Below are 72,089 nucleotides of genomic sequence, written 5' to 3' on the forward strand. Positions count from 1 at the left end.
ATGTTGTCGGTTTTAGGACATTATATATTGTAAATGTATTATGAATAAAAGAAAGTGTTCTTATTTCACATGTTGATTTTCTGCTTCATTTATATTATATTATATTTAATATTGCATGTGAAATGTTCGGATGACACGGATCTTCAGAAGATCAAATCATCAAAGAATTCCCTACGCAAGTAATGTTAATTCGGTAATAACATTGCATAGTAGGCATGTTGAACGTCTCCATTGAATATCATGTGATGGTATTAGTGTGGGTGATTATAAGAGGTATGTCACTAAGGCATTAGCATGGAGAAACAGTTAGTGAACTGTTTATCGAGTACGACCGATTACGATGAATCACATGGATATGGTCAATGATGCATCGTAGGATCGTGCTAGTGTACCACTGATCCTTAGACCTAAGACATCATGGTTGGATTCAACATAGGATGCATATGGTTCATATGGTGTATAAGCACGAGACTAGTCATGTCTGTTAGAGTAAATGCCCTAAAGCCAATCAATTATTGTAGAATTGACTCTTTGTAATAATGTTCATTAATCAATAAAAGGCATTTTATTCTATATCACATAAAATCATTATTATTGCTATATGTATTGATATATGTCCTTAGAATGGTAGAACCGTGACAAGGGTATCAAGTGTTTCAAATCTTGATAGTGAGAACTCTATGAGCACATATGGTGGCCATTCTAGAAACGTTCGTAGCCCCAGTATTATTATGAAGTAAGGGCACAGATAATACGGTAAGGCTATCATAGTGTTGAACGACCCTGTCGAAAGGCAGTGACTGATCTCACTTGCCAAGGTTGTTTGGTGACAACCTAGTGCAACACATGGGTGCTTGCTGTAGACGAATATACTGCAGCAAGTTCACTGGACTGACCTACAAGAGGATTCCATATGGATGGTAACCCTAGTGTCTATGGATCAAATCCTCTAACGAATGGTGGTGCATGTGATCCTTAGACTTGAGATCACCGGAGCGCCTTGTGCACCAATTGGTGCAGTTTGACACTAGCCTAACACAGTTCTATTCAGAGCTGTCAGTACGGTGGTGATTGGTTGCATCGAGGAGTGTATCAAGACTATGGTGGATTGATAGAGGATTCATCACTCCTGGGTATGGGAGAAGTTATCTCACGGCACAATTCGGTATATGACAATGACACTAAAACTGTGGCCACAGTGGGATTGAATTGTTGCTCTATCCAGTTTATAATATAGGTCATTGGTCCAGAAACTGAATACATAATATCGAGAGTAACCGAAGGTTGACATTATTTCTATGCCTTTGTCTCGTCGAGATAACGGATGATGAAAGGATCGAATTGTACAGTAACCATATCGTTGACATGTAGCTACTTTACTGAATCCGAATCTATCGGGTGGCCACGATGCCTTGCTAGGGGCTAATCTTGGTCTGTGTATTAGTGAGACGATTAATTGGTGTTAATCGCGATACTATACACTGTTGGTATAATGAGGAGTCTATGGGTCATACACATAGAAGATAACTTAAAACTCAGGAAGAAAGAAGGGCATTTTTGTCTTTTTGGGTGAAAGGGTATTTTGGTAATTTCATAGTTCAATTAAATTTGCTAAGATCGTAGCCTTTATTTAATTTATTAGAAAAATTAAATAAGTGAAATTACGTTTAAATATGTGTTTGCATATATTTAAATAAATTATCATTATTGTTAAATGTTAATATATATATTAAATATATATTAATTGATTTTAATTGAGATAATGATGAAATAAAAAATAAATATCTAATTGGGAGTGTTTGGCAACATGGGGTGTTTGGGTTGTAGTCCAAGCCTATTCCATATAGGAATAAGACAACTAAAATAATACTAGAAAAGAAAAGTTTTAGTTGAAAAATGTTAAGAGTTTTTATTGTTTCATTTTCATTGAAAAGAGAAAACACACAACACCAAAACACTCTCTCCCACGCTAGATTTGATTTTTGCCTAAAATCAAATTTCTTTGATTGTTCTTCCTTGTTCTTAAGGCTAAGGAGGATCTAGCAAATCCCTCCTTAGTTCCTTGTAATTGTTTTCGTGTGGACTTCGTGGGTTCGATCCTACGCTTGGATCGGTAGCAAACACGTTCAGAGACAATATTGGAGGTACCTCCAACGTGGGTATGTTTCTTAAACCTTGAACAGATTTTTCTGCAGATTTAATATATATATATTGTATAAACTGTGATTTTGTACTCGGATCTTTGTTCTAAGGAACAATCCATGTAGTTTATGTTTTTGTTTTCCACTGCATAACTGGTTCGTTCACTAACAATGTCTTGTGTAATAAGCCGGTTTGGTCATATGTTATTCATGTGCAAGGACAAGTGATAGTCAAGATGTGATCGTTAACTCAAAATAGTCCAATCTCGAGTTCCCAGATGAATGTTAATAAATATTGGAAAAGGAAAATCTCTGACCAGAGTATAATGAATGTCAAAAAAGTAGTTTCATGCTGATGGTTAAGATAGGATCCGTTAACTCAAAACAGTCCAATGCATATTTGAAAGTATTATATGTGATACAATAGGCTATAAATGCATTTGACTTAGACTGTATTGTGAATGCAAGTTGGTTGATTCATCTTTGAGTAAAAATCGGTGCATGATGCATAGATCTGCATTTTTTTTTTAATTTCATTTGATTGAATGTGATGTGAGAGATTTTTTAATGTGATGGGTAATATAATATTTTTTATAAATATTATGGTGATGAAATTATGCATGTACCCTTGGTTTAATCATGACATATTTTATATATTTATTGCATGAAATAATTAGGATATATATATATTTTTTTATATTCATGTGATGGATAATATAATGATATTATAAGTTTAAGAGTAGTAAAATTATCCATGTACCCTTTGTTCAATCATGGCATGTTTTTATGTATTTATTACACGAAGTCCTTTGTTTATAATTATTGCAACTTGCATAAATATTTATTTATATGCCTTTGATTGAATTAATATTTATTAATGTGATGGATGAATATTAATTAGGGGATGATCATGGGTGTATATTTATTTTTCCCAAAAATATTTGATATTTGGGCATGTAATATTCTTTCAATGGCTTGTAATAATAATTAATTTTATTATTAGTTTGTTATCTGGGTCTGTGTGTCCTAAATTGGTTTACGTAATCGTACGACCGGACGAAGGATGGAGATCTGATCAATCATTAGATGAAGATCCGCAAGGAGTAATAGAATTAGGTGAATAGTTTACCTAATTAGGATGTATTTTCCAAAACCCCATGATCATCCCACCATGTTTTATATTTATATGGATGCATTCGAATTAATGTATGCGATAAGTGTAAAATATTTTTTAATCAAAAGTTAAACCTAATAATCTCCCTAACAAACCATATTAGATCCAAGCTTTCCATTATGGGCCAATTAATTCTTTGGCATAAAATTAGAGATTCCAAGATTTCTATTATGTCAGGGATGCTAATTTTATGATACTAAATCAATTGTCTTAGTTCTTGGATAGAAATTTTCATAATACCCAAGATTTCTATTATGTGAGGGTATAATGGGAATTCTATTTTAAGAAAGCATAATGAGTTGGATTTAACTAGTCCAGGGTATCAAGATTTCTATTATGTGAGGTATCCAAAACTAGAGGCAAGGATTGAATCATACCTTATATAGTGATATAAAAGGAAATAGTTTCCTACTTGTTAAATTTAATTGACCAAGATTTCTATTATGTGAGGTTTAATTAAACTTAATAAGAATTTGATTCCCCACTGGAAATTTATTCCAACGAAATTTCCAAATCATCATTTAGGGGAATATGAGATTTGAATAAAATAGTGGGAGCTAATAAGATTAGCATTAAAGGGTTTGAATTTACAACACACTAATAAAACTTATATTTTTCCTTGCAGTTTCTTTTGGTATTTTGTGATATTTAGTTAACGAAAATGAGCAATAACTTGCTTTTGAGGATTCTTGATAACAACATGCTGATCGGACCTAATTTTAATAATTGGTTAAGGAATTTGAGAATTATTCTCAATTTCAAAAAGGCCGAGTATGTCTTGGAAGCACCCCTTCCACTTTCTTTGTCTCCTGATACCACACCACAAGAAAATGAAGTTTTCGATAAGTGGCAGGAGGATGACTTACGAGCTCGAACCTACATGCTAGCATCAATGAATGCTGAGCTCCAGGTTGAGCATGAAAAGATGGAAAGTGTGTAACGCCCCACTTGAGGTACGTAGTTGTTGTTTCTTCTTTTGCTCTTATTTGAGTTGGTTTCTTGGTAAAATTGTTTGATTGAGTGTTGTGTTGAATGCTTGCCCTGAAATTTGTTGAAAATAGAAGAAGTTTAGTGTGCCAAGCTTCGCCGCGGCGAAGAGGTGTTGAAACCACGGGAAACTCTCTGGACAGTTTCACCGCGGTGACAGAAGATTCCTCGCCGCGGCGACAGGCCGACCAAAATGTTTGTTAAGTTTTAGATATTTTCTTCCCTAAGGGCAATTTGACCATTCTACCCCTAATTAGCAGGAAAAGTGGGGAGTAAAATGTAAGGATTTTTCATGGAAAGTATGTTGATTTGGGGGTGTGTTTGTTGTTAGTGTATATTAGTGTATGCCCTAGAAACCATTCGTGTTGTCGGTTTCAGAGCATTTTGTCTTGTATCTATATATATCATAAATAATAGAAGAAAGAGTTCTTCAATTCATATATGTAAATTGCTTCCTTTATTCAGTCATGCATTTAAAATAAAGTATGTATATGAATTGTCCAGATGATTCATTTAATAGGTAAATGAATTATCGAAAAGGGTTCCCTGCGGAAGCAATATAAATTTGGGCAACTATATTGTACAGTAGGCATACCGGATGCTTCCGAAAGATATCATGAGTTGATATAAGTACGGATGACGATGATAGTCATGTCACTAGGGCATTGGTATGGATTAACGGTTGGTGAAATGTTTTTCGAACGTGACCGAATAACGACAAATCACTTGGAAAAGCATGTAGTCAATAATTTATCGTTTGGTTATATCGTGTACGATGTAGTCCTTTGACCTGGACATTGGAGTCGGATACCGATATGGAGCGTATGGTTTACGGTGTATAAGTACGAGAATAATCATGTTTGTCACATAAAAGCCTATTTGGTCATGCGTTGTTCACATGCGGAAACGAACGATGGTCAAGAGGGGATCCATTGACTCGGAAATATAGGATCGGGAGTACCGCTGACTCCATCCGGATTTGGTTCCTAGACGAACATCGATAAATGTAGAAAACTGAATCTCTGGCAGAGTCATTATTAGTCATACAAAAGTAGTTTGTGATGACAAGTTCCGGACATATTGATCGACAATTCGGTAGAAGATCGAGTTTAGGATTGACGTTCCATGAATCCATACTCGATTAGGATATCTCAATGGAGGGACTTTACCTGCCTGGTAGTATGATCTGAAATGGGTTCGATGAAGTATTTCTTATCTTGGTTTAGGGACTAGGCATTGCTAGTGTTTTACCATAGTCGTTGGGCCTCGGACAGATTTCTGGATTCATCCAGAATCGGCTCATGGCTAATCCACGGTGGACCTAGATGGTCACACCAATACGCTTGGGAAGTTAGAGAAGGATGAGAGAGAGAAATGTTATCCGAAGAGGGCTAGCACCTTCCGAGGGTAAATAGGGATTTCTATAGTAATAGTTACATAGAAATCATTTGTGACATTTTAAGGGTTAAAATGGTCAAGCAATAATTAATTATATTTAATTTATATCTTAAAGTGTTAGATAATGAGATGAACAAAAATAAAAATTTAATAGTTAAAGGGTAAAAAGGGGTAAATTTTGGGTTGTTAAGTAAACTAGTTTAGTTTACATGGGCCCTTGAATAATATTGATTATTCAAAGGGTAGCTATTAAATTCATGGGGTCCCTTTATAAAATAAGATTATTGGGCTGGGAGTGAAAAATAAAATATTGCAAAATTGCCCAAGTATATATAAACAGAAAAGGTTGCATTTTTGTTCATACACACATTGTTCAATCAAAGCAAAACCAAAACTCTCTCTAAAAGCCACGACACTCTCTAAATCTCTCAAGGTGGTGTTAAAGTGTGGAGGTCTCATTACTTTGAGGCTGATCTTCATCAATCCAAAGCAAAGGAGTAGGTATAATTCTTTTCCAAGCTTTGTTTCAAAAACGGTTTTGAATCCAATTTTTTTTTTATGCTTTCTTCTCCATTTCCACCACTCTTAGCATGCATGCTGATCTTTCATTTTAATGAATTAAAGGATATATATAGAATTCCCAAAGAAGAGTAGGGCAAAATGGGATGCTTGTGTATAAATTTCATTAAAAGGAATTAAGACTTAGCAAACCCTTCATTCTTCTCTAATGCAATCTCCTCTCTTGCTTCCTTAACTTCTCTTTCTTTTGATCAAGGAGTTTCAAAGGGCTTTTGGAGTGATTTGGGGTAGAAAAAAAACAACCTAAGACTTTCTAAGGTGAGGATTCTTACTTTGGTGTAAAGCTTGTGAGTTTTAGTATATATTGAATATTGAGGGTTTTGTTTCTTTTGGTTAAGAGTAGAGAAAAAGTCAGGCAAACCAAGTGAAAGGAGGAGTGAGTGAAGTCTCTCATAACAAAGTAAGTAAATCCCAACCCAAGTTGAAGTTTAGAATTTTCTTGATTAGGGTTTTGCTTGCAATGATGTATGTATGTGATATACATGTTATATGCCATGTTATTGAGGCTTAAATAGGATTTGTTTGCTTTGTGATTGTTATACCTTTCAAATATAAGAAATGATTTGTGGGTTGGAAAGGTAGTTTGAGATGGATTGAAGGGGTAGTGGAACCCTTTTTGGAAGTGTCTTTCTTTGGCAGGTTTTGTGGCTATGTGGGGGGTTTCTCCCCATTTTGGATGGTTAAAGAATGATTTAGAATATATGCTATAGTAGAGTTTTATTATGCACTTGAATTGTTTGATGAAATGCCTAATAGAGGTTGAGTATGAGTAGTGAACCTTAATTCTTGCAACATTGCATGTGGTATTTCCTAAGTGCAATAATGGAGATGACAACTCATATGCATTATTTATGCATTGAGAAGTGACCTAAGAAAGAGTAGGAAGCTTTGTGTATGCAACTACTCTAAGGTAGAGAGAATGAAAATGCTAGAATAGAGTGAATGAGAAGAGTAGTAGAAATGGGCTGATGCTTTGTGATCATCACCGACAGTTATGGGAACGGGCTGATGCTTTGTGATCACCACCGAATAGCCATTGGAAAGGGTTGATCTTGTGATATCACCTGATAAGTATTAGAAAAGGGTGGATGCTTTGTGACCACACCCGGTTAGTTTTAGAGAAAACGGTAATGCTTTGTGATCATCATCCGACATTTATTAGAAGTGGGTTGATGCTTTGTGATCATCACCCGACAGTGATTAGAGACGGGTTAATGCTTGGTGATCGTTACCCAAAAGTCATGAGAAACGGGTAGGTGCTAGGTGGACTCCACCCGATAGTTATGAAAACTGAGTAGGTGCTTCGTGATCCCCACTCGGTAGCCACTAAGAACGGGTTAGTACTGTGTGAATTCCACCCGATAGTCATGGAGAGTGAGATGATACTGTGTGAACGCCATCCGGCCGTACCTCCGGTAAGATGAGGCCATGACGTTTAGTAGAAACAGAAATAGTATAAGGAAAGAATTAAGAGTAATACATACGGGGACAGGCAGATAGAGGGTTTTACTTACTGAGCATTATTTTGTGCTCACCCCGTTATTTTCCTTTGTGGATGCAGGATCTAGGTGTTGATGCAGTCGGAGGGGCGTCGGCGAGCGAGGAGCAATAGCTACATTGTTCCCCCTGTTTTGTCTTTTAAAAATGACCTTTTGTAAACAATACTCTTTGTGTATAAAAGACATATGACTTATAATGAAAAGAAAGTTTTTGGGCCCCATTTTCCATTGTTATTATGCATATATTGTAATAGCTTTCAGCAGTTGTTTCAAAGTGCGAATGAGATAATGATCCATTTACAAGAGTTGTATGGTGAGAACTCAGTGGTGAAGCAATACGAATTGTGTTCGAGATGTGACAAGCTGTGTTTATGGGTTTAGCCCAAAATCTTGTGGGAAGTTTCTTGGCGTTAAGCATCACCCTAGTCATCTCTTGAAACACTTTATTTTTCCTCTCCACCATATCATTTTGTTAGGGTGTCTTTGGGGCAGAGAATTCATTGGAGATACCCTGCATTTCACAAAAATTAGCAAAGTTAGTGTTCTCAAATTCCTTCCCATGGTCACTCCTAATTCTCACAATCTTTATAGCCATGGAACTCTTCTCAAGTTGCAACCTCTTAGCCAATTTTTGAAAAGCATTGAAAGAATCAGATTTCTCTCTCAAGAAGTCAACCCATGCATATCTAAAGAAGTCATCAACACAAACAAACACATATCTCTTACCTCCCAAACTCTCGGTTTGCATAGGACCTATTAGATCCATATGGAGCAATTCCAACACATTAGAGGTATTGAGATTAGATGAAGCTTTATGATAGATCTTGGTTCGTTTACCTTTCTGACATGGATCACACACATTACCTTTTGGAGATTCAAGTTTTGATAGTCCTTTAACAACTTCCCTTTTGAGAGCCTTACCAAGTCCTTGAAGTTCATATGGCCAAGCTTCTCATGCCACAAGTTAGTGCAATCAATCTTAGAGCTGAAACATGAAACACGGTTAGAAAGCAAATAAAACATTTGTCTTTAGAGAATTAAACCACAAAGTTCTTGTAACAAATTTGGCTAACACTTATCAAGTTGGCTTTCAAATCCTCAACAAGAAGAACATCATTTAGCAAAGGGAAACCAGGTAAAGCAATTGATCCCTTTCTTAAAGTTTTCCCTTTCTTACCATCACCATATGTAACATGTCCACTATCTATGCACTCAAGATGAGTAGAACAACCACTATCAAGATATCAAAGAACATTTTGAAATGTAAGTAATGAGGTATGAGACACAAGGCAATTCACATCAGAATTGAGTTTCCACACTTGTTTGGAGAAACCATTCTTAGCATGTGTGCTCACATTGGAGAATAGGTTATGGTTTTCAAGAATTCTTTTCAAATATGCAATGAACCTGAAACATTTAGGCATGATGTGACTTTTTCTATTGCAAAAATGACAAATGTGAATGAATTTTGTTACCTTCATCATTTATTTCCTAGCAACAACCTCAGTAGAAGTTTTGGTGTCTTTAACAAATGTGACACACTGGAAGTCGATGTGCTAGCACTAGGAGAGAAGCCAAACCATACCGATCTCCGAAAGACTTTCCTTGCCCAAGGATTTCATCAAGTTTGAGAGAACCTGCATTTAACTTATCAATAATGGCCTTAACCTCAGTTAGTTCAGTAGTTAAGACAATAATCTTTTTGGACAAGGCTTTCTTTTGCTTCAACAAGGTTGCATTTTCAATTCTAAGAGATTACAACTTTTTCATAACTTTTAACCATTAATCATACATCTTGTCATATGCTTTTTGTTGTTCAGCATATACATCATTAAAGTCATTGGAGGACACACTCTATTCATCTTTTTGATTCACAGTAAAGACTAAAACATTTTCATTATCTACAGGCCCATCATCCTCACTCTCACTCAAAGTGGATGCCATTGCCTTACCTTTCTTCTTTTTTAGAGTGTTAGCACACTTAGATTGAATATGCCTAAACCCTGTTAGGAAACGACCCGTTAACGTAGCGGAAAAACAAAACGATAATAATAAGGATCGTTCATATTGAGCCAAGATCAAAGGTATAATTTTTACAATTTATATAAATAAAAGAATCTGCAGAAAAATTAATCAAGTGTTTAGAATAGCATATGCACATTTGGAGGCTCCTCCAAAATAGTCTTTGTACGTATTTGCTACCGACCCAAGCGTAGGATCGAACTTATGAAGTCCACACGAAGACAATCACAAAGAACTAAGGAGGGATTTGCTAGATCCTCCTTAGCTTTAAGATTAAAGAAGAAAATCAAAAGAATTGATTTTGGGCAAAATGCAATACTGCCATGGGAGTGTTTTTGGGGCTGAAGCAGTTCTCTCTTTTTCAATCAAAAATGATATAATGAATCTATTATCTCATTTACAATTAACATTTTCTTTTATAGTAAAACTTTAATGCCCTATTCCCATATGGAATGGCCTTGGGCTCCAACCCAAACACCCCATGTTACCAAACACTCCCTAATTAGATATTTTATTTATTTCATCATTATCTCAATTAAACTCAATTAATATATATTTAATCTATATATTAACATTTAACAATAATGATGATTTAATTAAATATATGCAAACACATATTTAAACGTAATTTCACTTATTTAATTTTTCTAACAAATTAAATAAAGGCTACGACCTCAGCAAATTTAATTGCACTGTGAAATTACCAAAATACCCTTTCGCCTAAAAAGACGAAAATACCTTTCTTTCTTCCTGAGTCTTAAATTATCTTCTATGTGTGTGACCCATAGGCTCCTCATCATTAGAGGTGGAACAAATGGGCCGGGTTAGGCGGGTCAACCCTAACCCGGCCTGCAATGAAGAGGGTTTAACCCGGACTGCCATTAAGGTGGGCTAGGTTGCAAAATGGCAACCCGACAGCCTGCGGGTTGCTGTTTTGTCCTCTCTGCAAAAGGACCGCCAACCCGGCGGGTTGGCAGGTACAGCCCGCCGGGTTGGCTGTTACACCAACGGCCAACCCTCCGGGTTGACCTGGGGGTTGGTCGAAAAAAAATAAAAAAAATTATAAAATTTATTTATTTTTTCAAATTACCCTTTTACCCTTGAAATATAGCCATTTTATAGCTGTTTGCGAGGTCTTTTTCGTCATTTTCTTTCCCCATTTTTTTTCTATAATTTGGCCCTAAACTCTCATATTTTTCTCGCAACTCAAATTCTCTCATTCTCTCATATTCTCTAATCTCTATTCTCTCAATTATTCATTTATTCTCTTAATCTCTTTGTTATCAATTTGCTCTTATTTTAATTTTTATTAGTTTTTGCAATTTTCTATTCATATTTCCAATTTTCCAAATTCCAAATTCCAATTTCCATATTCCAATTCTCTTTCTTTAATTTTTATTTCTTCTATATCAATTTTTTTTTCAACTACAATGGATAGATATTTCTCTCCCATCAATTTCAATGATGAAGGAAACTACTATCCTAGTCCTAGTCCTGCTGATTTTACTATAAATGCAGGAGATTCAAATAGTCCTGCTGTCCTAGTCTCAGAATCTGATACACCTCAAAATATGCCCTCGATTCCAACAGCTCCCGGTGGTTCTAGAAGTCGTCCTCGTAATCGTCGTCCTCGTCCAACTCCATCTCAAGCTGAGGCGGGTTCATCAACTGCCATCAAAACCGAAGACAGGCACACATCAGACGTTTGGGTGCATTTCGACAAGTTTTACGAGACAGAAAATGGCGTTCAAGTCAAGAAAACAAGATGCAAATATTGTGGAAATGTTTATAAAGCTGATTCAGGTAATGGTACTAGTACTTTAAAAAGACATGCTAATCAACATGGAAATAGAGAAAGCAATCAAACTCAAATAACTAATATGGGTACTACTTGGCGTTATAATTCTGATGTATATAGGGAACAGTTAGCTTTATATATTGCTGCAGCTGATCAACCTATTAATATGGCTGAAGATAAATATTTTGAAAGATTTGTTCAAAATTCATTTTTTCCAGGATTTAAAAGTTATTCTAAAACTGCAACTAGAAATGATTTAATAAACTTGTTTAGAAAAATGAAATTAGAATTAAAAAATAAATTACATACTTGTCATATTAGTGTGGCTCTAATTGCCAATATTTGGAGTGGTAGAGCTAAACAAGATTATATTCGTGTGACTAGTCATTATTTTGATAATTAATATAAATTAAATAAATCTTTATTAGGATTTAGATTAATGGATGTGGATCATAGTGGTTTAGAAATCTATAATAAAATTGTTGAAGTTTTAGAAGATTGTGATATTATTAATAAAGTGATAAGTTTAACTTTAGATAATGCAAGTTCTAATAGTAAAGCTATATATTTTTTTCAAATTAATTATCCTTTATATAACAATTTGAAATTTTTTCACCAACGTTGTGCATGTCATGTTATTAATTTAATTATGAAAAGTGGTATGAAAACAATTAAACAAAATATTGATAGAATTAGGGAATCTTTAGCTTGGATTACTAGTAGTAATAAAAGAAATACTGAATTTCAAGCCGCTTGTATAAAATCAAATATGTCTCCTATAACTTTTGCATTAGATATGCCTGTTAGATGGAATAGTACTTATTTAATGCTTGATTCATGTTTACCTTATGCTAATATAATTAGTTATTTTGTAGTAAATAATAGAGGTCCTCATTATTTGGTAGAAAATGATTGGCAGATACCTAAATTATTTCATTCTTTTCTCAAAATTTTTTACCAATCCACTTTACAACTTTCTGGTGTGTGTTATCCTACTAGTCCATTGGTAATACGTACAATTATAAAAATTTCTGAGTTATTTACAAAAAACAAAGACAATGAAATTTTAAATGCACCAATAAAGGCAATGGAAATTTTTTTTTTTGAAATATTGGGAACCCATTCCTTTTCTTTATTGTTTAGGTGCTATATTTGATCCTAGAATTAAATTAGCACGTTTAGAAAATGGTTTTGACAGTTTAAGTGAAAATTTACAAATCGAATCATATTTCAATCAAATAGGAGAGGTAAAAAATAGTCTTTTCGAAGTATATTTCCAATATGAAAACAGGTATGGGAACCCGCAAAGAGGTGAAATATCTAGGGAAGTTGCATCAAAAGAAACAAATGAAGACTTCTACTCTTGGAATGCACTGAATAGGCCAAAGAGGACCGAATCCGAAGCACAGCCTCCTCTTTAGAATCACCACCACCACCACCAACAACAACTAATATACTGTCCTCCATGGAGTCGCAGAGTAATGAACTTCAACAATATTTGGCAACCCCCGAAATGTTACCAGCAAATCACTTTGATCTCTTAGAGTATTGGAGAGCTAGAAAATATATTTTTTCGGTATTATCAAGACTTGCCTTGGATGTTTTTGCTGTTCCTGTCTCAACCGCCTCATCCGAACAAACATTTAGCGCAACTAGAAGAATTTTAAATGAAAGGAGGACTAAACTTTCTCCAAAAATGATTGAAGTCCTCACATGTCTTCGAGATTGGGAACGATCGCGCCATCAAGATCAATACGAGGTTATCAACAATACTTTATTAGAATCTTTTCAATTTTGTAATTTTGATGATACAGATGAGGGAGGTCCTAGTGAACCACCCCCAAATTAGTTTTTTTGTAAAATGTAATTTGTAAATTAATTGTCAATTATTGCACTCTTTTTTCTTTACCAAGTTTTTCTCCCATTGGGTTTTTCTTGGTGAGGTTTTTAACAAGGCAATAATTGTTGTAATTTCTTATTTTATTTTTTGATAAATGAATAAGTCTAATTTTTCTTATATTACAATTTTATTGTATTAAAATTGAATTAATATTTAAATTTTAAACAAAAAAAAAAAAAAAAAAATTTAATTGAATTGAATTATTGATATTCGAAAAGTTAACTAAAAACAATTACATTTATAATTTATTTATTTATAAATTGTTAATTATTTATTTGAAAAGTTAAATAAAAATAAAAATAAAAAAATCGGGCTAACCTGGCCCGGACCGTCGCCTAACCCTGCAGGTTCGGGTTGGTGGGCCGGGCTGGGCCAGCCATTTCACCCAAAATGGTGGGCCTAACTTGGCCTGCCTTTGTAGGCGGGTGGGTTAGGACCGACCCACCAAAGTTCGTAACGGGCCGCGGGCCGGGCTGGGTGGGTTACTTTTCCACCTTTACTCATCATACTGGCAATGTATAGTATTGCAATTAACACCAATTAATCGTCTCACTAATACACAGACCAAGATTGGCCTCTAGCAAGGCATCATGGCCATCCGATAGATTCGGATTCAGTAAAGTAGCTACTTGTCAATGATATGGTTACCGTGCAATTCGATCCTTTTATCATACGTTATCTTGACAAGACAAAGCCATAGAAATAGTGTCAACCTTCGGTTACTCTCAATATTATGTATTCAGTTTTTGGACCAATGACCTGTATTATAATTCGGATAGAGCAACAACTCAATACCATTGTAGCCATAGTTTTAGTGTCATTGCCATATACTGAATTGTGCCGTGAGATAACTTCTCTCGTACCTGGGAGTGATGAATCCTCTATCAATCCACCATAGTCTTGATACACTCCTTGATGCAGCCAATCACCATCGTATTGTCAGCTCTGAATAGAACTATGTTAGGCTAGTGTCAAATTGCGTCAATCGGTGCACAAGGCACTCCGGTGATCTCAAGTCTAAGGATTATGCACCACCATTCGTCAGAGGATTTGTTCCATAGACACTAGGGTTACCATCCATATGGAATTCTCTAGTGGGTCAGTCCAGTGAACTTGCTGTGGTGTATTCGCCTATAGCAAGCACCTATGTGTTACACCAGGTTGTCACCAAACAACTTTGACAAGTGAGATCAGTCATAGCCTTTCGACAAGGTCTTTCAACACTATGATAGCCTTACTGTATTATCTGTGCCCTTACTTCAAATAATACTGGGGCTATGGACGCTTCTAGAATGGCCATCATATGTGCTCATAGGGTTCTCACTATCAAGATTTGAAACACTTGATACCCTCGTCACGGTTTTACCATTCTAAGGACATATATCAATACATATTGCAATAATAATGATTTACACGATATAGAATAAAATGCCTTTTATTATTGATTAATGGACATTATTACAAAGAGTCAATTCTACAATAATTGATTGGCTTCTTTAGTTGAGGGGTTTGTTATTTAATGTCTCATTAGATTATTATCTTTGTTAGAATGACATTGTTTGGCATGTTATTCAACATTCAACCTTAACATGCATTCCAAACATAATATACAACATGCCGTTACGTGGCCCAACTAAAACCGATTTCCTCAAGCCTAGAGGAATCGGTGGGTCACCTAGGGGTCCTGTAATAAACATCTTGAGTCTTCAAGGATGGTTGTCTCGTCCTTTACTCCGTCTTCAAGTACATTACAAAAAATATCGTTCTAAATTTACAATAAATAATTATACAAATTCTTTACGTCAATAAATTTAGAAACCTTGATTTACATTCGAGAGGAATTAGATGAGAAGAGAATGTACATCGAGAAGAGGAGAAAGGTAGGACACGCAGGCCCTATTTAATAAATTATGCAACCATACATACCCAAAAATATTTTAAAACATTCACCCTTAGGTCTAAAGCTCATGTACCGGGCACCATGCAATATACAAACAAGTACAAAGCATACATTTCAAAAACAATCAATTTTTGAAATTTTTGGGTTAATTACCATTTACCCCTTGACAATTTGTAGATCTACGTTTGGTCTAAAAGTTTTGAAACTTTACATTTTAGCCCCTATGCACTCGAAAGTGCGCTTACTAAGGCGATGAGTTAGATCGCCGCGGCGTGCATTGGTTACTTGACATTCACGCTCAACGTACATTTGCCGTGGCGATTTCGTACAGCATTCGTCCTAAGGAAGATCGCCACGGCGAGCGCTGTTTTTGTACAGCGCTCGTCCAGAGGACGATCGCCGCGGCGATGCTTTATATCGCCACGGCAAGCGTTGGTTTCATCACCAGCGTTAGCGTGAACAACGCTTGCTACAGCAATGGGTTATATCACCACGGCGAGCGTACACAGATATGTAGCTCCGGATATGTTCATACAGTAACCATATACACTTTAAATGGATTTTGCAATCAATCAAACACATTGATCTCGACAAAAATCCATCAACCATTATACCAAACCAGCAGATCATTAACAAATTAAAAGTTAATCAATTAATAATTTCTTAAAACATGTTTTGAGACAGATTTTACGCAGATTCAATATGGCAACATATTATCATCAAATACATGTTATCAACCATACACATAAAAACTGTGAAATTTAGTACCCTAGGCTCTGATACCACTGTTAGGAAACGACCCGTTAACGCAGCGGAAAAACAAAACGATAATCACAAGGATCGTTCCCATTGAGCCAAGATCAAAGGTACAATTTTTACAGTTTATATAAATAAAAGAATCTGCAGAAAAATTAATCAAGAGTTTAGAATAACATACGCACGCTTGGAGGCTCTTCCAAAATAGTCTTTGTACGTATTTGCTACCGACCCAAGCGTAGGATCGAACTTATGAAGTCCACATGAAGACAATCACAAAGAACTAAGGAGGGATTTGCTAGATCCTCCTTAGCTTTAAGATTAAAGAAGAAAATCAAAAGAATTGATTTTGGGCAAAATGCAATACTGCCATGGGAGTGTTTTTGGGGCTGAAGCAGTTCTCTCTTTTTCAATCAAAAATGATATAATGAATCTATTATCTCATTTACAATTAACATTTTCTTTTATAGTAAAACTTTAATGCCCTATTCCCATATGGAATAGCCTTGGGCTCCAACCCAAACACCCCATGTTACCAAACACTCCCAAATTAGATATTTTATTTATTTCATCATTATCTCAATTAAACTCAATTAATATATATTTAATCTATATATTAACATTTAACAATAATGATGATTTAATTAAATATATGCGAACACATATTTAAACGTAATTTCACTTATTTAATTTTTCTAACAAATTAAATAAAGGCTACGACCTCAGCAAATTTAATTGCACTGTGAAATTACCAAAATATCCTTTTGCCTAAAAAGGCGAAAACGCCCTTCTTTCTTCCCGAGTCTTAAATTATCTCCTATGTGTGTGACCCGTAGGCTCCTCATCATACGGGCAGTGTATAGTATCGCAATTAACACCAATTAATCATCTCACTAATACACAAACCAAGATTAGCCCCTAGCAAGGCATCATGGCCACCCGATAGATTCGGATTCAGCAAAGTAGCTACCTGTCAACGATATGGTTACCGTGCAATTCGATCATTTCATCATACGTTATCTCGACGAGACGAAGGCATAGAAATAGTGTCAACCTTTGGTTACTCTCGACATTATGTATTCAGTTTCTAGACTAATGACCTGTATTATAATCTGGATAGAGCAACAACTCAATCCAACTGTGGCCATAGTTTTAGTGTCATTGTCATATACTGAATTGTGCCATGAGATAACTTCTCCCGTACCCGGGAGTGATGAATCCTCTGTCAATCTACCATAGTCTTGATACACTCCTTGATGCAGCCAATCACCACCGTGTTGATAGCTCTGAATAGAACTGCGTTAGGCTAATGTCAAACTGCACCAATCGGTGCACAAGGCACTCCGGTGATCTCAAGTCTAAGGATCACATGCACCACCAGTCGTTAGAGGATTTGTTCCATAGACACTGGGGTTACCATCCATATGGAATCCTCTAGTGGGTAAGTCCAGAGAACTTGCTGCGGTGTATTCGAATACAGTAGGCACCCATGTCTTGTACCAGGTTGTCACCAAACAACCTTGACAAGTGAGATCCATCATTACCTTTCGACAGGGTCATTCAACACTATGATAGCCTTATCGTATTATCTGTGCCCTTACTTCAGAATAATACTGGGGCTACTGACGCTTCTAGAATGGCCACCATATGTGCTTATAGGGTTCTCATTATCAAGATTTGAAATACTTGATACCCTCGTCACGGTTCTACCATTCTATGGACATATATCAATATATATTGCAATAATAATGATTTACGCGATATAGAATAAAATGCTTTTTATTATTGATTAATGAACATTATTACAAAGAGTCAATTCTACAATAATTGATTGGCTCTAGGGCATCTACTCTAATAAACCTTTCACACTTATAAGACTTGATTCCCTTATTTTTCTTCTCTTTATCTTTTTCAAATCTTTTTGAAAAATTTCCAGGGGGTTTGCTGGTCAAAGGACTTTTTCATAGAAGGTTTTTTACCATTTCCACTCTCAAAAGGCTTTTTCATGGTTTTCTTCAAAAACTTTGCAGAATTCTTTATGAGTAAAGCACATTGTTCATCATCAACACATTTGTATCAATATTTTCAAAAAGGTCAAAATCTACCTCATGTTTGAGAGCCAAACCTTTGGCTGCTTTTGGACGTCCCATCTTTTCGGATTCATCTCAAAGGTTTGAAGGGAGTCAATCAGTTCATCAATGTCCATGGAGTCCATATCACAACATTCTTCGATGGAGGTAACTTTGGACATAAATCTCTTGGGGAGAGAGCAAAGAACTTTCCCAACAAGTTCAGCGTTAGTATATATTTTTCCCAAAGCAAAGGATTCATTAGACACATCACAAAGTCCACCATGAAAGTTAGTTATATTTTCATCATCATGCATCACCAAGTTTTCAAAATTAGTAACAAGTCTTCTAAGCCTATTCTTTTTAACAGCACTAGTTCCTTTGTTTTTGACTTGTAGCCTATTCCAAGCATCCTTGGCAAGCTCAAAATTGACAATGACTTTCATTTGGTTTACATTCACAACATTGAAGGGAGCATGAAAAGCTTTTGAGTTATAATTTGCAAGATCTAACTCAGCTTTAGTTCAACTTTCAATCGGTTTTGGACTAGACACTTCATTTTCAACAACAACCGGGGTTGTCCAAGCATTCACAACCGAGGTCCAAACTCTTTCATCAATGGACTTTAAAAAGGCACGCATCCTAAGTCTTCATGTGTAGTAATTAGTGCCTTCTAACAGGGGTGGTCTATTAGCAGACCCTCTTTCACTAAAGAGATTCTTGACAATCAACATAATAGATGCGAGCACAACAAACAGATGTGCACACACGAGCAAGCAGCAGACTAAAAACAGAACAAGTCAAACAGACCAAATTTTAATTGAACACAAAAACAATCAGATGCACACGAAAGCAAACAAAAATGGGTTAGGATCTACTAAAGAAACTTGTCAGAACTTGCTCTGATACCACTTATTAGAGTTGGTGAACTCCATTTCATTGTTTTGGTACCCATTTTTAAAGATTTAGTGGAATGATTTACCAAGTTCTGTTAACACAATCAGGTTTACAACTAATCAATAATGACAAGCTAAAAATGTAAAGCACACCAATATATACATGGTTTGGCTAAATCCACTTTTAGCCTACATCCATGGGACCTCGTCTAAATCGAAGCAAATCCACTAATCAACAAACATTATAAGATATTGTTCAAAGTTGATTTTAGTTACAGTTAAGAGAACTCTCTGTTCTAGTTACACTAAACACCAAATTTTGAATCTCTAATGTCTTGATGCTCCAAGGATCTCTTCACACCAGGTACACTTTTGGAAAACTCTTGAGCTCCACCCAAGCTTCACTCATTGAAGACACGCTCCAGCATTAGCAAAGGAAACATGTTCTAGCCGCCATTCAACAATGATGAAGGATGATGATGTTTTGGCACAAAAACATATGGGGAACCTTTAAGGAATAAACTCTCTAAAAGTTTTAGAGCACAAGACAAAATGCAATGTAAAGGTTAGCCAAAACAAAGTCGCCAGAATGGAAAAATAAACCCAATTTCATGCACTCCAATTCTGGCCAGGTTAGCAGACAAGTGTTGATAAAAAAATAGCAATGTTTTCAGCTTTAGTTTAGGACCACAACAAAAGAGGGAAAAAAGATGATTTTCCCTAGACTACTGAAGGATATAAGGATACTTGTAAGTGATCCAAATGACAACACAAAAGTTGAGAATAAATATCTTAGTTGTTTGGACAAAAACACAACTTACGCAAAAGTGAGTCAAATGTACGATGCTCGCACAACGAAGCAGTGTGCTCACAGCCATGATCAGAAGTTGTGATCAACATGTTTGACTCAAGTGTGTGAGCACAAGACTGTTGTGCACACACTCGAACTGAAAGTTGAGATCAGAAGTCGCAATCAGTAATCGCGATTGGGCATGAGTGTGCGAGCACAATTTTATTGTGCACACACGTGAAATGAACATGCCAAAAACATAAGTTTGGCAAACTTGTGCACACACACAACTATTATGCACACATACAATGTAAGTTTGACAAATATTCAACATTAACAAAACATTTGAAAAAGTTATTTAAGATACGAATGGCTGATACATCATTAATTTGTTGACCAGTTGATCCATATAATTCTAAGTTGATATATGTGTTAATAATACATATTTATTAAAAGAAATAAGAATGTTATATTAACAGGAATGGTTATATATTATATCAGTAATGCTAGGTCCACAACCCAATCTCACAACCTTTTCTCACAACCCTCGATGTGACAACTCGTAATTGGTCAGCTCGCAAATGGGTTGACGAGATCCATAACAAGTAGACGAGACTTATTTGCGAGCTGATTAATTACGAGTTATCATGTTAGGGGTTGTGAGAGAAGGTTGTGAGATTGTATTGTGGACTTAGCATTACCCATATATTATATATACGTCTTAATTTCTTAGGATATGTGCCCTTAATACATGCATTTTAAAAGAACATTTTGTTAATAATATTTACATATTTCTTATTAATTCCTAAATTTACAAGTGTTCCGATCGATGATTGTATAGATGATGATGAAAAAGTTTTCCCTTATCATTTTAATATATTTATATTTTTTATTTAACTTGATTAATATTTCAAAGCTTGTCGGTTTTATTGTTGTTTATATGTCAGAATTTGATTATTAAAGAAAAAAAATTATTTAACTTATTATCTGATAATAAACCTGGTAGCAACATATAATCACTCTTATGAATTGGAATATTATGTATATATTTATTGTCCTGACGCAACAATCGTGATGTAAGATAAATGACTTGAGCTAAATTATTATATTTTCTATAGGAAAATGCTAGTGCCATATAAAAATTTGTACATTTAATATTATTTATCATATATATGTATATATAGGATTAAATATACAAAATGATAGAATAACTTTTTATATAAAATTTATTATTCCCTCCATTATCCCACATCTCATATCCCATTACTATTTTAGCAACCATACCAACTTCCAACGTAACATCGATTTAGCTGGCACACCCAACATCATTAAAAAACATAAACTCTTCTAAACAAAGGCCGAACGACATGCATCCACCTATAGTTTGCCGTAAAGACAACGTGGCACTCAAAAAGTTTGAAAATGATAAACATCCACTTTTGGTCATATTCTGTTAGAGATTTCTGTTTGCTAAAAGATAATAGTGCTAGAAAAGACTGAAATGCCCTTGAAAGTTTTTTATCTTCACTTCTTCGTCTCTGTTTTCTTCCCTTTCTTTATTTTGTTCTCTCTTCTTCTCTCTTGGATTTTGCCAGAATTCAAATAGTAAAAGAATAAATTTTATTGATTATGTTTAATCTAATTAAAATTAAATTTCCTAAATCCTCTTTCACGAGATCTATTTCTTTTAAAATCTGTTGGATTATTCGACTACTTCAGCATTAATGGGTAACGCAGACGCATTTGGGGGTCCATGTAGAACCGCTATAGGATTCCTTGTAAGTTATTAATTCCTTATTGGGTTGGGCTTAGGAATAGGAATCCTTGTAAAACTAGGTTTAGTCTCTTAAACCTATCTCTTGTTATGGGTGTGATAGCAAATCATAGGGCAATTCATTCATTATAAACGAGAGAGGTGAGACATATTGCAATAATATTGACTCAGCTAGATGTAGCCCACATTGGGTGAACCAGGGTAAATCGTGTGTGTTATTTTCTTTGTTTACTATTTGATTTGTTTTACTGTAATATTTTGTTCCTGTTGGTGCCTCTATTTCATTCAGAATCAACCACACAACCACTTCGTAGTCCAGTTTAATCTCCCCCTTCCTCCACCGTTGCAAACTTCTCAAAACCACCAACAAACACATCTTCATAACCTTGAAGAATTTTTTCAAAACTGAATATCACCATCCTTTAGCAGCTAATAATTCCCTCTTTCACCCAGCAAACCCACCCACCCCATTCACCTTTCTCCCATCCCAACAAACCTACCTCACCCTTTCCTCATGTCCAGCAACCAATCAACCTGCCTAACAACCCCAAAAAGACATCATTCGCACCCACTTGACCGCGCAAAACAACCTACAGCTCCATACTCCTCAGTAAAAAAATCAAAATAGTCACAATCAATTCTTTTGGGCTTTTTTCTTATAAAGAAAATAAAAAAGAAAAAAGAAAGGGTGGAAGATCTTTGTGCCTTAAGGTTAATAGAGGAGAAAAAAACAGTGGCTGATTGAGGGACGAGAGAGTGAATAATATTAGTGACCTGCGAATAAAGTGGAGTGGAGGTAGTGGTAGGTTGGGAGGCATTGGTGGGATTTGAGATGGAGGAGGATTGGTGGGATTTGAGGTGTTGGAGGTAGTGTTAGGGGAGGGGAGAATGGAACGGTGGCTGTGGATTAAGGATGGAGAAAAAAGGAATTATTGGCTACTAAAGGATAGAGGAAGATAAAGAGATGAAGAAAATAGAGACAAAGAAGTGAAGATAAAAAAACTAAAATAACAAACTTTCAAGGGCATTACAGTCTATTTGTCAAACAGGTCATCACAGCCACAAAATTAAACCTAAATACCGTAGTTAGAGGTAAGCAGGATCAAATCCACAGAGAGCAAGACTAACAACCTAAAGTATATTTGAGTAGCGGAAATGAAATTGGCAATTTTGATTAATTAAACCAAACAAACTAAATGCAAATAATAAAAGCTTGAAATTAAAACTAATGAAGACTTTATAATAAAAACGTTTCCGCTATGGTTTTGGTTCGACACGAGACCAACTCACACAATTCTCCTCCACCCTCTACAATCCCCTAAGCCTACAAGGCAAGGTAAATCAATGAAATGGCTTGCCGGCACTCTAGGTATAATCTATCCTGTCTCACCCGATCACTCAAGTTTGATTGGTTAAAGACTATCACTGACGGCCACAAACAATGCAAGACAATACCACTAGTTGGCACGTGATTAAAAAATACAATTTTTCAATACGTATCATCCAATCAACCCACTTCACAATAAACGCAACAACAGTAGAAATGACAATAAATCCGAACACAACTCAATTACAATCGATGCGAAGTAACAAAAAGCAATATTCATCATTTAATTGTCTCAAACCAATGTCTATCATTTAGTAAGTTCTATGAAAAAATTTAATCACAATGGACAACTATATTCATCACAAATTATGCTCAAACAAAATTAAAGTATCGAAATCAAACATGAAACAAAAACAAATATAATTCGAAACGCAATACTACCAAATGTCCTATAATTGGGCTCATCTAACTAGTCAAGAGCTGATGACGAGACCAGTGGAGTCAATCTCGATCTCGCCTACTTCGTAACAGACAACCGGGAACTCAGCCGTTCATGGTGGTATCGACGAAGGCTAAAGCAGTGGAAACGAAGCTGATCATTGCCGAAAGGAAGTAACCGACAGCGATATGATGTGAAGAGGGGGCAACAACGACCAACGGACAACCCAGAACATGAATAGTCGCACTCACCGGAATACGTTAGTTTTCTGGTGGGTCTCCTAGCAAATGGTGGCAGAAATGAGATCCGAAGGTACCAGTGGAAAGCTCAGGTAATGGGGAGCTCAAATCAGGTCCCGGGGAGATGAAAGGTCACCGGAAAGTGAGCGAAATTGTAGTTGGAAGGTGAAGAGGCGCCACGACGGTGATGGTGGATTGTAGCGTTTTTGGTGGTAGCTAAAGCTTGGAATGGATAGATCTGAGTGTAGGGAGGGAAGATTGGCCACCAGTGAAGTGAAACGTCACCGGAGGTCACCGAAAAATGGTTGAACGATAGTTGGAATGCGAAACGTCATCGAAAAATGGCGTGAATCGTAGTGGTGAGTGCGGGATGATGATGATCGGTGCAAAAGGAAGCCGAACCGTCGCCGGAGGTCGCCAAAAATGGGAGATGAAGAGTTGCCAGAAAAAACTGGGTGAACGACGCTTTGGATTGGCGACCATTCGCTTTCCTTTTATACACAAAGTGAAAAATATCATTTTGGTCCCTACATGATTGAAAAGTGACAAATCAACCCCTAGAAATATGACAGTTTACCCCCTAAATAGCATAAATGAGACAAAATCACCCCTAATCCATTAATTACAACCTAATATCAACTCATAACCTTTTCAAAATCATTCCAAACACATTAAATTCATAAGAAAAATATTAGGATGCAATTTTCGTGAATAAATTCATAAATTCTTTAATTATCTCAATATGATTTCATTTTAATCACACATAGGGTCTTTTTATCACCAAAATAGAGTCACTTTCATGACTCTAACAATTTCAACACTATTATCTTTAGCAAACAGAAATCTTTAACAGAATCTAACGGAAAGTGGCTGTTTGTCATTTCCAAACTTTTTGGGTACCACATTATCATTATAGCAAACCACGGGTAGTTGCATGTCATTTGCCCTCTAAACAAAACACCTTTCCACTTCTTTCGTGCATGCTCTTGATTTAACACTTCCATTATCGTTTAATAATATATCACTTACGACACATTGGAACGACGAAGTTGGATTAATAAAAAAATCTTAAATCTTACTAAAAGAATCTTCCAATATCCAAGTTTAAAGAACCACTGAAAATATATATTATAAAGAATTAGTAATATATTTATGTTATTATATCTATATTATTATCTCTCTTTATAATAGTGAGACCAATCTAATTTTATTACTATGAAGATGTTATAATTTGGGGTAATTCTACACTTACAACCCAATCTCATAAATTTTTCTCACAAACTTGACATGACAGGTCGCAATTGGTTAACTCGCACTAGGTCCCACTTGCCCAACAATAGGTCTAGTCTACCCAAATGCAAGTTGCCATGTCGGGGTTGTGAAAGAAAGTTTGTAAGATTAGGTTGTGAGCCAATCTTTATCTTATAAGTTAATAGAGGTATAGTTACAAAATTATTGTTTTAACTTAGTTATACCTAAAAACCTAGAAATATTTTGGTTCAATAAGAAGTGTCCATGCTAGCGAGTTATTACATACCCGTAAATTCAAAGATGTGGTAACAACTTTAACGTATAAATCTTGTCTCAAACAACTTTAGATAAATATTTTATTTTATCTTAAACCTTTAATGTAACATATTATAACTACCATTTGTGGCCTGATGGAGTGAATGATGGATTGACGAGTTAAAAGATTAAGGGGTCTTAGGTTCAAGTTGTAGCTAGGGCAAGGGGTGGCCACAATTAAAAAAAAAAAAAAAAAAAAAAGAATGTAATATATCACATATTTTTTTCAATATACTGAGAATTATTATTATGTGAAGGCAAGTTACTAAAGACGGAACTTAACAAAATTAAAACCTATTACAATGTAGAGTTTAGTTTTATTTATAATTGGCCTAGGTTGGGACTAAAATTCTATGTAACTAAATTAAAATTATTCATATATAAAATATCAATATAGATAAATTTTACTATATTTATTATAAGAAGTACTGATTTTTAATACGTTTTAGTACCATAAACTTTTTTCCTTTTCGAAACACAATTATGTTACTTACCTAACTCAAACACCTTTCTCTTCCTTTCCCTAATTCCCAGTCAACACTTAAATTAGTAAATATCCTCTTAATAATACCACTGACGACCACTGCATCAACATGAGATTGAAGTCTAAACGGACCTTTTTCTTTACTATTTATAATCAAAAGGGGTAAAGATCTTTTTGATTCAATCTTAAGTAGAGGTCCATGGAAAACAAATGTCAATCCAACGGATCCAGAAAAACCTCAATAAATGAGGCACCATTAATTACAATCTAAAATCAACGTACTCATTCATTGTCTCCACTCTCTAGCTCGGTCGTGGACCCAGTTTCTTACCTTTCATCTATAGTGAAAAAGATCCTTATCAAACGTTTGATTATGAATAGTTAAAAAAAAAAAAAAAAAAAAACTAATTTAACTTCAATTATTGAAGTTTTTCTCCTCAATCCTATCATGTTTGTCTCTCTTTTTTCTCTCACCACTCCAGCACTCCTGTCGCAAATCACATCAAATTGAAATTTGAGAATTTCTAAAACTTCTCCAATGTGTGAAGAAATTCAGCCATAGTTTTGGAATAAGTGATATATATATATATATTGTTAATAGAGTGCTTTCTATATAATATTTTCGGTTGTTTTCTAAAAGTCAATGGCTTCGTTTGATTGGGTTTTGGGAATACTACCGGCTGAATCTGACAGGCAGTGCGCCGATCTAGCCTTTTCTGACCAGATCCACGATGGATCTGGCCAGAAAAGGCTAGATCTAAGGCCAAAGATCTGGCCGTTGATAGCCAGATCTTTGGCTGTAACAGTCGGTAACGACGACCAACAAACAGTCATCGTTGACCATCAACGATGACCGTTTGTTGGCCGTCGTTGACAAGCGAATACGGCCAGATCTGGCCGTCAATGGCCAAATCTAGCCGTAGATCTGGCCTTTGCCGGCCAGATCGGCGCACGACAGGCAAGATCCAGTCAGTCGTGCATTGATACTGCGAATCCCGCCACCCTTTGGCGGTGGTGGCCGGCTGTCCATATTTGAGGGTGGGTTGGGGGTGTTTTTGTTAACTTTTAATGTTTTATTATAGGGGGTGTTTTGTAAATAAACAAACATACGGGATCTTTTATGAATTTGTAAATCCTACATCGTAATACCCGCCCAATTCAACTTTTTTTTAACTTTTTTCAAAAAACTTTTCCCAAAAATATCCAATTGTGAACCAAACGAAGCCAATGTTCCCAAACAGCCAAAAATGTCTCCAAAATCAACTAAATATAATTTTAGTTGTGTAGTTGAACTTTTTCTCCTCAAACATCTATCTTCCAGCAATACCAATGCTTTCGCTTGTTTTAACTCCACGGGTTTACGAAGATAAACAACTGTTGTGTTCTCTGATATTCCATAAGCTTTTATAAGGACTAGTTTTATTCTTGTAAATGAAGAAGTATTGTTACTTTACTAATTGAATAAATGACTAAGAATATAATAAAGATAGAAGCTCATTATGATAAAAAGTAGAGTAAACGACATGTTCCCACCCAAGGTTTAGCGAAAACCCAAGTAACCACCCTGGTTTCATAAATTCCATATTCCCACCCTTAAATTAACAAAAAAAACATTTAATTTAATTGACAAAAGGTAAAATGGTCATTTACATCGCAATAAATCTGAAATAAAAATAAAAATTTCAAAACGACCTTCCATATCTTAAATTTCTCTCACAAGCACCCTCTCTCTAACATTTCTCTCATGGCGACCAGACTTGGTCTTTGCATGGGCCAAAAAGCAGCGACCAAATGGCAGCTTCTTGGTTTGTGAGGGCTTTTTGGCAACAAAATCCAGCCACCACAAGGCCCTCACGCGGTGAACAAAATCTAGCCACCGCAAGGGCCAAGAAGCAACAACCAAATGGCTGCTTCTTCACCTCACAGTGGCCAAATTTTGGTTGTCGCGCATGTGGTGGGCTATGCACACAACTTCTTGTGGGCGTAATAGAGCAGCGCACAGGGGGAGATGTGCTTGGATGTTGGTTCAAGCAAAGGGTCGAGCAGTTAGAGGGCGTGGTCAAAGGCCTGTGGTTTTTGTGGCTGGTGGCCGGAAAATGTCCAGAAAAAAAAAAAATCAATAACAACAAGAAACACTTCCATAAACAATCAATTTCCCTTCAACCAAACTTTAAAACAAACCCCAATTGAAAACCCAATTTCAATTGTTGACAAGTCGTTGGGGAAGTGGTGGGTGACAACCAACTAGCACTCATAGCTTGGGGTGGTGAGGATTTTAGAGAGGGGACGCCTGTGGATCAAAAGGTGGTGTCGGGGTAGGTTTTCGTCATTGGAATCAGGCCAATTTGGCTGAAAAACAGCGATCTCAAGGTGGAGGAGGTCACAGGTAGCGGTGCAAATCCAGTGCAATTAGGCCAAATTTTGGTCAAAGGGGGACTGGGAGAGTTCGAACGGTGCTTGGGGAGTGATTCCTGTCGGGTTTGGTGGATTTTTTAGCGAGGAAGCAACCAAAATGGTCGTCGGAATTTATGAATCCATGGGTGGGTTTTGTCAAGGGCAATAGGGTAATAGCACTCAACAGTCACTTACGTTATCCATTTAAGAGTGGGAATATAGGATTTATGAAACCAAAGGTGGCAACCTACAATTTGGCTATACCTTGGGTGGGAACATGTCGTTTACTCTAAAAAGTATAATAAAGATAAAGATCATTAGTAATTAATTTACAGTAACAAGAATATATTAAAGATAAAGCTAACTGTCATATTTTCTGTTGAAAAAGCATTATAATTTGTTCTCGATGTCTGTGGGACAGTGAAAACAAACCCATAAGTAAAGCAAAGGTGGTGATCAAGCATCTCTTTTGGACTCTTAAGATCTATTTAGAAGAACTAGAATTGTGTATATCTTGCTTAATTAATTATTTTCAGGCCTTCCCAGTTGTTTTCGAGCGTGAATTCAAGAGGTAGTTTCTTTCTTTTCTCTTGTCTACTATATTAAACCGATTCGCTCTTGAATTCATCTTAAAAAACAAACTTAGGAAAAAATGAATAAAGATAACCACAAACAAAAATTAATTGGGTATAGCTAATGTTTTTAAACCCGACTCGGGCATTGACCCAATCAAGAGGTCGGTTTTGGTCTAAAAAGCCAAATAGTAAATGTTCTTTACCTAATTAATTAACTTAAGTGAAAATTGCATATCATGATTGTAAGTGTGAAGACTGAAATGGTGCCATGTTACTTAAACCAATACGCTCATGTTACTTAAACCAATACGCTACAGTTTCAAGAATGAATCTGGACCATCAGTTTTCAAGACATCCAACGGCTGAGCTCAGTCCATCCTTGTCAACGATATATAAGCCAATTTTTCTCTTCAGTCTTGCGCGCATTCTATTCAATTGTTATCGTGTTAGGTTTACTCTGCTAGGGTTCATCATTGGTGCTGAAATCTTGCATCTGTGTAACTGGTTGAGTGATAAGTTTTGTCATTCAGGTTTTCTTCAAACCAGAAATAATCAAGAATCGACACCGGTTTCTGATTATGAGCACCATGAGTTCAACTCTCATGGAAATTGCACAGTACGACGGAAAAATTGACTTCAATTCTTGGAAGAAGAAGATGAAGGCCCTACTTTCGCACAATAAAGTAGGGATTGCACTGGAAAAGGATGCAGAAAAGTGGCCAGCGGACAAGTTAAAAAGAAAGGCAGAAATAGACGAGGAGGCGTACAACCTGATCGTGATGAATTTGGCAGACAACGTGCTGAGGAAAGTGGATGGATTGGGGGCTCCAATCGCACTCTGGGATAAACTCGAAACTCTGTGTGCCTTGCAAACTGCACTAAATCTTGCTTTCTTAAAGGGTGCACTATTTTCATATTGAATGGACAGTAGTAAATCAATAGAAGATAATATTGATGAATTCTTGAAAATGACTATAATCCTAAAGGGTACTGACCAAGAATTAGGTGAAACAAGTTTAGCTATGATCCTGCTAAACTCACTAACAGAGGATTACCAAGTAGTTAAGAATGCTTTACAGTATTATGGCAGTGTCCCTAATGTAGATCTCATAGCATCAGGATTAAAGGCTAGGGAATTAGAATTAAAGGTTCAGAAAAGAAGCAGACATAATCTGTTTATAAAAGGAAAAACTGATTTAGGTAGTTCCTCTAATGGCATGCAAAGAAATAGTTGGTCAAAGGCTAAAAAGAAAGGAAAAGGGGCTAACAAGAAAGGGGAAACTAGAAAATGTTTTCACTGTAATAGGCCTGGTCATTTAAAAAAGAATTGCTATGATTGGATTAGGAAACAAAAAACGGTGAACACTGAGAGTAATGTTGCCCATGCTGATAAGAATATTATTGATCCAGAAGTTCTCACTGTGTCTAGGACAGATCAGACTCATGACTGGGTATTAGACTCAGGTTGCTCCTTCCATATGAGCCCTAACAGAGATTGGTTCCAGGACTTAGGGGTGGTGAATATGAAACTGTCTATATGGGTAACAATAACACCTGCAGAGTGTTAAGCTTAGGTAATATAACCTTAAGGTTGGATGATGGAAAAATTGTTGTGTTATCAAATGTGAGGTACATTCCTGAACTAAAGAGGAATCTAATATCCCTGGGTACCCTAGATGAGTCAGGCTGTAGCTATAAGGCTGAAAGTGGGTGTATAAATGTGTTTAAGAATAATCATATTGTTCTAAAGTGGTTGAAGAAGAATGGGCTATACCTTTTGTGTGGCAGTTATTACCCTAAGAAAGGGATTTGTTCTAAGGGGGTTGAAGAAGAATGGGCTATACCTTTTGTGTGGCAATTATTACCCTAAGAAAGGGATAGTGCCTTGGTCTCCACCAATCTGAATGATACTGATAAGTCGCATTTAAGACTAGGACACATGAGTGAAAAGGGTATGAGTATTCTTAGACAGTAGGGGTTATTTGGTAAAGATAAAATAACAACCCTAGATTTCTGTGAAACTTGTGTTTTAGGAAAACAATATAGAGGTAGTTTCACCAAAGGTATACACCTATCCAAAAACTGTTTAGACTACCTCCATGCTGACCTTTGGGGGCCTGAAAGGATTAGATCTCATGGAAGGAATTCCTACTTCCTTTTGATTGTTGATGACTTCAGTAGGAAGGTTTGGGTATACCTACTGAAGTCAAAAGATGAGGATTTGTCTAAGTTTAAAACCTGGAAAACTCTTGTGGAAAATCAAACTGATAGAAGAGTGAAAGCCTTAAGGGCAGACAATGGTTTGGAATTCTACAATATGGAGTTTGACAATTACTGTAGGGATCAAGGTATATTAAGGCATAGGACAATTAAGAAAACCCCTCAGCAAAATGGAGTTGTTGAGAGAATGAATCGAATCTTGTTAGAGAAAGTCAGGTGTCTCTTATTCAGCTCAGGTCTCCCAAAAACTTTTTTGGGGGAAGCATTGACCACAGCTGCCTACTTAATAAACAGAAGCCCTAATAGCTCCATAGGTTTCAACTGTCCAAAGTCAAAATGGTCAGGAAGAGAATTAAACCTTAGTCACCTAAGTGTGTTTGGATGTGCAGCATATGCACACACTAGTGATGGGAAATTAGAGCCCAGGTCCATAAAGTGTATACTTTTAGGATACCAAGAGGGCACTAAAGGTTATAGATTGTGGGATAGGACTGCATTAGGGGTTAAGATCATTGTTAGCAAAGATGTGATTTTTAATGAAGGGGATTTCCCCTGCAAGTTTGCTAATGTTGATGCAGGTTCTCCAAGCAACAATGTAACAAAACCAGACCATCCAGACACTACACCAATTGAGGTGGAGGCAACCATCAGGCAACCGGAGGATACCCAGACTGAAGAGGATCTTGCACCAGAAGGAGGAATAACACCTGATGGACCTGACCAAAATGAGGATGAGATAGAGGAGGCCCAAGGTCTTTTGCTGGATGATCCGCATGATTACTAACTGGCAAGAGACAGGACCAGGAGAGACATAAGGCCACAAGCAAGATACTCATTTGCAGAGCTGGTTTATACAGCCCTACTGGCAGGAACTGAAATACTGAGGACAAAACCAGAGTCATACTCAGAAGCAATCACCTCAAAGGACAAACATAAATGGTGGCAAGCAATGACAGAGGAAATGAATTCTCTACAGGTAAATGGGACATGGTCTCTGGTTCCTAAACCTAAAAATCAGAAAATTATTCAGTGTAAATGGTTGTATAAGATTAAGGAAGGTGTAGATACTAATGAACCACCTAGATACAAAGCTAGATTGGTGGCTAAGGGGTTCACCCAAAGGGAGGGCATAGACTTCAATGAAGTCTTCTCTCCCGTAGTTAAGTATAAAACCATTAGAATGATGTTGTGTGTTGTAGCTCACCAAGACCTAGAGTTAGAGCAACTGTATGTAAAAACAGCATTCCTTCATGGGGATTTAGAAGAACAAATTTACATGACCCAACCAGTAGGTTTTGTAGACTGTCATAGACCAAACCATGTATGCAGACTGCATAAGTCCTTGTATGGACTTAAATAGTCACCCAGACAGTGGTATAAAAGGTTTGATACCTTTATACTTAACCTAGGATTCACTAAGAGCAAATATGATAACTGTTTTTATTTTGCCTTGAAGGATGCCATGCCTATTTACTTGCTACTTTACGTAGAAGATATGCTCCTGATTAGTAAATCAAAATCAAGAATAACTGAACTAAAGTCTAGACTCAGTTTTGAAATTGATATGAAAGACCTAGGAGTGGCTAAGAAAATACTTGGAATGATGATAGACAGAGATAGAACTAGGAATACCCTAAAGGTTCATCAAACATCATATCTGTAGAAGTTAGTTGTAAAATTTGGAATGTTTGGTTGCAAGCCTGTATCTATGCCTCTAGCTAACCATTTTATTCTGTCTAAGTCTCAATGCCCTAAGAATTCTACTGAAACCATAAAAATAGAGATTGTCCCTTATTCAAATGTGATAAGGTCTGTGATGTATGCTATGATTAGCACCAGACCATATTTAGCTTTTGCAATTTCTTTATTGATGTCAAATCCAGGAAGTGATCACTGGATTGCATTGAAATGGGTACTCAGATATATTAACTGTACTGCATGTATAGGTTTGGAGTATTGTAAAAGAACATCTACACTTGATCTTGTGGGGTTTGTGGATTCACACTTTGCAGGTGACAAGGATAGCAGGAAGTCAACCACTGCATACTGCTTTACCCTTGGAGGGAACTGCATCAGCTGGAAATCACAACTCCAGCCATTAGTTGCCCTATCATCAACTAAAGCAGAATATGTGGCCCTGGCAGATGGTTTCAAGGAGGCTATATGGATGCAAGGATTATTGACAGAAACTGAATTGACTGAGAGCAAAGTGACTATCTTCTTAGATAGTCAAAGTGCTATATTGTTAAGTAAAAATCCTATCTACCATGAGAGAACAAAACATGTGGACGTGAGATTCCACTTCATCAGGGATCTGATCACCAGAAGGCAGATTGTGTTAAAGAAGGTTCCCACCGAAGAGAATCCAGCAGATATGAGAACCAAAATTGTCAGTCCAGCTAAGTTCAAGCATTGCATGAACTTGCTATTCCTGAAGTAATCAGAGTACCAATAGAGCCATGAGGGAATCAGATAAGGCACACTAAACTAAAAGGGAGTCAGTAAGAGAGTTAGTTTCATGTCTTCAAGGTGGAGATTCTAAGTGTGAAGACTAAAATGGTGCCGTGTTACTTAAACCAATACGCTGCCATTTCAAGAATGAATCTGGAACATCAGTTTTCAAGACATCCAACGGCTGAGCTCAGCCCATCCTGGTCAACGATATATAAGCCAATTTTTCTCTCCAGTCTTGCGCGCATTCTATTCAATTGTTATCTTGTTAGGTTTACTCTGCTAGGGTTCATCATTTGTGCTGAAATCTTGCGTCTGTGTAACTGGTTGAGTGATTAGTTTTGTCATTCAGGTTGAGGGGTTTTGTCTCTCGGTGTGCTGGGATTCTTTGGCTTAGTTTCCTAGGCTGTTAGTTACCAGGTTGGGTGATTTCGGCTTTTCTTGGATCTTTCGATCTTGTGTTTGTAATCTGTAAACTGATTAATGATTAGTGTAGTAAGCTTCGTCGTTTCTAGAGCTCAACGTGGACGTAGCCTTCCCAATCTTGGAAAGGTGAACCACGGTAAAATTGTGGTGTTCTTGATCTTTTGTGGATGTGTGTGTTATTGATTATAATCTGTGTTTTTTGGAGTGTGTTATTACAACAATGATAATTCACGTGAATTTATTTATTATTTATCATACAATTTATACAATACAACTATTCAAAGATTGGAGATTCAAATTGAGTGGATTATTGGTTAATTTGATTATAATGCGTCAGTAACATAAAGCTAAAGTGGTTTATGTTCTTTACATGATTCATTGATAAAGAAATAGTAGAGTAAATGACAATTTCCCACCCAAGGTTTGATTATAAATGTTCTCAAACTGCCAAAAATATCTCCAAAATCAATCCATTAAGACAATTTCCCCGGTGTAGTTGAAGTTTTTCTCCTCAAACATCTATCTCCCAGTAGGCTAGTTGTGGTGTGACTCTTGATCTCCTCTCTCCTCACTCTGCAATGCTTGAAGAACTTCAGCTATAACTGGACTCAAGTGAGATCGAAAAGCTCTTTACACTTTCAGGTATATGTATTTAAAAATTGTTAAAAGATTACTAATTCTTTATGATATATATATATAATATTTTCAGTGTTACTTTTCAAGATATTATATAATAATCCAAATTGCCCTCAATGTTGTCATTTGGTAATGTTGGCAGGGTATTTGAAATGGGCTGAGCTTCGTCAACAAGTGTAATAAAATGGTTGGATATTGGTAGGCTTGATTTTACGAAACTAGAGATTTCAAGTCAAAATTGAATTCTTAAAAATCTAGAGCTCGGGCTCGAGGAAAAGGTCGACTTTCTTTTACATCTCTAATGTTGATTTAGTTATTTTTTTCAATTTCAAATATTACAGCATGTGAATGGGGTTGGTAATACTCACACCATGTAACTTATTATTTATATTTAATTTTGTTAAAATTTCCTTTCAACTTATTAATACTTATAGTAATAAGTAATAGTATAACATACATTCCATTGGCCGTAATTGCACTTTAAAATTAAATTAATGTTAATTTCCATATATAATCAAGTACTTCTAAGTTGATTTAAGCATTCTTTGACATACAATTGAATGATTAGGCAGAATTGATAGGAGAAAAATTTTATAATTTTTTTGTTGGATTCTTCATTAATTCTTTTCTTGCCTCCATAGTGAAGTTTTTGAATTGGAGAATGACGACGGACAATCATTCAACAATTGATCGGCCTTATGGGGCAGCCCTGGAGGAGGATTGGGATAACCTAAAGAAAATCTTCAACAAAGATAATGCTTTTACTTTGTCAACTCCTCTAACGGCTGCCGGTGACACTACATTTCACTTGGCAGGTTTCAACAATAGTAAACAGCCACTTGAATATTTGTTTGGTATTGACAAAGAAATGTCTGTATTTTGGGCAAAGAACAGGTACGGAAACACAGCTCTTCATGTGGCTGCTGCCAATGGGAACCTTGAGGCGGTAAAGCTCTCGGTGGAACCCAATGAAGAGCTCTGTAATGATGTTAAAAATACTGAGTTCCTTGAGGATATTAATGACAAAGGAGAAACCCCATTGTTTAAAGCTGCTGCATATGGGAGAACAAAAGTGGTGAAGTTTTTAGCTTTAGGGCCATTTGAACAACTGATCAAAGAAATAGAATATGAATTTACTCAAGAAGGAGATAGAAAAGAAGTAGAATATACAAAGTTGAAAGACTTTCACCGCCAAAAAATAACCCATATCAAGGAAAAGGCTAAACCCGAACCTTCCAAACCGCCTACACCCCTAGAAGAAGAAACCATAGAAGTGCATCGAGCCTCCATTCTGCAGTTGCCATCCGAGGAGAGTATTTTGGTCTCTTTCTGTGCCATCAAGCTTATTTACTTTTGCTTTGAATTGAAATATTCAATTGTTATCTGATGTGCTCAGTTGTTTTCAAATTTTCGCTCAGAAACGGCTCTACTGTTACTAAAACTGGATAAAGGCTTAGCAAAATTGAAGCACAAAAATGGCTGGACCAGTCTTCACCTGCTAGCCACTATGCCCTTTGCATTCAAAAGTGGATATCGAATGGGCATATGGATCAATAGAGTCTTCTACTTCTGTATGCACTCTTCAACTTTCTAGACTGTAACATATATTAATAACAATTAGACTGAACTGGTGTTTATTTATTTTTATTTTTTTAAAACACTTTTTATAGATTTAAATGTTTTAAGTTAGGATCACTGAAACGTTAGTTTTTTGATAATAGAGTTGTGATACAAATTCATGATCATTAATTTATATTAATCTAATAGTTTAAAAATTGTTTAATTGGCATTAAAAATATTTAACTTAACTTCTCATCAAGTTATTGAATTAAATTAATTCAATAGCTAAGAATTTGTGTCACACATTTATATTAAAATGATCATGTCTATATGATTTATTGATCCATGCAATTAAAAATAGTAGTAAAAAGTGGTGTTTATTAGGGATTTGAGAAAGTTTAGTATTGAAACTTTTGTAGTCAGGTCCCAATTAAAATTGTGTGACAATACACACACACACACACACACACACACACACACACATATATATATATATATATATATATATATATATATATTTTTCAAACACTTTTTTTTTTTTTTTTTTTAAAACACCAATATTATTATTGAAACTCACTAAAAAGTTTTTCCTGACTACCAAAATTCCAGATTAAAAAGTTTCTTAAATAAAAAATCTAGGTCACATTTACATTCTCTTATATTATAAGTTATATATATTGTTGAATATGAGTATTTTAGTTATTTAAAATCATTGTGTTTTGTATAATAATTTTCAAATTTGTATTAAGTTTATAATTTCAATATTTATTTAAAGTTATGAAATTTAACTTCTTCTATCAGTGTATTCTCTTTAGCAGAAGTGGTTATACAAAACAACAACAAAATTCTATAAAGTACTTAAATTCATCTAAAAACTAATACTGTAATATATGCACAAGTGTATTTATATTTCTCTATTAACAACTTTTTTGTTAAAATGAATTTATTTTAGAAAAAATTTAATGATGAAAATTAAAAAAAGAAAAAGATATGAATGATCTGGTATATCATTAAACTTTAATTTGGTGACTAATTATCCATAATTCTAAATTAAACACTCGTTAAAGGTTATCTTTCGTACGTATAGTGTTAACAATACATATTATTAAGAAATAGAATGTTAGATTAATATATGGTATATATTTACATTTTAATTTCTTAGGGATGTGTCCCTTAATACTGCATTTTAAAAGAACATTTTGTTAATGATATTTACATATTTCTTATTAATTCTTAAATTTACAGATCTTCCGATCGATGATAGGATGGAATGAAAAGAGGATTTTTTTTTAATCTCTCAAGGTAATAAATGAAACTTATTTTTGTTCTGATTTAATTTCTAGATACTCGCTTTAAACATATATGTTAAAAGATAATCTTGTAACGAAATGTACTTTTTATTAATACCTAAACCCAATAGCTTCGTTTTGGCGATAGTGTAGATAATAAGAACTTTGTTGTTAAATCTCTTTAAAGATAATGGATAAGAATTTACCTTACTTATTTTAATAAGAATTTGACTTTTGTTCCATTTTAATTTCTTTGCTACATTATATGAATCATGTAAATGCGTAAACATGAATAGGGTGGTGGATACTGGGAAAAATCTTTGCATTCACAGAAAAATCAGCAAAGCTAAGAGAAAGCATAAACTTGCTTCTTAGACTTGCCAAGAGTTTATAGAAAATGATTTGTGGGCTTCAGAACTCATGCAACCAATTTCATCACTAATGTGCAACCATTTCATCACCTGATGTTCCAAGCCCTTTTATTTGGCAATGAAAGAGGAATAACAGAGATTGTCAAACAAATACTTAAAGTATGTCCCCAGTTTAGTAGAGTTTGAGAATGTTCTAAAAGCAGAACGTATTGCATGTGGCCATTAAGCACCGTCAAAAGAAGTTATTCGATCATGTAAGAAGGATGAAGATGCCAATGACAAGGTTAGTCCGAGGGATTGACGAAAAGGGCTACACCATTTTACATCATGCTGCAACATTAAGGATGACACTACAGAAAACCACCCTGCAAGACCTGTATAACGAACTGCAAGAAAGCTAAAGTGGTACAAGTAAGCCCATCTTTCTCCTACTTAACAATTTTAATAGTATGGATAAAAAATAACATGTGTCTTTAGGGTACACATATGGAATATCTTTTCTATTTTAAATTTTATATCATTATTTAAATCCGATAATTAACACTGAATATAAAACACAAATTATATATAAAATTTAGAGAGTATAAATTGACAACTCTCCCATTGTCTGTACTCTAGTTCATACATAATTACTATGGCAGTGACAGATTTAAGAACCAATAAATATTACTGTTGTTATATGCAGCGTGTAGAGAAGATGACGCCTTCCCACTTCCATGTTTCATGTTTACTTCGAGGAAAGACTAGCAAAGAACTCTTCAATGTGAAGCATGATAAACTAGGAGAAAGCACAAAATGGGATAAAAAAGACTTCTTATTCTGCTCTGCAGTGTCTGTTCTTGTGCCACGTCGTCTCGCAGTTGCCTACACTGTACCTAGAGGTTCCAATGAGAAAGGGTATCCATTTCCTGAACAACAATTCTTCTTGATTTTCATAGTTGGATGTGGTGCTTAGCCTGCTTTGACCTTGGTGGTAATGTTCTGTCCGCTCCCGTCACCTTTTCATTACGAAGAATTTCTTTATAGGCTTCCTCAAAAACTGACAATAGGCTTCTCCTTACTCTTCATTGCCTTGACTACAACAATGTTGCATTCGCGGCAACATTTTGCTCATCGTTCATTTCCAAAAGCCACGTTAGACCACCACTCTCATTACACAGCTGCATTTTTCCCGTCAGCATATTGCACTCACGCATTTCTATTCCATGATGTGCATGTAGGATGTATGACTGCTTCTTTGTTCTCTTGCGCGGCTGTATCGAGCCCTGTCTCTGATTCACCTTTGCTTCCGCTCTATTGTGCTGCTTCCTGCTTAGACTCTGTTAAGGGTCCTTTTTCAACTTGCTTTGTCTGCCAACTGCAAGAGACATGTGTATGGAACTTCTAGACTAATTATGGCGGCCGCCCGGGTATGAGGGAGTTTTGCTAGCGTCGTGCTGGTATGCAGGCAGGCGGCAGATGGCGGGATGTTAGCGTGGACGGTTGGTAGTGCTTTGCTCGCTAAAGGGTGCGCTGTAGCTGAAAAAACTGGAATAAAGAAAGGGGGGATGCAAGCAGGAACCAACAACGACCAAGCACGGAAAAGAGCATTTGGCAAGGCCGCAAGTGAAGTGAGCGTGAAATGAGATTCACGAAGCCAAGCCGCAGAAGGGAAGTGATGGCCGTTTAAGCACCAACAGCTCACGGGAGACGTGGGGCCAACACAAGTGAAAAGGAAATATCAAACGAAATAATGTGAAGTTAAGGGTTCGGGCAGGTAGCAAATCCTACGTCCACTGATTGTATTGTATTAGTGGGTGTCAGGTCGCGGTCGCGAGCTGACTTACATACGACGAGAAAATAAAAATGATTACAGGAGAGATTTCTTTCTTCCTATGAAAAATGGCCGAATCCCCTTAATGAAGGGGTCTCTTCTTATTTTATCAGACTAAAGTGTATAATCATTACTAAATCCATGGTTTGGTGTGATTGTCAGGATGTAATCCGGCTTTACGTCCCATTTCCCTTTTCCCACTGACATCGCACGACTTGTTGCAGAGAAAAGGACGCGTGTGGGCTCCATATCACTTGGCAGGCCTGACGTGTGCGACCTGTTTGACGGGAGCAGGTCACCCTTCACGTGACTTTCCCACGTCAGCCCTTTATTCCTTGGGCATAACAGAAGCCCCCTAGTTTTTAAGGTTCGAGAGTCGGACCTTGGAAACTAAGTTACGTCGAAGTTTTTGCTCTCTCTGACCTGAACGGGATACTCGGTACAGAACTATTGGCAAACACTATCTCATCTGTTCCCAATCAGAGCGACCCGACAATCTCCACCTTAGCGACCTGGATCTGAGGGGCGCTCCTCTGTATAGATTCAACGAACCTGGTTTCACCGCTGTCATGCGGTCTACGCGCTCAAAGCATGTCAGGCACATTAAATGCCTCGCGTGCTGAGCTGGCACCGTTTGGCACGTTAGTGGCGCAGCGTAACCGAAGTGACGACCATTACCACGTCATTTAATGCGACGTGGGGCGCTTTTAATGCGGGGAGAGAGAGTGGGCTGTCGTTTCAGTTTCAAGGAGTGGTAACTTCGATTCGCAATCCATATAAAAACTTGCATTTTTCTGATGAGGCCACTGAAATTTCTTTCGCTTCAAGTGATTAACCTTTACGCACCAGGGACGATTTTCTTTCGACCGGCGCATTTCAGGCAACCTAGACGAATTTCGGCTTAGCTTCGCATCTCAGAGAGGAAGGTTCTTTTTCCCTTCACTTTTTTTTTTTTTTTTTTTTTTTTTTTTTTTTTTTGGCACTGGTTTGGTTGGAAAATGGCGTTGGGTCTCTCGGCGTTTCACCGAAGACGCGACGCCGCCATTGGATTCGAGCCATGGATGGCGGCTCGAGTCACTGCTATGATTTTAAGATGTCCCATACCTTCCAAACCGCTCAACCCCTAGAAAAGAAACCATAGAAGTGCATCGAGCCTCCATTCTGCAGTTGCCATCCGAGGAGAGTATTTTGGTCTCTTTCTGTGCCACAAGCTATTTACTTTTGCTTTGAATGAATATTCAATTGTTTTCTGATGTGCTAAGTTGTTTTCAAATTTTCGCTCAGAAACGGCTCTACTGTTACTAAAACTGGATAAAGGCTTAGCAAAATTGAAGCACAAAAATGGCTGCCCAGTCTTCACCTGCTAGCCACTATGCCCTTTGCATTCAAAAGTGGATATCGAATGGGCATATGGATCAATAGAGTCTTCTACTCTGTATGCACTCTTCAACTTTCTAGACTGTAACATATATTAATAACAATTAGACTGAACTGGTGTTTATTTATTTTTATTTTTTTAAAACACTTTTTATAGATTTAAATGTTTTAAGTTAGGATCACTGAAACGTTAGTTTTTTGATAATAGAGTTGTGATACAAATTCAGATCATTAATTTATATTAATCTAATAGTTTAAAAATTGTTTAATTGGCATTAAAAATATTTAACTTAACTTCTCATCAAGTTATTGATTAAATTATTCAATAGCTAAGAATTTGTGTCACACATTTATATTAAAATGATCATGTCTAAGATTTATTGATCCATGCAATTAAAAATAGTAGTAAAATGGTGTTTATTAGGGATTTGAGAAAGTTTAGTTTGAAACTTTTGTAGTCAGGTCCCATTAAAATTGGTGACAATACACACAACACACACACACACACACACCACACATATATATATATATATATATATATATATATATATTGTTCAAGACGATTTTTTTTTTTTTTTTTAACACCAATATTATATTGAACTCACTAAAAAGTTTTTCCTGACTACCAAAATTCCAGATTAAAAAGTTTCTTAAATAAAAAATTCTAGGTCACATTTAACATTCTCTTATATATAATTTATATATTTGTTGAATATGAGTATTTTGTTATTTAATCATTGTGTTTGTTATAATTTTCAAAATTTGTATATAAGTTTATAATTTCAATATTTATTTAAGTTATGAAATTTAACTTATTCTATCAGTGTATTCATCTTTAGCAGAAGGGTTATACAAACAAACAACAAAAATTCTAAAGTACTAAAATTCATCTAAAAACTAATAACTGTATATATGCAGACAAGTGTATTTATATTTCTCTATTAACAACTTTTTTGTTAAAATGAATTTTTTTAGAAAAAATTTAATGATGAAAATTAAAAAAAAAAGGATATGAATGATCTGGTATATCATTAAAACTTTAATTTGGTGACTAATTTATCCTATAATTCTAAATTAAACTACTTGTTAAAAGGTTATCTTTCGACGTATATGTGTTACAATACATATTTATTAAGAATAGAATGTTAGATTAATAGTAATGGTTTATATTTACATTTTATTTCTTAGGATGTGTGCCCTTAATACGTGCATTTTAAAAGAACTTTTGTTAATGATATTTACATATTTCTTATTAATTCTTAAATTTACAGATCTTCCGATCGTGATAGGAGTAGATGATGAAAAGAGGAGTTGTTTTAATCTCTTCAAAGGTAATAAATAAACTTTATTTTTGTTCTGATTAATTCATAGATACTGCCTTTAAACATATATGTTAAAAGAATCTTTGTAACTGAAATGTACTTTTTATTAATACCTAAACCCAATAGCCTTCGTTTTGGCGATAGTGTAGATAATAAAGAACTTTGTTGTTTAAATCTCTTTAAAGATATGGATAAGAATTTACCTTACTTATTTTTAATAGAATTTGACTTTTGTTCCATTTTAATTTACTTTGCTACATAATGAATCATGTAAATGCGTAAACATGAATAGGGTGGTGGATACTGGGAAAAATCTTTTCATTCACAAGAAAATCAGCAAAGCTAAGAGAAAGCATAAACTTGCTTCTAGACTTGCCAAGAGTTTAATAGAAGAAAATGATTGTGGGCTTCAGAACTCATGCAACCAATTTCATCACCAATGGCAACCAATTTCACACCTGATGTTCCAAGCCCTTTATTTATGGCAACTGAAAGAGGATAACAGAGATTGTCAAACAATACTTAAAGTATGTCCCAGTTAGTAGAGTTTGAGAATGTTCTAAAGCAGAACGATTGCATGTGGCCATTAAGCACCGTCAAAGAAGGTATTCGATCATGTAAGAAGGATGAAGATGCCAATGACAAGGTTAGTCCAGGGATTGACGAAAAGGCTACACCATTTTACATCATGCTGCAAACATTAAGATGACACTACAGAAAATCACCCTGCAAGACCTGTATACGAACTGCAAGAAAGCTAAAGTGGTAAAATAAGCCCATCTTTCTCCTACTTTAACAATTTTAATAATGTATGGATTAAAAAATACATGTGTCTTAGGGTACACAATGGAAATATCTTTTCTATTTTAAATTTTTTTCATATTTAAATCCGATAATTACACTGAAATTATAAAACAGCAAATTAGATATAAAATTTTAGAGAATATAATTGACAACTCTCCCATTGTCGTACTCTAGTTCATACATTAATTACTATGGCAGTGACAGATTTAAGAACCAAATATATACTTATGTTTATATGCAGCGTGTAGAGAAGATGACGCCTTCCCACTTCCGCATGTTTCATGTTTACTTCGAGATAAGACTAGCAAAGAACTCTTCAATGGAAGCATGATAAACTTGGAGGAAGCACAGAAATGGATAAAAAGACTTCTAGTCTTGCTCTGCAGTGTCTTTCTTGTTGCCACCGTCGTCTTCGCAGTTCCTACACTGTACCTAGAGGTTCCAATGAGAAAGGGTATCCGTTTTCCTGAACAACAGTTCTTCTTGATTTTCATAGTTATGGATGTGGTTGCTTTAGCCTGCTCTTTGACCTTGGTGGTAATGTTCTTGTCCGTCCTCACGTCACCTTTTCATACGAAGAATTCTTTATAGGCTTCCTCGAAAACTGACAATAGGCTTCTCCTTACTCTTCATTGCCTTGACACAACAATGTTTGCATTCGCGACAACATTATTGCTCATCGTTCATTTCCAAAAGCCACGTTAGACCACCACTTTCATTTACACAGCTGCATTTTTCCCCGTCAGCAATATTTTGCACTCACGCAATTCCCTATGTATGTTGCACTAAACGTATCTTGGCTCAAGTTTTACAAGCGGATTAAGAAGTTTTACAAGTGGATTAAGAAGGCTTCTCGTAGTAAATGGTTTAAGAAGAAGCTTCCAACGAATGATGTGTCCTATTGTGTCGTCCAAGTAGAATGATGATCATGGGGCTAGACTCCCGGTATGAGGGATTTATGTAAGTTGCTTGAAATGGTAAATGAGGCTGCTATGTCACCAATGCAAGAGACTTGTATTGGAATTAAATAAAAGGCTTGTATATTTATTAATTTTTGACTAAATATTTATTAATGGTGTGTGTCTTGGTGATTCTAAAGTGTAGTAGCATGCTTGATGTTGCTAAATAACTTGAGATAAGAAATTGTGTATTTTCAAGGCAGTTTACCAATTCAACTTTACCTTTTAAGTCTACCGTTAATTAAGTTAGCATTTGGCAGGTCCGCAAGATGCTAAGTGAGCGTTGAAATATTATATTCAACTGAAGCTCTAAGCCAAGGCTAGTTTAATTGGAATTGTTGATGCTCCGTTTAAGCACCAACGAATTCTCACGTGTATGACGTTGGTTGGCTGTTCAACACACGTGAAAAAGGAATATATCAAAACGAAATAAATGTAAAGGGAGTTTTTTAAGTGGTTCGGATGCTGAGGTAGCAAATCCTACGTCCACTGATTTGTATTGATATTAGTGGGTGTCAGGTCGCGGTCGCGAGCTGACTTACATACGACGAGAAAATCAAAAATGATTACAGGAGAGATTTCTTTCTTCCTATGAAAAATGGCCGAATCCCCTTAATGAAGGGGTCTTCTTCATTTTATATCAGACTAAAGTGTATAATCATTACTAAATCCATGGTTTGGTGTGATTGTCAGGATGTAATCCGGCTTTACGTCCCATTTCCCTTTTCCCAAGCTGACATCGCACGACTTGTTGCAGAGAAAATGACGCGTGTGGGCTCCATATCACTTGGCAGGCCTGACGTGTGCGACCTGCTCTGATGGGAGCAGGTCACCCTTCACGTGACTTTCCCACGTCAGCCCTTTATTTCCTTGAGCATAACAGGAATTGTCAGTGATTTGCTTTCACTTAAGTGAAGATATATAAAACATGTCAAAAGACTAAAATAATGATTAAATTATATTATTAAAATAGGTTTTCGTAAGCTTTGACATTTGTCGAGATAGCGTTGAGTGACAACTTCCTACCATTCTTAATATTTTTAAATTTATAAATAAATTATTAATTATTTATTTAATGAATTAAGTTTTTATTTAAATTTATAATGTACATGTGAAGGGTATTTTTGTAATTGACATTCCAAAGCAGTTTTCAATCCTAAAAGCTACAAAAGCCTACTTTTATAATGAATAATGTTTGGTTTTTCTATCAAATTAAGAAAATTTAAAGTTACAGCTTAGTTTTTCTCTCAATGCTGACTCGTTCAATAATAGAATTGTCTAACAAAGAATCCAATAAAACACTTGAAAAAGTTTTCCCTTGTTACTTTTACCAAAGTGAATTGGTTCCATTATAGGATTAACAGAGACTTGTTTTAATAATTTTATATTTGTTGTTTAAGTTGTTAAATATTTCAAAGCTTCTTGTTATGGGAAGCGAGACAAATGGCATCATTTTTTTTTTTTTAACTTATTTTTTAAATAAAAATTTTACATATATAAAGGTAAAATTCTAACTTTATATTCTAATTTATAGTTATTTGTATGTTACAATTTGATTATAAAGAAAATTTCTTTTAACTTATTATCTTATAAAAAGTCTGATACCGGCATATAATCACTCTTATGAATTGAAAATATTATTTATATATGATTTAAGATAATTTATTAAATTTTCTATAGGAAAATGTTAGTGCCATTTTCTGGTAGCGACTAGCGAGCCCTAAATAACTATCGAAGAATAATTACATGGACCCACTAATTTATTTGTCTACATTGGTTGGAAGTATATAATAAAAGCAAAGCGATTGTGTAAAAAGTGGACTAAAAGAAATTATAATTCTCATATAAAAAAAAATTCCATATTTTATTAGAATCTCACTATCATAATCTCTCACTTATCGAGTGTAATACTTAAGTCTAGAGGGTTCTCTCACCTATTAGACCAATCTTTTGGGTTGGACTTTCTTTCAACTTGAATTCTAATATTAGTGTTTTCAACAAGAGTTGAGTTTCGTTGAGAGTTGAACTCCAAAAAAATTTACTTATAAATTAGATTAGGATGTAGTGCTACCTCATTGATAGACCTGATTCCTATAATGTTAGTCTATTAGGTTGGGCTCTCTCTTGGCTTGAGTTCTAACATATTTTCATTCTCCAAAACATCTACTAATACAGTAAATGAGAGATTAAGCATCTTACTGCTCAGTTAAGACTGCATCTTATGGCAGGGTGATAAGTGAAAGAACCAATCATCACTAGATTCATAGCAGAAGAGAACCCAATTCTCAAGCGTACTTCCGTATTCACTATTCAGTACTGTTAAAAAAAATCTATAATCAACAGTAGATCAATTTGTTACCTCTTTGTGATTGCATCGGCATGTAAAGCTCAAGATCATATACTAAGTCAATATCATGAAAAGAATTAGTTTCTACTTTAATTAGCGCAGAAGATTCACTTTTGTCAACATGTTGCTGAACTATTTATTCAGTGATTAGCTCAAGTGGAAAACTGATTACTTGCATCAAATGCCAGCTCTAGAATCAATCATTCATGTGAACACACCAATAAGTCATGGAGAAATATGCACTACTTGGCAATTAAAAGTTTGCTAATAAATATTCACCTTCATAATCATGCCTTTGTGTAGTATAATTGATGTAGAAGAGATAACCTAGTAATTACTAGATCCATGTCTACTACATAAAAATCACTAGAAAATGTACAGATTCCGTGATTAAAAACTCAGTTTTTTTTTTTTTTTTAATTAAAATCCCAATGGATTGGCCTGATGATCAAGGAGGTTTGCTTCATTCCTTGTATTCCTAAGTTCAAATCTTGGAGTCATCTATCATAATAATATTGTGATTTATCTGGTCTTTAGGCTTGTAGGGTATTCAATGATCCTCGGAGATTAATTAAAGTATGTGTAAACTTGTCAGACGCCCCAATTACCAAGGAAAAAAAAAACTCATTTTAGCACCAGCATTTTGCCACAACCACACAATTATCATGGATTTGTAAGATTTAAAGTGGCCACATGCCACAATTATTCAGTTAACACAAATATGCAGGTGACATTAAGCAGTTAATGGGGTTCTGAGGACAATCAGTCGGAGAAAATTGGAAGAAAACTGAAACAACTAATAATAAAATATTAACCAGAAACAATTAACGGCAGAGCTTCCATATCTTCATGGATGATTTCAGAGTCATTCAGAGATAATCATCAGAATACGTGAAGTTAAATTTTGAGGAGAGACTTCCGGAGTGAAATAAGGTTTCCGATAGAGTTACGAAAGGAAATTGTGGAAGAATTTGGAAGGAATGGTGATGGGCCAGACCGAACCGTGGGAAGGTTTGTTTGCAACTTCGATTTGTTAAGTACAAAGCGATCAATTTTGGGAATTGAAATTTTGTCTGTACCACCGTTTGTGTAAACGATGACAATGGTAATCCATCATGGTGGTGGTCATTTCATTGAGAAATTTCGGAGAATTTGACAATTGGAGTTGCAAATTGAGAAGAGAAAGCACTTTGATAGGCTGATTCTTCAAAAATTCTAAATAATGTTCATACATCAAGCAATGTAGTTTCTAAAAATTCTGGCTCAGATTCTTTTCTTCCTTCTTTATTTGCTTTTTTGTCTTCATGAACGGCAGAGCCAGAGCCAGAACCAGTAGCTCTGGAGTCTGATGAGGTCGAACCTTCCTGTTGTTGATATAAGAGGATGAAAGTGTAAAGTTGTTAAGTGTTTGGCTGTTTTTGATAATAGGCAAAAGTGGTGTCGTTTTAAGTAGAAAGTTTCAGCTCACTTTACTATTTACTCTGTATAAGTGTTAGTATAAAAAGAACAGTTGTTCTTCCTCATTTGTATAAAAAATTTCAGTCAGTTGAATACAAGATAGTTTTGTTCTCTCAAATTCATTTCAGCTTTTCTGTATAATTCACATGGTATGTGAGCTATTCAGAATAACCTAAGTTTGCCCGAAAATGTGCAATTCCCTACACAAAATGCACCCAGTGTTTCACATATTAATCTACATGAGATGAATCTTGTTAAGTCTGAACTTCAACCCAGTCTTCACTACCTTGCTGTTAACAAACAACTTTCTTCTCATATGGCTTGGCATAGAAGATTAGGACATCCCAACTCTATTGTTTTTAAAAAAATCATGACCAATTTTTCAGGTTCTCACTCACAAGTTTCACAATTCCAAAAATCTGAAAATTTCTTTTGTGATGCATGTCAATTAGGTGAATTACATCAGAACCCCTTTCCTGCCTCCCAATCACATGCTCTTGAACCACTTGCTTTAATTCATAGTGATGTTTGCGGTCTTGCCCCTGCAGTGTCTGTTGAAGGTTTCCGGTGTTATGTTCAGTTTTTTGATGATTTCAATAGGTTTACATGGGTTTTTCCTTCAAAAACAAAATCTGAAGTTAAGTCTGTATTTATTAAATTTCATCACCTCGCGGAGAGGCAATTTAACACTAAACTAAAGTGTCTTCAATCTGATCAAGGAAGAGAGTATAAAACTCTTATTCCTTATCTAAATGACTTAGGCATTCAATTTAAACATTCATGTGCTTACACTCACCAACAAAATGGCCGTAGTGAACGCAAACATAGACATATTGTAGAAACCGGTTTAACATTGCTTGCACATGCATATATGACCCTGCATTATTGGTGGTTAGCATTTGAGACTGCTACATTCTTAATTAATAGAATGCCTACTGATGTCTTAAACGGAGACACTCCTTATTTCAAATTTTTTCACAAACAGCCTGTTTATGAGAGTCTTAAAGTATTTGGATGTACTTGTTTTCCTTACCTTAATCACTTTAACAGTCATAAGTTTAGTTTTCATTCCTCCAAGTGTGTTTTTATAGGATATAGTCTAGTTCATAAGGGGTATAAGTTTTTAAGAGTATATGGAAAAAAATTTGTTACACCTAGTGTCACTTTTAATGAAACAGAGTTTCCATTCCAAAATACACAGTTTATTGATCCTTATGACACATCTTCCTTCAAACAGATTTCTCTTAATGAAAGGATAGTTCCAACACCTCTTCCTCGTCTCATTTACCCTGTTTCATCCTACCCATATCTTCTTCAGTTACTCCTGTTCCTCATGAAGTAACAAAGCCTACAAACAAGGCTGTCCTTAATGATTCAACAGTTGCTACTCATATCACTTCATCCAAAACAGTCAAAAATTCAAAAATACACTCTCCAAACCAACATATCAGCTCACCTACATTACCATCAACATCTGCACCTATGACTATTACCTTACCATCTACAGATTCACTACATACAGCACCTTGTAACAGCCCTTTAGACTTCTCAAATCAACATATCAGCTCACATACATTACCATTAGCACTTGCACCCATGACTGTCACCTCACCATCTACAGATCCACTACATACAGCATCTTGTTGCAGCCCTTTAGACTCCTCTTTGTTACCATCAGTATCTTCATTACCTGTAATTAGATCAGATTGTGCTCTTCCTACCTGTCATCTTGAAGTAGATTTATCATTAGCACAAGTCACTATTGATCTCATGCTGTCACAAACTGTTTCAAATTTGCACCCCATGATTATAATATCCAAGTCTGGTGCTGTTGTTCTCAAATCAAGTAATGGTTCAGTTCCCAAATCTGGATTCTTGACAGCAGATGTGCAGAATAAATCTGATCCATATGATCCAGTTGGTCCAATTTCAAATGAAGGTGAAATTTTGCTGCATTCAGCTTTTCTTACTACTGGTCAGGATGTCATTGAACCTGAACCTACATCTGCAATAGAAGCACTTGCAATTCCAGCTTGGAAAGCTGCCATGCAAGTTGAGTTTGATGCTCTTGTCCAGAATAACACTTGGTTTCTTGTTCCACCTTCTTTCGATATGAATATTGTGAGGAACAAATGGGTTTTCAGGACTAAATTCAATGCAGATAGCAGTCTCCAAAAATACAAAGCCAGGCTAGTGGCTAAGGGGGTTTCAACAAACACCAGGATTAGATTACTTTGAAACATTCAGTCCAGTCGTCAAGCCATCCACCATTCGTATTATTCTTACGTTGGCCGTTTCTAATGCTTGGGACATTCTGCAGATCGATGTGAACAATGCCTTTCTTAATAGCACACTGAATGAGACAATTTACATGCGACAGCCACCTGGTTTTAAATTATCTGATCATCCCTCTTTTGTTTGCGGACTGAATAAAGCTCTGTATGGATTGAAGCAAGCTCCTAGAGCCTGGTTTGACAAGTTAAAAACTGCACTGCAGATTAAGAGATTTCGGAACTCCATCTCAGATTCTAGCTTGTTCATTTTCAAGGAAAATTCTGCTGTCACTTATGTTTTGGTATACGTTGATGATATCCTTATTACCAGGTCCAATTCTACTTATATTAGTCAACTGCTGATAGATTTGAATGATGAATTTGCATTGAAAACTTTGGGGTCTTTGCAGTATTTCTTGGGTTTGGAAGCAACTAGAACTTCAGCTAGTATTCATCTTGAACAGACTAAGTATGCAACTGATTTACTTGTGAAGACTAATATACTTGAAGCTCATGCGTGCTCCACTCTAATGGTTGTTGGTAACAGGTTGTCTTCACTTGACAGTCCAGCTTTTGAACATCCTAGTTTATACAGAAGCACTATTGGTGCTCTTCAGTATTTAACTCTTACTCGTCCTGACATCAGCTTCCCTGTTAACAAAGTCAATCAACACTTGCAAGCCCCAACAAATCTGCATTGGCAAGCGTGCAAGAGGATCCTTAGATACATCAAATGTACTCTTCAATTTGGGTTGCATTTTAAGCTAGTAGTATCCTTAAACATTGAGTGTTATGCTGATGTTGATTAGGGAAGTAGTCCTAATGATCGAAGGTTTACAAATGGGTGTTGTGTTTTCTTAGGTCCAAATCTTATTCAATGGAGTTCTCGCAAGCAAAAAGTGGTAGCATTGTCCTCAACTGAGGCTGAATACAGAGCACTTGCTCAAACTGCCACTAAGGTAGCCTAGTTATAGAATATGTTCTCTGAATTAGGCCTAAATTTTCCTACGACTCTAGTGGTATGGTGTGATAATGTGAGTATTGGAGCGCTTGCTCCTAATCCAGTTTTCCATGCACAGACCAAACATATTGAACTAGATGCACACTATATTCGTGAACAAGTTTTAGCCAAGAAGCTGATGGTTCAATATGTGCCATCAAAACTTCAAATTGCCGATCTCCTGACAAAGCCTCTCTCAGCTGCTCAATTTAGTGAGCTCAGACAAAAATTGACAATTCTTGATGGTGCTAACTTGAGTTCTGGTTACTAATTTTGCAGTAACTTTCAACTGCATTTGGTGTTTTTCAGTATTGAGTTTGCAACTGGTAGTGCAGATTTCTAATCAGATTTGGTGAACCTGATTTTTCGATGGTGCCAACTTGAATTCTAGTTACTGATTTTGCAGTAACTTTCTGCAGCAACTAGTGTTTTTTAGTATTGGGTTTGCAACTAGTAGTGCAGATTTCTAATCAAATTTGGTGAACCTGATTTCTTTTGTGAATTTTTTTTTTATATACTGAAACTGTTGACTGATGATTTTTGATGATTGCCACTGATAATGCATGTTGGTGAAGTGAATGTTGATGAAAGTTTGGTGAAATTGATAGTGAATGATTCTAATTCTGTTGGCTGATAAGTTCTTATGGTTGAAAATGTTAATGAATGTTGATGAAGTGAAGTGAATGTTGGTGAAGTGAATGTTGATGAAGCTTGGTAGTGCAAGATGAATGTGTTGTGAATCTGGCAGTAAAGAATCAATGTTGTGCTGCTAGTTGTGCTGCTACGTTGTGAAGTTGGCAGTACAGAGTTAGAATATGTTGTGAATATGTTGTGAATTTGGCAGTACAGGATCATAATCAGAATTAAGTTGATTAAGCTGATTAAGCTTGGTAGTGCAGGATCAGAATCATAATTAAGTTGATTAAGCTGACATTTTAGAATCAGAGTTAAGCTGCTGTATTGTGAATTAGAGTTGATAGTGAAGAATCAGAATTGAACTATTGAGTTGTCGATTTTGCTAATGACTGAAACTGGGAGTGAAGACCCTAAACCAGGTTTGGTTTGAGGGGAGATGTTGATATAAGAGGATGAAAGTGTAAAATTGTTAAGTGTTTGGATGTTTTTGATAATAAGCCAAGTGTAGAGATGGCAATGGGCCCGAGATTTTTGGGTACCCGGCCCGGCCCGGCCCGGCCCGAAAAGGCTGGGCTTTACCCGTAGGTGACGGGCTTGGTCTTGGGCCTGGGCTTGATTTCAAGGCCCGACCACGGGTACGGGCCGGGTATGGGTATATCTTCAGGCCCGGCCGGCAAATTGTACTGTCTATTTTACTAATTTACCCTTATACTATATGTTTAATTACAGTATTATCCTAAGTATATATATCTAATTTTCCCAAACCCTAACCTCTAACCTCTTTCTCATCCCATTCCCTAACTCTCCCCACGCCCCACTTGCTGCCCTTCCTACATATCTCTCTCTCGGTCTCTCCATTTGCGATTCAGCCAATTCTGCAATCTGTCGCAGTGCCGCCTGCGTAGATAAAAACTCCTCCGTGCTACCTTCCAGCATCACCTCCGAAGAGTCCTCCGAAAAACTCTAAACCCAGGTTGGTTCTCAGTCTTCTCTTCCATTTACTAGCTTCAATACTACAAAACAAACATGGGTTTCAAGCATAAATACTTGATAATGGCTATTTTTTAATGATTTATTTTTCATTTTTTTGGCTTCAGCTCACTGTTAAGGCCTGCTTGTTTCTTGAAGTTCTTAGTGCTAGAATTGTTATTTGTTTGAAATTTTGCAAAACAAAGTTGTGAACGAAGTTTAATGAAGTGGGGTGCTAACTTGGTGTTAGATGTTATTTATTGTTTGAATCATTGTTTGCTGTCACTGGTTGATTATTTGATTTGAATTTTCGAACACAGGTTTGATTATTTCTGTTTGAATTTTTAGACTGGGTTAGTGGTCTGTGGTTCGGCATATTGATGGTTGCATGCTAAATCTAATGTTTCCATGATCCATCCCTGGATTAGTGTTTCTGAAATAGCTTTAACAGAATCACTGAATGCATAATGGCCTGTGTATTGCTCTGTTGTTAAGTAACCTTTAAATGTCATTATGTTCCAATATATTTTCTCGATTTTGCAATATTTTGGTTGTGGCTTGTAATATCTGTAGTTTGAAGCCTTGATTTATCACTTTAACTGAATATTCAAAAGAAGCAATGCTTGAGTAACTAAATTTAACTTAATTACGTTATACTGATTGCGTTACGAGCATATCGCATTTCGTCTTGCTCGTGGAGTTGTTGATTGTGTAGCTGATTTTGCTGATGACATTGATATTTGATGTTTATTCATTGAGTTAGCAAAGAAGATTAAAGGTAGCAGATGAATTAGCCTACATTTCACTAAAAGCATTTACAGTTGAACAACTTGAGTGTGTATGATCAATTCAGGTTGCTAATTAGTGTGATTAAGGTTAGGATGCTTAACAGATGATTGAGTTCATTTTCGTTTTATAATTAGATGTATCTTCTTTGCACTCATGTGCTTGTTATTTATTGATATGAATAAACTAGTTTAAGCTTCCCGTTTAATTTATGAAATCACAATGTTATCTGCATATGCATGTAGCTTTGAATACACAGAATTTATAATGTGAATAAAGTTTACATTTTCACGTACTATCATTAATTATATATATACTTTAGGTTTTTTACATGATTATATAAGGATATCAATCACTGGACTCATCATTCTGAATTAAGTATAAATAATACCTTTAGTCAGAAAATATATTTTAGATTACCACCATTACAATAAAAAAAAAATAATAATTAAAAAAAACCTTAAATAATTTATATGACATTATGTTTTATGTCGGTGAATTGGGCATTCTGTCCATACTTCAAATAATTGACAATTGGGACATTGTAGGCCATGCAATTCGTAAAGTCTAAAGCTAACCACTTTACTGGAAATATTATTTTTTAATAAATTAATATGACATATAATCTCTTTTATTTTATTTTGTAATGTTATTTGAATTCATACTTTTTGTTCATTTTTTAGGTTTCAACATGTCAATTCAAACTTCTTTAATTGGTAAACGAAAAAGCTTAGAGGAGGAGATGAATCTCTTCTGACTCATCGAAAAAATTGTTGACTCGAATCTGATTGGAAGTAATCAAATTCAACCCCAATTGCTGATACTGAGGAAGAAATGAATGAAGAAAATGGCCCCCTTAATGATGTTGACAGTTGCAGCCATACTATAAAGACAAAATCAGTTGTATGGCACATTTCAAGAAATTAAAGTGATGGCAAGGATAAAGCAGAGTGTAACTATTGTCGTAAGCAACTTGCTGGTGGTTCCAAAACGGGACAAGGCACTTGCATGCACATATTAAAATTTGTCCAAGGGAAAGTATGGAGATGTATCACAGAAGATTCTGTCGATGACCCCGGGAGAGGATTCAAGTTTACAAGTCACAATGACCTTACCTTGCATCAGCTTGATCAAGAGTCGGTGAGAAAGGACCTAGCAATGATGATTGTTCTACATGAATATCCTTGAGCATGGTTGATCATTACGGGTTTAGAAAATTTTAACAACATGCAACCATGTTAAGGTTGTGAGTAGAAAACATATAAGAAAGACATATTCAAGATGTATGATGTAGAAAAAGAGAAGACAATGAAATGTTTAAACAAAAACCAGAATAGGATTGCTATCACTTCGGATTTGTGGGACTGCAGCAATCAAAACAAAGGATATATGACGATCACAGCGCACTTTATCGAAAACAACTGGGTCTTACAAAGTCGAACATAAGGTATTATCTTTTAAGGTTTTATCATTCTTATTTTTTAATACAATTTTGTAGTTATATTAATAATATTTTTTTGTATAATTAATGTTACAGATTTGTATATGTGCCTTGCCCCATACTAGAGATGTGCTTGCTGCGGCATTGATGGACGGCTTTATGAGTGGATATTGATAGAAAGTTGGACATTGCGCTTGATAACTGTTCCACCAATGATGCAGTGTGTTGAAGATATCTTGAACAAACTTCCAAGTGCCTCACTTATGTACGTGGTTCATTGTCATATGCGTGTTGGCGCATATTCTGAATCTAATTGTACAAGATGGTTATCGGTGATTGGACAAGCAATTGCAAGAATCCGTGAGAGGTTGGTTATTGGTCAGCATCTCTAAAAGAGAACAAAAATTTGTTGAAGCAGCACGTCATGAAGGCATTGAAAGTATAAAGAAGTGGCTCTTGACTGTAAGACTCGCTGGAACTCAACTTATTTAATGCTTGAAACTGCTTTCATTTACAAAGATGTGTTTTTTCGTTTAAAGCTTCGTGAGCCAAAATATAGATGTTTGCCAACTGAGGAGGAATGGGATTTGGCAGAACAAGTTTGTTAAAGTTGAAAATATTTTATGTTGCTACAAACTGTTCTCTGGAACAAAATATCCGACAATCTAATATTTAATTCCCAAAAGTTTGTGAAATTAGAATTGCATTGTCTAATTGGCTCAGATGTGGGAATGATTGATAAGGAATTGGCAGCAAAAATGCTTGAAAAATTTAACAAGTATGGGATGTGATTTACGGTGTCTTGGGAGTAGCGACTTTTAGATCTAGATACAAAATGAAATCGTTATAGATATTTTTTCCCGGATCTATGGAGTTGATGGTAAATATCATATTCTGAGAATTCAAGGATTATTATCAGATTTATTTAATCAATACCAATGAAGCAAGGAAGTAGTCAACCTCCTCCCAATGCAGCACCTTCTTGCAGACTAATATTTCTTGTAGTGAGGACGATGGGTCCGTTAGTGACTTTGAGATGTATATTGCCCAAGAATCAAATGTGTGTGAAGGAAAGTCAGAACTAGATTTTTATTTAGAGGAGAAACTTTTGCCTGGGACTCCTAACTTTGACATATTGGTTTGGTGGAAGACAACTGGGCCTAAATATCCAATCCTCTTTCTATTGCTAGACATCCTTGCTATTCCTGTCTCCACAGTGGCTTCTGAATCTATATTTAGCACGGGTGGGAAGGTAGTAAGCCCACATCGCAACAAACTTCATTCAGATACATTAGAAGCATTGATGTGTGTTCAAAATTGGTTACAGGCGGAATAAAAGGTGATTAATAAAAGTTTTATTTTTTTAACATATTTGTCTATTGTCTTTATATATATTTTTTATTTCTTTAACGTATTTGTCTTAATATCTTAATACTTATATTTTGCATTCTATTAGGTCAACAATCATGTTCGACATTTTTGATGACACTGATGAGGAAGAAGATGAATATAATGACAAAGAATAGGTATGCAATTGTTAAATATTTAGTCTTTATGTGTTATATGCTTTTATGTATTTTATAATTGCAGAGAGGTGGACTTACCCGATTGGAGCTTGCAAAACTTAAAGAGACAACAACTAGAAATTTGTGATAGATTTTATGTTTGTATTTGTTCAGATTTACTATCTCAATTTGCTTGTTGTCTTATGGTTATGTATACTCTAAAAATGGAGAATGCACTTTGTGAATGTTATATATATTTGTCGAATGTTATTACTTTTATGTTATTTATATAAGTTGAATGTTATTTTGGGATGTTCCAATTTTGCATATATCATAACAAGTATATAATTTGTTTGGGAAATAAGAAATAAAGCTTAGCCTTGGCTACTCCAATTTCAAAATCAATTTACAGAGGCAGATAAATTGGAGTACTTGGTCAAGTACTATATCTATATTCATGAAGCTACAATTTTGTTACACTGCAAAAATGATGGCAAAAAAATGCGGGCTTGGGCCGGGCCTGCGGTCCTAAAAAGCCCGTCGGGCTGAGCCTGGGCTTTGTTTATCATACCCGCAGCGGGCTCGGGCCGGGCTTGGGCCTGGGCCAAGGGGTACCCGGTCCCAGCCCGGCCCATTGCCATCACTAGCCAAGTGGTGTCGTTTTAAGTAGAAAGTTTCAGCTCACTTTACTCTTTACTCTGTATAAGTGTTAGTATAAAAAAAATAGTTGTTCTTCCTCATTTGTATCAAAAATTTCAGTTAGTTGAATACAAGATAGTTTTGTTCTCTCAAATTCATTTCAGTTTTTCTGTATAATTCATACCTGTCCTTGAAACTTTTTTTTTTTTTTTTTTTTTTCAGCGCTAGATTTTACTTGTCATACTCCCACTTCTTGTTTGGAGTTACTTAATTCATGTGTTTCACCAACTCTGAAGGATGAGGTAACGTCATCTATACTACTTGTTGTAACATGAAACCCAAAAATAGAACAATATATGCAGTATTCGAATATAAGCAAAAACCACAAGTTTGCAGCAATAATCTTTCAAGCAAAATAAAGACAAGAAAAGTAAATAACACTAGATATATAGTGGTTCAGTAATCTGAAAGATTACCTACATCCACTCTTCAGGGCAAAGAAAAAGATCCACTATGAGAAAAATGAGAAACCTTACAGAGATTTGGCTCACCCCCTTTACACAAGGTACAACCCGAGAAATACCCCTCTGATTTACACCCGTACACCTAGATGCTCTCACCACTCATACATATTCAAAATAGGCAGAAATTAGAGACAGATTTATATAGCAAACAAGGGCAAAATAAATAGGACAGCTAAGGCCTACCATCACCATTTGATTCCATCGACGTTCTTTGGATTTCCAGCACAACATATTCTAATTGTTTTCTCTCTCTGTTAACCAAGAGAGAATGGTCAAGAATGAGCTGCGCAAAACCTAAATCAAATTAGGTTTATTGAAGATACCAGAAAGACTGAAATGCCTTTTAAGTTAATAACAATTTATATTGACCACCCAAAGTAAAACGTGTGTGAATATCAAGTGCCACATCACAACAAATCTCCACCTTGGCATTTGATCTTCTCCCTTTCTTCCCTGAAAAAATCCTTTAATTCTCTTCAATATGCAGAAGGCTCTTAGAAAGCCTTAACTTGTCCAAAGTCACTGATTTAGTAAACATATCTGCTGGGTTCTCCTTTCCAGGAATTTTCTCCACCTTAATGACTTTATCTTCAATCAGGTTTCTAATGAAATGTAGTCTAACATTTATGTGTTTCGACCTCTCATGAAAGACCTGATTTTTTCACAGAAAAATGGCATTTTGACTGTCACTCTTGATTGGAACTTGTTGCTAAACCAGTCCCATCTCATCAAGCATTCCCCTGAGCCACATAGCCTCTTTGACTGCCTCTGTAATTGCAACATAATCTGCTTCCGTGGTAGACAAAGTTACAATAGCCTGCAGATTAGCGTTCCAGTAAACCAGATTATTCCAAATGGTAAAACAAAAACCAGTCATGGATTTCCTATTGTCAACATTTCTAGCATAATCAGCATTCACACATCCCATGATGGGATTCTCCTGGATTTGCCCTCTACTGTAAACAATACCAGTGGACAGTATACCTTTCACATATCTAAGTACCCATTTTACAGCTTCCCAATGAATCTTTCCAGGGTTACTCATGAACCTACTAACTGAACTAACTGTAAAAGCCAAATCTGGTCTGGTACACACCATTAATTACATCAAACTCTCTATTGCATTTGCATATGGTATACAAGCCATTTCCCTCTTTTCTTCTTCAGTTTCTAGACACTGGGTTACACTAAGTTTAAAATGCTGACCTAATGGTGTTTTTACAGGTTTAGAGTCAAGCATGTTAAACTCATTGATTAATTTTTCAGCATACTCTTTCTGTGATAGCATAAGACTTCTAGTTTTCCTATCCCTTTCAATGTTCATACCCAAAATCTTCCTAGCTTGTCCTGAATCTTTCATCTCAAAATGTTTACTCATTTCCTTTTTGAATCTATCAATTTCAGAAAAATCCTTACAAGCTAGCAGCATATCATTCACATATAGAGACAAGTATATGTAAGATTCACCATATAAACATTTGAAATAGAAACAGCCATCAAAACTACTTCGGATGAAACCAGCATTCAACATAAAATAATCAAATTTCCTACACCATTGCCTAGGTGACTGCTTCAAACCATACAAGGATTTTTTCAAAAGACATACTTGATTCTTAAGCCCCTTTTCAAACAGTTCATGTTGTTCCATTAGAATTTTCTCCTCTAAATCACCATTTAAGAAGGTTGTTTTTATGTCTAACTGCTCTAGTTCTAAACCAAACTAAGCTACCAAAGATAACAGTATTCTAATGGTGGTATGTCTCACTACAGGTGAGAAAATCTCATTGCAGTCCACCCCTTCAACCTGTGTAAACCCTTTAGCCACTAATCTTGCTTTAAACCTAGGTGCTTCTACCCCTGGTATGCCTTCCTTTCTTTTAAAAACCCATTTGCATTTAACTACCCTACTGCGTTCAGGTTTTCCAATCAAAATCCAGGTTTAGTTTTTGATTAAGGAATCAAACTCTTCTTACATAACCAGTTTCCACTGCCTAGATTCTCTACAACTCATGGCTTCCTTAATAGTTCTAGGTTCCTCATCAATTTCTTCAGCAACTTGAAGAGCAAAAGCTACCATATTAGCATGTGAATACCTACTAGGCAATCTGATTTCCCTTCTTTCTCTATCTCTAGCTAGTTGATAATTTTTCAATTCATTTTCAACTCTATCATTATCACCACTATCCTCTAGGCTAGGTTCATCCTTCTGGGTTTGAACATCAGTATTAGGGTCTGGACCAGTACTATCCAGGTTTGAGATATCTCCACCTAAATCTAGGTTAATCATCTCTGTCCTAACTGTATTATCCCTTTCACTCTCACTCAACCCATTTTGATTTAGGCCAATCACCTCTTCCTCATTAAACCTAACATCTCTACTGATTATGCATTCTGTTATGCAATATTCCAACACCTATAACCTTTTATACCATCAGGATACCCTAAGAAGACACATCTAATGGCCCTTGGTTTTAGCTTGTTAGTTTTCTCATGAACAAAAACAGTGCATCCAAAAACCCTAAGATTGCTATAATTAGCAAGATACACGAACCACTTTTTCATGGGTGTTCTAAAACTAAGAGTTGAGGAAGGGATTCTGTTAATCAGGTAAACAGTTGTGTGAGTAGCCTCTGCCCAAAATCTGGTGGCTAATTTAGAACAAGATAACAAGCTTCTAACCTTTTCAAGAATGGTCCTATTCATCCTCTCGGCTAAACCATTCTATTGGGGTGTATGTCTAATTGTTCTATGCCTTAGAATTCCACTCTCCCTACACAGGTTATCAAACTCTTCATTGATGAATTCTAACACATTATATGTCCTAAGTTTCCTGATTTTCTTTCCAGATTGGTTTTCTATCATAATCTTCCAATCCTTGAACTTCCTAAAGGCTTTTCCCTTAGTTTTTAAAAAATAAATCCACACCCTCCTAGAAAAATCATCTATGATGCTAATGAAATACCTACATCCTCCTAAAGATGGATGTTTGGTTGGCCCTTACACATCAGAATGAATGTAGTCTAAAATGCCCTTAGAACAGTGGTTTCCCACACTAAACCTGATTCTACTCATCTTCCCATAAACACAGTGATCACAGAACTCTAGCTTCTCTATTTTATCCCCTCTTAAGGCATTCTGCTTACTTAACTCTATTAGACCTCTCTCACTAATGTGTCCCAACCTTTTGTCCCAAATAAAAGTCTTGTTAGGTTTCTGAGAGGTCACTACTGCTGTTCCAGCAATAGTGGATCCATTTAGGACATATAAGCCATTCTTTTTCTCTCCTTTCATAACCACTAAAGACCTTTTAGTAACTTTAAGCACTCCACCATGAGCCTTGTAACTAAAACCATTTAAGTCTAAGCTACCTAAGGAGACAAGCTTCATTTTCAACTCAAGTATGTACCTAACTTCTAAAAGGATTCTTGAACTGCCATCATGAAGACTTAACCTGACATCCCTAATGCCTAAGATACAACACACTGCATTATTCCCCATTAGAACTTTGCCAGATTCTATTTTCTTAAAATTCATCAGTGAACTCCTATTTGGAGTCATGTGGAAAGTGCAACCAGAATCCAAAATCCACTCAGATTCAGATTCTCTATCAGAAGCTACTAGGACATCAGAGCTTTCATACCCATCTGAAGCTATATCAACACTGCCACTAGCCTCTTTCTCCCCTGATCTTTTCTTCCTATCTAGACAATCTCTTTTAAAGTGCCCTTCTTTATGACAATGGAAACACTTCCTGACAAACTTTGATTTAGACTTAGATCTACTCCTAAAGTGACCTTTTTTTGACACTTTTGCCTTAGATCTACCTCTGATATTCAGTCCTTCTCCATCTAACTTACCCTCCTTTTTAAACTCAACATCCTTAGCGGTAATGGCTACCACTCCTTCATCTAGTTTAAGGGTTTGTCTACCATACTTAAGAGTATCCACAAAATTTGAGAAAATTTTAGGAAGAGAATTAGTAAGGATCACAGCTTGATCTTCATCCTCAACTTTAACACTAAAACCTTCTAAATCCTGCAGTGGGTATGCGCCAAGCTGGCGAAAGTCTAGAAAAGGTCCACGTAGTGAACTTTGCAAATTCGAGAGAACTTGTTGAAAGAGAAACAGAAAATCTAAAGAGTAATCTTCTTCAATCTTTTCTAATTGAAAAGTTAATGAATTACAAAGTGTGAAACCCTTAAAAGAGAAAGCTACAGATTTGCTACAAAAACCTGCTACGGTTTTGGTAAAGTAAAAGAGTGTTAGCTGGAGCAACTTCTTACACATTTAAGTGACACTTAAAACGACGTCACTTTGGTAGAATATCAAGCAGACCCTTGATTCTTTGCCATCTGACATTTTGATTCACACACGTGTCCAATCCCTGCACAAGTCGAGGAAATCATTCGGGCAAGTGAGCAATGGGACGCAGAGAAGGACTTACACGGCATCCGCCCCCCTCACAGATTTAGTAATCATTACCTTGGTTCATCCCACTATAAATAGAGGGCTCCTCTCCCGTTTATGGGATTAGCTAATTTTACTCTAAAATACCATACTCTCTTTCTCTCCCTATTGTATTTCCTAAGCTACAAATCAGTTCACTGAATGCGACCTAACTTCTTCCATTAATACAAATACCAGTGGACGTAGGATTCGCCTTGTGAGCATCTGAACCACTTTAAACATTGTTCTTCACCTTTTTATTAGCTAAATACTTCCATAATCATGTATGACTTCTGAGCCCACTCAGCATTTCTCACGTGCGAATAGTTGATGTTAAAATCAAGCATCAATAGTTTGGCGCAAGAAGGAGGGCTGATTTAGTGCTTGTACTTCATCAGGAGAATCTCTGACTAATCGGTCCCACTACAGCAAATGACTCATGGATTTGAATTTGAGCAAACCAATCATGGTGATGAAGAGATCCCCTAAGTACAAGAGGACACTTCTCTCTAGGTGCCCTCAGCCTCGCAAAATATCGTGGGGGATATCCCTTCAAGCTCACAGCTTGATCCAACCGTCATAGGCTGCCTGGAAAGTTTCAACAATACTCTCCAAACGGTTAGCCAAAGGCTAGACCAGTTGGATCGGGTCGTGCCACCCGAATCAAATAAGGATGCCACCACCAAAAATGTCTATCACATGAAAGCGCGAAAAAGGGCAAAAGCCCATAATGCGTGCATTGCAATGCGTCAAAGAAAGAGAAAGCAAGTGGCACACAGCGGACCTAGAGGCTCCGAGAGACCAGCGAACACCGATCATGCCTTAGGTGGAATACCCGTGGCATTGAGACTCAGTGACATGTTATGGCCCGAGCTGTCCCATGCCACGTTGCACGAGCACTGCCACAGAAGTGCAAGGCGAGGAGATTCCCATAATCGCTAAAATGACGACCTTGACCGTCATCGTGCGAGAGATTCCCACCATCCGCGGGTTGGTTCGTACCATTACAGAGGTCAGGAAAGTACCCAAAACCATTCAACGCTATCACACGACTCTAGCCAATGTGTGTTGAGATTGGCCAGAACTGTCAGCCGAGGCAAGGAGGAATCCGACCTATGGTCTTTCCTCAACCGTAACCGTGAGGGTCAAACCCACATTATGGAAAACGATCCCCAAGTGGCTCCGCTGTCGCAGATTGAGGAGCTATAACGATCTTTGGATCAGTTGAAGGCTTAGCAAAATGAGCAGGGGCAGGTCGCAGAGGCGTCTCCCTTTTCTCCGGAAGTGTTAGCCGCCCCTCTCCCATCAAAATTCAAAATGCCTGACATGCGAGCATTTGATGGGAATTCTGATCCGTAAGATCATCTGTACGAGTTCAACAACCTCATGGAACTCTACCAGGTCTCTGACTTGGAAAAATAGCGTTGCATGGCAGTAACTCTTACTTCTCATGCCAAGCAATGGTTTAGGTCACTCCCAACAGGATCAGTAAGCTCGTGGCCTTAGATGAGCTCGACATTTTTGAGACACTTCCAGGCGAATAGGAATTTCTCGATGCCTCTAAGCTACCTCAGCAACATAAGGCAAGAGAGGGATGAGCCCCTCCAATCTTATATTGACAGGTTCCATAGGGAGCTCCATAAAGTAGCCCACATTCCCGAGGAGTCTGTTCGAACTCTTATTATCACAAGAGTTTGTCCACAAACAGATTTTTGGAAGAAGCTGCAATCCGAGGACGATGTTTCTCTCATCCCCTTCTACAACCTCACGAAGAAGTACCTTCGCATTGAAAACTTTGTGGTGGCGCTCAACCACGACGACCTCGGTCTTTCGGGTAGTGCGTCTGCTCGGGGGGAGAATAAGAGGGCTGATTGCAAATAGGCCAACGATGATCAGCGAAAAGGAAAGAAGCAGCGATATGAGCCCAAGAAATCATACGCCACAGTTCCTCATCGTGATCGCAACAAGAGTCAGTACACTCCTCTGAATGCCTTAGTCTCAACTATCCTTGACAAATCAAAAGAAGCCGACTTGCTTGGGGAGCCTGAGCCCATGAAAAAATCCCCTTCAGCCAAAAATAGTAAAAAGTACTATCGCTATCATCGGGATAATGTGCATCACACCGATAAGTGTCGAGCCCTTAAGCAAGCAATCGAATATCTCATCAAGCAGGGGCACTTCAAAGAGTATGTCGATGACTTTGCTCCTGTATGGGAGAAAAACTAGGAGGAAATAAGCAAGAAGCGTCATGATCGCAAGGGTATCTACAGCATAAGGATTATCTTTGGGGGACCACATCTCGTAGGGAATTCGTAAGGTATCCAAGAAAGGTATGCTCGCACAGCCCATCACGACCCTATCAGTGTGATGAACACGACGCAACGACCATCTAAGGTTGGTAGAAAGGAGGAAATCACCTTCTTTGAGAAAGATGCAGTACGATTGCATCATCCTCATGATGGTGCACTCGTCATCACACCCCAAATAGGGTGGTGCGATGTCCACCGAATGTTGGTGGACAACGAAAGTGCCATGAACATCTTGTTCCAGCAAGCTTTCGAAAGAATGAAACTTGATGAGGCCGATATGAAGCCCGCCTCCATCTCGCTATATGGTTTCACTAGGGTTATCTAATCCCTAAAAGGACGATCTCACTCTTGGTCACAATGGGTGACTCCAACGAGGTGACCAAAATCACTGAGTTCCTAGTAGTAGACTGTCCGTCTACTTTCAATGGCATCCTGGGATGACCTCTACTAAGAAACTTCAAAGCAGTCACCTCGATCTACCATCTAAAGATGAAGTTCCCCACCCTGATAGGGATAAGGGAAGTTAGCAGATCTCAACATGCATCCCACAACTGCTATGTAAGGGTAGTGCAGATGGCATGTAAGGGAAAAGACATTCCATTTGGCATCCTTGAACAGGCAATGGCGATCAGCCGGATCAAACCACAGCATGGTCTAGTCAAGGATACCATGGATCCTCGTATCTAGGAATGCCCTTCCAATAGGCTGGTTAAGGACCTGTCCGAAGTGTCGATCAATCAAAGTAAGCTGAACCGAGTGTTGAGAATTGGAAGTAACCTCAACCCCAGCTCGCCAGAGACCTGACCAGCTTCCTCAAGGAAAATATCGATGTGTTCGCATGGACTCATGCTGACATAGTTGGGATCAGCCCGAATATTATTTGCCATGCCTTGAACATCGATAGTAAGCCAACCTGGTCTACTAAAAGAAACGAGCGATGGATCCGAAGCAATATGCTGCCTTGAAGGTTGAGGTTGATAATCTCCTTCTAAATGGATTCATCCGAAAGGCACTCTACCCGAGCTGGGTTGCCAATCTGGTTTTGGTAAAAAAGCCCAATGGCAAATGGCGGACCTGCGTTGACTTCATCGACCTCAACAAAGGCTGTCCAAAAGATAGCTTTCCCTTGCCAAGGATTAACCAACTCATTGACGCCACCTCCGGGCACGAGCTATTGAGTTTCATGGATGCCTACTCGGGATATAATCAGATTCTGATATATGCACCGAATGAAGAGCATATCTTCTTTGTTACAGATCGGGGTTGTATTGTTATCGGGTTATGCCCTTCGGCCTAAAAAAACACTGGAGCAACTTACCAGCGACTGGTTAACTGGATGTTTTTCGAGCAGATCAGAAAATCGATGGATGTCTATGTTGATGACATGCTGGTCAAATCGCATGTAACTTTTGATCACACAGCACATCTCGCTGAGATGTTCGACATAGTCCAAAGATACAAAATGAAGCTCAATCCTCTCAAATGTTCATTCGAAGTTTCCATGGGAAAATTCCCAGGCTACATGGTTAACCAGAGGGGAATAGAGATCAACTCGAAAAAATCCAAGCTCTCCTCGATATGAAAAACCCAACCAACCAAAAACAGGTTCAGAGTCTCAACAGATGAATAGCGGCACTTAGTCACTTCATATCGAAGACAACAGATCGTTGCTTGCCATTCTTCAATATACTCAGGGCCAACAAGAAATTTGAATAGACTCCCGAGTGTGAACAGGCATTCTAGAGCATTAAAGAGCATATCGAAAAGCCGTCTCTTCTATCCAAGCCTCTCCCACAAGAAATTCTTTTTCTATACCTGTCTGTCTCTTAGTATGCAGTTAGTGTAGCTCTAATCCGGGAGGAAGACAAGGTCCAATGGCCAATATATTACGCGAGCAAGCGTCTGCTAGATGTCAAGATACGGTATCTGAAAATGGAGCAATTAGCTTATGCCCTACTTGAAAGATCAGCATGCATGAAGAGTGGTGGAATTGATGATTGAAAACATGAAAGGTAGGATTCACAAAACCGGTTTTCATGCAAAGCTTGAAAAGAGATTATACATACTCCTTTGCTTTGGATTGATGAAGATTAGCCTCAAAAGGATGAAACCTCTACACTTTAACACCACCTTGAGAGATTAGAGAGTGGTCATGGGTTTGAGAGAGAGTTTTAGTTTGTTTTTGAGTGAACAAGTGAAGAATGAATTAAAATGCAACCTTTTGCATTTATATATACTTGGGCAGTTTTGTAATTATTTATTTTTCACTTCCTAGCCCAACAAAATCTTATTTTAAAAAAGGACCCCACGAATTTATTATGCTACCCTTTGAATAATCAATATTATTTAAGGGCCCATGTAAACTAAACTAGTTTACATTAACAACCCATAAATTTACCCCTTTTTACCCTTTAACTATTAAAAGGTTATTTTTGTTCATCTCATTAATCTTAACACTTTAAGATATAATAATTAAATATAATTAATTATTGCTTGACCATTTTAACCCTAAAAATGTCACAAATAATTTTCTATGTAACTATTACTATAGAAATCATGTTATTACCCTCGGAATGTGCTAGCCCTCTTCGGATAATCATTTCTCTCTCTCATCCTTCTCTAACTTCTCAAGGCTATTGGTGTGACCATGTAGGTCTACCATGGATTAGCCATGAGCCAGTTCTAAATGAATTCAGAGAATCAACGACTATGGTAAACATCTAGCAATGTGTCATAGTCCCTAAACCACGATGAAGAAATACTTCATCGAACCCATTTTAGATCTTACGTACCATGCAGGTAAAGTCCCTCCATTGAGATATCCTGATCGAGCATGGATTCATGGAATGTCAAAATCCTAAACTCGATCTTCTATTGAATCGTCAATCAATATGTCTGGAACTCGTCATCACAAACTTGCTTTTGTATGACTAATAATAGACTCTAGCCAGAGATTCTAATTTCCGACATTTATTGACGTTCGTCTAGGAACTCGAATTCGGATGGAGTTAGTGGTACTCTCGATCCTATATTTCTTAGTCAATGGATTCCCTCTTGACCATCGTTCGTTTTCGCATATGAACAACGCATGACCAAATAGGCTTTATTATACAAAACATGATTAGTCTCGTACTTATACACCATATGAACCATACGCATCCGTATCGGATCCGACTACAATGCCTCAGGTCAAAGGACTACATCGTGCACTGATATGACCAAACGATAAATCATTGACTACATGCTTTTCCAAGTGATTTGTCGTTATTCGGTCACGTTCAAAAAATAGTTCACCAACTGCTAATCCATACCAATGCCCCAGTGATATGACTATCATCGTCATCCGTACTTATATCAACTCATGATATCTTTCGGAAGCATCCAATATGCCTACTGTGCAATATAGTTGCCCAAATTATATTGCTTCCGTAGGGAACCCTTTTTCGATAATTCATTTACTGATTAAATGAATCATCTGGACAATTCATATACATACTTTATTTTAAATGCATGACTGAATAAAGGAAGCAATTTATATATATGAATTGAAGAACTCTTTTTTCTATTATTTATGATATATAGATACAAGAAAAAATGCTCTGAAACCGACAATACGAATGGTTTCTAGGGCATACACTAATATACAATAACACTACTGATCACCTCCAGAAAGTTACGACCTTACTTCCACGCCCACACAATCTATGTATTGACAAACTACCTGCTCAGGCAAGTCTTTCAGAAGCCAGAGGCTTCAGGTAAGTTACTCAAGTAGGTTATGGAGCTAAGTCAGTTCGATCTGCAGTACAGACCGAAAGCAACCATCAAAGGGCAGGCTGTTGCCGATTTCACCTCAGAATTCTCATATCATCCATCTAAGGAATTCAAGCAATAAGCCAGCAAAGTCGCCCAAGAAACTATCCAAAATCTATCGACCTAGAGCCTCTATGTCGACGGATCGTTGAACAGGAAAAGGGCTAGAGTAGGCCTCCTTCTCCTTGGTCCCGAAGGGACTTGTATTCATGGCATTCTTCTGTTTAGATTCAGTGTGACCAACAACGAGGCTGAGTATGAAGCTCTGCTCGCTGGATTGCGGTTGGCAAGAGAAATGGGATCAACCGCGATCAGCATCCATAGCGACTCCATGCTGGTTGTCAACCAGATTTTGGGGGAGTATCAAGCCAAGGAAGAAAACATGATCAACTATCTGAAGAAAGCTAGGGCCGCACTCGAGCCATTTAAGCACTTCACGATCACACAGATTCCTAGAGATAGTAATTCTGTGACAGATGCCTTGGCAAAGATAGCCTTGTCACTAGACTTAGATGTGCCAAAGAGTATTCTTGTTCAGTTCATAGAGGCCCCTAGTATCAGCTCACCCAAACAAGCCGTAAATGTGACCGAGTCAGTTTCCTAGATGACCCCAACTATCTAATATCTCCGAGATGGGACCTTGCCCAGCAACAAGATCAAGGGAAGGACCTTGCAAACCAAAGCTACTTGTTACACATTTGTAGGAGATCAATTGTACAAGCGAGGGTTTAGTGCCCCCTCCTCTGATGTGTAACCGATGAAGAGGCAGACTATATCATGAGGGAGATACATAAAGGGATCTGTGGTAATCACACGGCCACGTGATCTCTCACCAACAAAGTTGTTCGTCAAGGGTACTATTGGCACCTGCTCCAAGAAGATACCTACAACTTTGTTAAAAAGTGTGACAAGTGCCAACGGTTCACGAGCATACCGCGAGCTCCTTCTCACCAGCTGATAACCATGTCCAGCCCTTAGCCATTCTCCATGTGGGGAATTGATCTCATTGGGCCTATGCCCGTTGGTAAAGGAGGAGTCAAGTATGCGGTGGTTGTAATGGACTACTTCACCAAGTGGGTCGAAGCTGAGCCTTTGGCTACGATCACCACCAAAAAGCTCAAGGACTTTGTCTTTAAGAACATTGTGTGCCACTACGGAATCCCTCATACCCTTATCTCTGATAATGGAAAGTAGTTCAATGACAAGGAGTTCAAGCAGTTTTGCGATGAGTTAGGTATCCATAAAAAGTTTGCCTCAGTCGCGAGACCGTAAGCAAATAGTCAGGTTGAAGCTGTTAACAAGACCATCAAGCACACTCTGAAAGCCAAACTTGGCGCTACCAAGGGAAATTGGGTCGACAATCTCCCTGAAGTCTTATGGGCATACAGATCAACTCCAAGAACCTCTACCTCAGAAACACCTTTCTCACTAGCATATGGCTACGAGGCGATGATCCCTGTGGAGGTAGGAACTGGTTCACTCCGAAGAGACCTATTTAATGAGACAGACAATGAGATGCTTATGTGCGTAAGTCTGGATTTAGTTGAAGAACATCGCAACAAGGCTCAGCTAAGAATAGCAGTCTACCAGCAACGCACAAAAATGTTCTTCGACTCTAAGGTTAGAGGAAGAGACTTCCAAGTCCGCGACCTTGTTCTAAAGGAAGTCCTTCTCAGTACGTGAGAGCCAAGTGCAGGGGTATTGGGGCCAAATTGGGAAGGCCCTTACCGCATTGCCAAAGTGATAAGACTAGGGACTTATCACCTCAAAAGGCTGAACGGTTCCGAAGTACCGTGAGCTTGGAATGTTGAACATCTCCGCCTATATTATCAGTAATTCTGAACTCGTTTCTCTTCAATTCTCTTGTAAAGACTTAACTTTTCTCAAGACTTGTAAATAAGATAAGCTCTTTTTAATATCATTTCCCGCATGTCTATAATTCTGTTCGCATAGATATTACAATTGCGATTAGAGAGAGACCTCATGTCCACATGTGTAACGTTTGTGGGGTACGAAAAATTGTAGGTACTCACAAATGACTAAGGGAACGGTCTCTTTATTTTTTAAAATAATAAAATAAGTACATATTAGCGAGCATAGGAAAAGCAATACAAAAGCAAAGGCAATCACTGGCCTTCACCCCCAAGTCCCAGAGGTGCAACCTCAGCATCCCCAAGCTGGTCGCCAACCACCTGGCCGGCCGCAAGCTCTTCTGGGACATACTTCTCTGGATGCTCCTCTTCTAGATCAAGTCCCCAAGCTGCCTCCTCATCCTCAACCCGTGCCATGGAAGCAAGGATATCTTGGTAATCTTTCGGGAGGTCATTCAGATTGATGGTAGGATTCTTCGGCCGTAGGGCATAGATGGACCGGATCATCCAGTCAATAGCCTTTTTCTCAATCTCCAACTCTTGTCGCTACATCTCTTCGGTCAGTGAAGCGACACGACCCTAGGTGAATTAGAGTTCGGCCTCAAGAACCCACCTTTGCTTCTCGGTGGTCTCCCACAGCTGCGCCCTTTCCTGCTCTACTCGCAAGGCCCGCTTGGAGTTCGTTCGAACTCCAGCTCTTTCTTGCCAGCCTTTTTGGTGAGCTTGACCACTGTCCTTTGGAGCTCTTTAACTTCCTCTCCTCATTTCTCCAGCTCGGCCTTTTGGAAATCTACCGTGTGAAGTGCAACGTTCCTCTCAAACAGGTATTGATTCACCTAAAAGATGGATAGTTTCTTCTCTGCTTGTACAGCCTCTAAGTCCCGTTTAAGCCGCACATTCTCATCTCTCAACTCGACCAACCCCTCAGTAAGCCCCAGCTGAACCTTTTGCAGGAACAAGTGCATGGCGCGCAGGGCCTATGTAACAACGAGAGTAAAGAGTTAATTTCCTTTCTATTGAAAAAAAGCAAGGAAATGTGAAAAAGTCCTCGCCGAGGATAGTTCGTTTTACCTGGCTCAGGTGCTGAAAGGACGTGGACATCATATCCATGGGGTTGGAGGCCATGAACTACTCGAATGCTTTCGCGAGCTGGCACTCCAGCGGGGTAAAAACCACCACTGTAAATGATCCAGAAATTGTCCCATAGAGTCCAGCATGGGCGTACCCATACCCGTGCCCGCAGCAGGTAGCATCTCACCTGCTAGTTCCTTGCCCGATCTTTGCCCATGATTTACAACCTCCATTTGCCTCATTCGCGAACCCCTCGAGGCAATGGTTATGCCGGTCGTGCCCCAGGATGCCCTCCCGAGCAGAATGGCTAGTAAGGCTGCGACCTGTCGCGCTAAACGTCTAGACCCTCCAGCTCGGATTCAAATTCCTTGGTCCAAAGCTGCTTCCTCTTCTTGGACTTCTAGGCCATTGTCTTCTGCTTGGGGTGAGCAGCCGTAGGTTGAGAAGCACCTACAAGTCGAACCAACACACCTGTCGGTGTCCCTCCGATGGGGGGACTGTTGGGAGTTGCCCAAGTTGGTCCAGTGATGCCAACTCGGAGGAAGGTGAACTACCTTGGTCACAGTGACATAGACACCTTAGGAGGCATGGTCGCTGCATGCGAACATTGTTAGCCAAACAGTTCGTTGCATGCAAATAATGAAACTGGCTAAGGTTATGGCACTTACTCAATAAGGTTTCTAAGGTTCCTTCGAGATTGAAGAAACCATATTTTCGGAAGTTTGCGGTTGTCACGAGCAGCTTCACGTCGCAACTTTGTTCGGACAAAAGGCCAAAAGGAGTGATTCTGTCAGTATCCTCGAGAGCCTATAACTTGGTCGTCCTGTTTACTACGAAGAAACAAAAAATTAATTGGCAAAGATTAAAAGGAAATTCGCCAAATCAAAGAAAGAAAACCTACTTGGCTCCCTAAATTAGAAAATGCCGTCATAGTGAAAAAAGAAAAACTTTGTCTCGTACGCCCCAACGTTGCTGGGGTAACTGTGTATTCCTCCTCGATCGTAGATTGCTTCGAGAGGTAGAAAGAGTCCTTGTCTTTACTCTTCTTCAGATAATACGAGCAACC

The sequence above is a fragment of the Pistacia vera genome, unplaced genomic scaffold (genome assembly GCF_008641045.1).
Source record: "Pistacia vera cultivar Batoury unplaced genomic scaffold, PisVer_v2 Contig126, whole genome shotgun sequence".
Taxonomy (NCBI): Eukaryota; Viridiplantae; Streptophyta; class Magnoliopsida; order Sapindales; family Anacardiaceae; genus Pistacia; species Pistacia vera.